This window comes from Gobius niger, assembly GCF_951799975.1.
Source record: "Gobius niger genome assembly, chromosome: 4".
NCBI classification, from domain to species: domain Eukaryota; kingdom Metazoa; phylum Chordata; class Actinopteri; order Gobiiformes; family Gobiidae; genus Gobius; species Gobius niger.
The window spans coordinates 28,422,557-28,486,425 of record NC_136855.1 but is presented as its reverse complement, the minus strand read 5'-3'; the positions used below and the strand labels follow the sequence as shown (position 1 = coordinate 28,486,425).

The 63,869-nt window shown below is 40.8% G+C and overlaps 3 protein-coding genes and 1 long non-coding RNA gene across 6 annotated transcripts in view; all 4 read left to right on the top strand.

Annotated features, from left to right (window-relative positions):
* Nucleotides 1-1,996, top strand: part of LOC306962148 (collagen and calcium-binding EGF domain-containing protein 1-like) — a 22,422-nt gene extending 20,426 nt beyond the window's left edge. For both annotated transcript variants that reach the window (XM_079555219.1, XM_079555220.1), the window contains 6 exons: nucleotides 62-195; nucleotides 578-695; nucleotides 785-924; nucleotides 1,019-1,054; nucleotides 1,132-1,167; nucleotides 1,251-1,996. In XM_079555219.1, coding sequence (XP_079411345.1) covers nucleotides 62-195; nucleotides 578-695; nucleotides 785-924; nucleotides 1,019-1,054; nucleotides 1,132-1,167; nucleotides 1,251-1,439 — 653 coding nt within the window. In that variant the 3' untranslated portion in view covers nucleotides 1,440-1,996. The remainder of the gene's footprint in view (nucleotides 1-61; nucleotides 196-577; nucleotides 696-784; nucleotides 925-1,018; nucleotides 1,055-1,131; nucleotides 1,168-1,250) is intronic.
* A 20,457-nt stretch (nucleotides 1,997-22,453) lies between these two features.
* Nucleotides 22,454-25,117, top strand: cyp1a (cytochrome P450, family 1, subfamily A). Its single transcript, XM_079555405.1, has 6 exons — nucleotides 22,454-23,313; nucleotides 23,392-23,518; nucleotides 23,603-23,692; nucleotides 23,874-23,997; nucleotides 24,075-24,161; nucleotides 24,288-25,117. Exons 1-6 carry the CDS (start codon nucleotides 22,474-22,476, stop codon nucleotides 24,577-24,579), a joined length of 1,560 nt encoding a protein of 519 aa, XP_079411531.1. The 5' UTR covers nucleotides 22,454-22,473; the 3' UTR covers nucleotides 24,580-25,117.
* A 4,262-nt stretch (nucleotides 25,118-29,379) lies between these two features.
* On the top strand, nucleotides 29,380-33,570 carry LOC306962208. Of its 2 annotated transcripts, none has more exons than XR_013792813.1 (3): nucleotides 29,380-30,084; nucleotides 32,983-33,052; nucleotides 33,156-33,569. It is a non-coding gene; the product is annotated as an uncharacterized lncRNA (long non-coding RNA). The 2 variants fall into 2 exon arrangements; XR_013792812.1 differs by lacking the exon at nucleotides 29,380-30,084 and adding an exon at nucleotides 30,900-31,032 and having other exon boundaries at nucleotides 33,156-33,570.
* A 4,142-nt stretch (nucleotides 33,571-37,712) lies between these two features.
* Nucleotides 37,713-63,199, top strand: cskl (c-src tyrosine kinase-like). The gene is made up of 13 exons (XM_079554609.1): nucleotides 37,713-37,931; nucleotides 51,996-52,077; nucleotides 52,726-52,839; nucleotides 53,740-53,852; nucleotides 58,336-58,555; nucleotides 59,800-59,893; nucleotides 60,426-60,491; nucleotides 60,570-60,669; nucleotides 60,747-60,837; nucleotides 60,922-60,995; nucleotides 61,253-61,448; nucleotides 61,526-61,612; nucleotides 61,934-63,199. Exons 2-13 carry the CDS (start codon nucleotides 52,063-52,065, stop codon nucleotides 62,114-62,116), a joined length of 1,353 nt encoding a protein of 450 aa, XP_079410735.1. The 5' UTR covers nucleotides 37,713-37,931; nucleotides 51,996-52,062; the 3' UTR covers nucleotides 62,117-63,199.
* Nucleotides 63,200-63,869: the final 670 nt, after the last annotated feature.

Sequence of the window (63,869 nt, the reverse complement as noted above, 5' to 3'; positions counted from 1 at the left end):
GACCTTATGATGCCCAGACTCACAGGGATCATCAACAGCTGTGTGTTTTTTTGTCTCTCAGTGAGTTCATCGGGAAAGTCGGAGACGCTGATGAGTGCAGAGGCATGCTCATTCACCTGTCAGGATTTTATCAACATGAAGAATAGTCTACAGCAGCTCAAGTCAAAACTGGGCAGCACTCCGTCATTACACCAGGTATTATGAGTCTTGTAGAGAGCTATTGTTTTTCTCTTTAAAATGCCTGAATACTGTGTTTGCTTTACGCTCCAAGTACAACGCTATAATATATTTGACCTTCAAGAACCACCACATAAAACTTATGTCTCAACAGGGAGTAAACTAAATATGATAACATCTAACTCTAAACCTAACTTTAGAATGAATCACATTAAAGGATTTAAATGAATAACTTTTAAAACTGCAGACTGAGTACCAGGAGTGGTGAATGTGCCATAGTTTGAGGACCACTGCTGTAATAATAACGCCTCACATGAGACAGATGTCTAATATGAAGTTGGGAATACTTACTCTGGTGAAAGACTATGACTGTCTAAAAAATGCTGACTCTTGTGCGTAGGTGTCTGGCCTGGCAAATAGCAGTGATAAGCGCTCTCATGGGAGATCAGGCAAAGGCTCTGCCAGTTTATGTCCCCCTTCTGGCCTGCCTGGACCTCCAGGGGCCCCCGGGGTTCCAGGTAGTGTAAAGTGCATTAACAGTTGTGCTTTAATGTTGTCAAATACTGTGTGACTGATAGCAGATCCTTTGTCATTGTATTATGGTCAGGACACCCAGGTGAACCAGGGAGGAGAGGGGAGTCAGGAGAGAAGGGCCTCCCAGGCCCTCAGGGGCCACGCGGTGACATAGGACCTATGGGTCCAGAACCTGATCTGAGGCACATCAAGAGAGGCCGCAGGGGACCTGTGGTAAGAACATTAAACACATATTTCAATTGCTCTCTCGCTGCTGCTGAGACTCTGTAATAATCATGGTGTCTCTCTCTCTGTCTTTCTTATTTAGGGTCAACCAGGAGCACCGGGAAGAGATGGACTAAAGGTCAAAGTGCATTTGAAATGTATCATTTTACATCATTGATATCATTTTTTCAACGCTGTTCTTCTGCTTTGTCACAGGGTGACAGAGGAGCGCCTGGCCCCAGAGGTCCCCCTGTAGGTTGCAATACGTAATTTATTGAATTGTTTCGATGGAATTATATAAATATGATGATTATTTTTATCACAATGCCTCCCAGGGTCCACCAGGCTCCTTTGACTTCCTTCTGCTCATGATGGCTGACATCCGTAACGACATCATTGAGCTGCAGGAGAAGGTGTTTGGGGAAAGGCGAGGACTCACTCTGGACTCCCCTCCTCACTCCAGCGGAGAGGAGGATGTAGTTGACTGGGGATCTGGACAAGGCCATGTAACGCTCAACTCATGACCTGTAGATTTTATAACCACAGCATTTACAAAATGACCTCAGACTACTGGACACTTGTGGAGGCCAGTAGCCACATGAAACTGATAATCTATAACTGTGCACAGCAGTCAAAGGATCAGCCATTACAAAGTGGACCACAGACAGTCTGACTGCAGGCACTTCCCCGGCCTCTTTCATATTTTACGGATAGAGAGGTGGAATGTGCGTGCGGGCTGAAGGGTGAGAGAGATGCTGCCTCTGCCTTTGAGTCTCTGCGCTGTGCCTGTGAGCTGAACCACTTCAAACGGCACACTTTATCGTCTGCATCTCTTCCTGTTTGGGACTGTGTGTGAGAGAGAGAGCTCTGTGGGCTTCTGCACCTGTTGGAAGACCTGCAGCATTTCATCATTCTCTGAGACCTCAAGTCATGAGGCTTATGAACAGGTGCGATATGAGTCTTCATCAAAGACAGTGGCCTCTTTTATATTTTTGATATTGTTGAAAGATGTTTTCGGAACTAAATTATCTGTGATGTTGATTTTTATCCTAATTTTATACTATATGTATTCAACCTTAGTGTATAGTGTAATTATGTATCATATTGAGATATTATTGTATCAAAAATTAAAATGGTTAAAGTTTGTAGAAATGTAAAATGTAGTAAGAAATCACAGTGTGAGTGGGCTATTGCCACGTGACATATGCAGCATCAGTAACCAACCAACTTTCAAAAGGCCTGCTACTCAGTATTTTACTTCTGACCTGGGTAAGTATACCTTAACTTAAAGTTAAAGTATACATTATTAATCCTGTAGAGAAATCTGTTCTCATTTGGCCCATCCTTCGATGCTGATGGGGCAACCTGTAGGAGCAGTGGGCCGCCACAGTAGACAGGTGCCCGTGACCCAGCTCCAGATGTGGGGTCAGGCTAATGGTCAGAATGGCTGGCGGATTAGCTTATTGTACAAATTATTAATGATGGGGAACTCGGAGTACCCAGAGGAAACCTATTACTTACACAAAATACGGTAATATATTAGTCATTACAATTCAAGTAACTCAAGTTTCAAGTGCATTTAAATGGTTTGTATTGATGTACAGAGGCAGAACCAAATCAAGTACACTGGTGTATAAGATCTGCAGTTGCGTGTAATGATGTTGTCAAAACAAAACATGAGCCAATGGGGATAGAGAAGGAAAAGGAAATCATTAACTGCACTTTTGCTTGGTGGCATTATTGCTATTTTTCTACTCAAAGTTGTGTAACTCAGTACTATTTTTGAAACGGTAATATGTATTACAAACATACTACATTTGTAAATTGCCCAACAGTGGATCCTCTGGAGCATTAAGTAAGGTGTCTGGTTGGTTTTCTTGAGTCAAATGGATAGCCTATTCTTTCTTGAGTTTATTGTCCTATGATTACAAAAATATCAACATTAAAATATTTCAATTATGGCCCTAGTTTTACCTGAATGGGACTCATTGTTCTTTCTTTAAAACATAAACCTGTTATGTATTTTAAGAAGGTATTCTAGGCACCAGCAGAGAACATGAAGTATGTGATTTCCTCTTCAGTGCAGGGTTTCAGGTTAGATGTGACAGTGATGATGGCGCTGTCTCAGATGGAGGCCAGGAGCCAGGTTATTCCTATTCATTGCATCACATTTTCGCAATTATCGACAGAAAACCCACTAATTTATGAAGTAGATCATTTTGTAGTGATGATGGTGCCACTATCTGTCCCACTGTGCATTAAATGTGTTATGCCTTTAGAATGCCGTCATGTCACCTGACGCCACAAATCTTACCATAAATACTGACTGCGCGTGACGGGGTAGAAGTAAATCATGCAAACATTTATGTGAGGAACATATGTTATCCTTGATGTTGACTTCTGAACCATTGCGTGGCTAGGTGTCATTATGAACAGGGTAAGTATCAGAGGTCAAGGGTCAAATGCCTGGCAGAATGATAATTATAAACCGCAGGCTATCTGAGGGACTTGTCAAAGCTTGTTGGAAGACTCCACAACAGCCCCTCTTTACAAAAAAAAATTAAATAAAAGGGCGCATTCTCCAGATGTGCCCCAAATGTATCCTTTGCTCGCGCGTAATGTGTATTAGAGAGATTACTTAAGTGAAACATCTATGGCCTTTTAAGACAGATGTGCAAATGCTACAAACCGTGATGGTTTGACAGCTGTCTCCACCTCAACTCCGCCCCTTAGCGTGAGATTCGTGGTTGCAATATTGTCATGGTAACTGATCCGACAAAACAGACTTCTAGAAGATGAAAAAGACAAAGTGAAAGACACATTTCCTTCGGAAATCGTCACGCAAGTACTGTAGGTATTTTGTTATAGAAGCCGCTAGAGGGCAGCAGTGAGGGGTCAGCCGAGTTCTTATTCGTTTCAGACAGTATTTGTCGGTACATCCACGGTGGCCGAGATAAATTAATAATATAATAGCAATAAATAATAAGATCTCAGCCTTAAATGAATAAATAATGTAATGAATAAAGAGGAAATATATTATGTGACATACTAGGCAAAATTCTGTTCCTGGACTAAGGAGTCTATCTGTGTATAGTTTAAAATGTTTACCCATGTCTGTGTTGATTTCCTATTGTTGCCTCCACTGCTCCGGCTTCAACTACGACTAAAAATGCGTGTGTGTCCTTTGGAGCCAGGACTGTCCTGAAAAAGAGATTCTGAAATTCAATGGGACTTTCCTGATTAAATGAAATGGTCAAACAAAGGCATGCCTATAATAGTCTCCACCAACTGTATATTTATCATCCTAATTTCACATATAGTAAAATGTAAGTGAATGCTCGTGTAAGGCTGTATTTGGCTTTATTTTACCTGGTACACACATATTTGACCCATCCCTCAAGGACAACTGTTACACTCCGTGGTAGGTGATCACAGAGCGATGCCAGGACCCACCTGCAGCTCTGTCGGCTCCTGGGGCAACAGTGGCTTAGACGGTAGAGTGGGTCGTCTTATAACCTGAAGGTTTGTGATTTGAATTCTGCCGTGCACACTGTTCTTGTGTCCTTGGGCAAGACACTTCACCCTCATTGCTTCCAGTGTCTGTGGATGAGAGTGAATGGCTCCTTGATGGAAAATATGTACATGTGCCAATTGAGTTGCTTTTTCTAGGGGTTTAGAAGTGATTTGTACTACAATAAATGTACTTTTACATAAATTCTAAAATTCTCACATGATGTCAAGGTCAAGTTACTTCATAAAGCACATTTAAAACAACATTGCTGCTCAGAGTGCTGCAAAAAACCGCATGTATATGAGTGTAATATTAACTTGAAATTGAATATGAAAGGTGTAAATACAAATGCAGAAACAAGTGGGTTAAAGAGTTAAGAATGTCTAAAGACTGGGCTGCCCTATGTGTAAGGGTGGACTGTTCCAGAGTCCAGGAGCTTCACTAACTCATAGCAGCCTAAATATGACATAATGTGCATCGTTTCTTTTGTCCATGTCTGAAGAGTCACATCAGTCCATTGCACTTTTGTCATCATTAAATGTACTTTTTTTTCTTGAATTATTTGAAGAAAAAATGTGAAGCCAATAAATCCGGTGATGTGCAGAGTGAAATGTGTCAGTGCACTCCATCTTCAGATGAGAATAAAGATAGAAGAGATAAATTTGGCCAGATGTTTCCGGGTATGAGTGGAATCTATGTTGGCACTGTACTCCTGTCCATAAATACCCTTCTGCACGACAGCAGACGGGACTGTGTGTGTTTGTGTCTGTGTGTGGTGGAGCTCGTGACGCTGCACGCCGTGGCAACATCAACTCCCATACAAATATTGTCTCTATGATCCTTTTAATTTCAACAGTAAAAGACAACTGTTAAAAAATAAAATGATCATAGAAGCCATAACAGAGATCATGTGAACACTGAACTCTACAATTCTAAATGAATGGCCGAATTGTACTGAGATTGGGTTACGTTTAGGGTGTTCTCATTAAACTGTATTGTGCCATTCACTAACAAGGACCACGCCACAACAGAAGCTGTGATTAAAGAATTGTAAACAGTGAGTAATATGCAATGCTGAGGTGAAACTGTGGGTGGAAGCTCTGTCTCAAGAGTGTACCCAGCTGTATGGGATCCTCTTCGGAGCAGAAGAATCAGCGCTGAAGTTAAAACAGACATATCGGGCCTAGATGCCTTACTTATACCAGCCTGGTTGGTTTTAATAGGACATCTGGGTACTTAAAGGCGTGGTTAGGCGAAGAATGAACGGTTGCCTGGCAAGAAAGGGTTGGGTGACCCTTGGTTGAGTGGTCCTGCTCCTGAAACCAGTCAATGAAATAACAACACCATTAAATGCAGTAAAATACAGTGCTGATTATGAATGAACTTAAACGTCACAATACTGTTAACATTTCACCAGTTACAGCCCTGGACACTGGTTAATGGCAGAACATTGAACACTCTAAACAGGGATTATACTGTTTTAAACAAAACTAGGACATTAAATGTGAAATGTGTACATCAAAATAAGCTCTGATGTGGACCTTTAAGAGAGGTTTAAACCGTGCCCTACACCTTTTTGATGACGATGATGCCAGCTCTGTATCACAGTAAAATATGAGTTTTTAAGATTTTATTTGAGAAGAATAATGAAACTTACAATTAAAAGTACTATCTCTAGAGATGTGTGACAATCAAACAAGATGCCGGAGGGCCACACTTTGGGCACCCCTGCTCTAACTGAAAAAGCAGCAATGATTTTATCCAGAAAAAAAGCCAAATATATCCTCTTTTACATAGAAAACAGCAGGGCCAAAACCTGTGGCAAAGCATAAAAACACTGCATTGAGCACATCCTAAATAATAGTATGTCAGGCTGATATTTTACATATATTATTTACTACCAATAGAGAAGTTAATGAGAGGGTGAGAGGTTGATATATCCTAAAACCAAAAAAGTTACATAGAAATCTACTACTACTACTAGTAGTAATAATATCAAATTCAGAACTGCACATTTACACAAATGGGAGTAACATTTTCCTGAAGTAAAATGTCACTCTGCATGTCTTCAGGGGCTCGTGTGATACATGGTAGAAGGAACAGAATTAATTTACGCCCATGTTCTTTTTCTCAGCAATGTCTGTGTCTTCTGTAACTTCTCAAAAATGTATGACCAATAAAATCTACTTCATGTTGAAACAGCCTCTATCAAAATAACAGAACTGACCCAAAGGCAGAGTTGGTAAGAGGTGATTGTGACATACAGAGATTATATCAGCAGTCTGATGTGTCAGGGCGTCCACTGCTTCTCTCCATGATAAATATTTATCTGTTTCCATGTATCCATAGGTAAATCACAGGTGTTCCTCATGGCTGGGGTATGTGGCTGCGTGCACATGTAGAGGCGCTCTAGCACAGACACAGGTGAAGTCGCACGAAACATAGGCATGCTATAGAGCACCTGACAGGTGCAGGCGTGGTCTGCTGCAGACACGCTATCTTGACACGCTAACTCATTCTTAAATCAGAGCTACGTGCCTGGGGCAGCCTTCTAAGCACTGTGGTTTACTCTCTGAAGCCTGTTCCTTCTCTAGTACTTGTCTGTGGGCACACCCTCTTCCGATTGTAGTGCCACTTCTGTAATTGGTCTCATAATGTTGCTACTAAGAGGCCTGAGAATTGCAGCTTGTCTGATGAGTAACAGTAATTGACATATTAGTGTGTGGAACACATGCCATGGACCCCTTGGTCGGACTGTTGTGCAGGTGTCTGTTATAATGTAGCGCTAATGTGCAGCAGAACCTCCGTCACTTTCATCATCAGTCTGACTGAGTCACCCTCTCTCAACATGAGTTACATAAATAAATAAATCTGATTAAACATGCATTCGGGTGCATATCAGGGATTAGCCTTTACTTTCTTGTGAGAAAAGCGGGACTTGATTGGCACTGAGAATAAGAATGGGTTAGAAATGTAAGCGTGCAGATTAATATCAACTCACTGTGTAAACTCCCTTGGCCTAAGGCTCAGTCTCTGTACACCTTAGCTTCCTCTGTCATTTCATGAGCTGCTTGCATGCACAGAGCACAGCCCCAAGTGTGAAAAACCGGACGAGCGAGTCCACAGCACTGTGTTTTTGCACAGAAGGACTCTTGCCTCTGGTTGCAGAGTTGCCTTGCGTGAGGACAAAAGCTTTATCTTCTCGACCTATACTGACCTTCTGACCCGGCCCTTGACAGCGGCACTTTTACAACTCCTTTTTCACGCTTACAGGCACACATATTGTCTATGACATAAATAGGCATGTGGATTAGCAAAACTTTAGCACTATTATGACTGAAAATCCAAGTCAACTGGGGCACAGCTTAGATGAATAGAACGATGAGTCAATGTGACTCTTAATAATGCATATAATAACTCAGATGTAAAGGTTGTTTGGCGAGCAGTGAACACACAGTGAACTGTCGAAAAATTATATAATGACTAAGAATGTACTTGATTTGTAATTTTTCCTTCACATACACAAGCTAAAAAGATGTACAGTTAATCAATCTCTGAAATCTCCTGAGACATATATTGTAACCTACTGCTTCTTTACTGTACCATATTGTTTCACTTTGGCAACAACTAACAGAACTAACCATAATGACAGCTGTAATGATTTAATGACTGCATGAGAGCCCATACTCTCCGAAACCAGAGCGTGTTGCAACATCACTCATTAGCTTTTGGTGGAAGTTATTCGCTAGTGTTTGGTCTGTGTTTACACGATCAATAGATGAGAAAACTCAAACTTGCAAAGCCAAATCACAGAGATAAGTACCAACCAAAGGCACGCAAGACAGCAACTCACATTTCAAGCAGGTATTTAATGAGCATATTCGCTGTAAGGACTGTAGTTAAATACATTTATAAAAATATCATAACCTAGATATCACTTGAGTGTGAGACAGAGTTGGCATTCAAGGCCCTATACCTGTGTTTTTGTTTTATCACAAACAATGAAGGAGGAAGCCAGTAAATTAAAATGTTAGCTGTGGCCTAAACTCATTCCACTCATTTCATCACAGGGATGAGTTTATCGACACACTTTTCAGGGTCACTACACAGAAATGATACAAAACTAGCCTGCAAGTTCATAAAATTCATACAGATGCTTTGTAATTAGATGCACAGTGTTTTTCCCACAAAGGGAGGACAAAACAAAGTTCGCTCTCTCAAATCAGGTATAGTGCCTTTAAGGTTTCAAAACATTGAAACTGCTAAATGCACCCATGTCACTGTGTTGACGACCGGTCTGTGGCCCTCCACATCAAATACACTTCAATATGTTGCTCACAATGACAAGCTGTTCGGACACGCCTGGCATAATTAAATGAAAGCCAAGAAGGATGAGCAACACAACAGAAGCTACTTTGTTTCATATACAGCTCCATTCAAAAATTTGGAAACACTTTTTAGGTATTGGCTTTTCTTTATTTTCAACACCATTTACTCATTGAAGACATTACACAATGAAAGAACACACGGGTTTTATATTTTAAATTCTCATTTCCTCAATGAGCTCCATAAGGTATAGTCGCCTGAAATGGTTTCCAACAGGTTAAAAAATATTTTTTGTGACTACATCGTGAAGCTCATTGAGAAAAAGTCAAAAGTGTGCAAAGCCGTAATCACAGGTATTACACATTTAGTACTTTGGAGGTACATAATGTAATAGGACATAAGGTTTGGGTTGCAGTTATGTCTTATTACATTATGTACCTACAAGCTACAAATGCATATTATTCCGTTGTGTGTCTAACCCATAGGTACAAGTTATTACACATTGTTACAGAGCACATTACAGTGTACTAAATTTAGCTAGACAATGTATCAAGGGTAGTGTAAAATAAGTCTAAGTAAATAGTCTATAAATAAAAGAAAAACCAATACAAAAAGTGTTGACCGGTAGTGTGTTTTAACCCTTTTTGAAGCTCATGTGCATCTTCCCTTCTTTTTTAGCTTTTTCTAACACATGTTAAACTTTTGTCATTATCAACATACTCACATTCCAATTCTCACAATTCTGCTGCCTTGTGCCACAGTTCACCTTAACACATATAGTTAAAAAGTTGGAATTGATTCAGTTATTATGTACCGTATATAACTCTATAGGTAACATTAGACCAAGAAGTCTCATCAGGAATCCCTTTGAAAAGTGGTGTTTTCACTGCTGTTGTTCACGGCTCACGGCACAACTCAGAACCCAGAATGTCCTGTTTATTGAGGTTATAAAAACAGTCTGCATGAATGTCAGGAGCGGATGATGATAAAAATAAAGGCTGTCATTAGGCCTGGCACTGGGCTAATTGAAGCATCTGATTCAGACTTTATATGAGCGACACATTCTCAGTAAATTCTTCTTATTTAGTGTTATTGCAGAAATCCACCATTTTAGGGGGTACTTGTAATTGTCCACAGACTAATATTACCTATTGACAATATTAAAGATATTAAGACGATATAAATAACCCTTGTTCCTGAATAAACGTCTGAACAATGAGATATGAGGTGGAAAAATAAACACTGTTGACGATCAAATTATACTGCACTGGTGCTACTTAGCAAATGCAATGTTTGCTCATTTTGAGGCATTTAATTAAATCTTGTATTATTACTCTAAGCAGTGCCACACTTGCATGGGATTGGCTCTCGTTCGAGGTCAGTGTTTCCATCATGAATACTGCAATCCTAAACACTAGATTTGATGCTCACTGAAAAGTACTGTATTCATAATTAATCATCTTTGCCTTCTCTATTGACGCTTTAATTGGGAACTTCCATTTGAAAGCGCTATCAAACAATATAATGCCTATAACAACAACACACATCTGTTTCAATCAATCATTCTTTTTTTTTTTTACTCCACTGTATCTTCTGCAACTCGGTGAACCGGCTCATTCAATGCATCACCAATATAAATCAATACATCAGCAAAACCCCCTTTGTGCCCGCTCGGCCTGTCAGACCCGCTCCCTCCTGCGCCACTTTGATTCAGAGTGCATGCATTCATTTTCAGAACAAATCCAAATTTTATCTTGCCAATATCTCAACAAAATGCTGCATACATGTTCTTTTGACAAACATTTTCATCATTTGAAACAGGGTCCTCGTCGTGGAGATTTGTGAATCAACCAGGTGTCCAGAATGCGTTCAAATGGTGGTGGCTGAGTGCCGCTGCTGCCAATAATAACAACTTGTCGTGCATGAAGCTTGTGAATGACAAAGGAGAAGTCATTGTCACGCAGGTAATGTCATTCACAAAACACTTTCATTCAGCTGTGCCTGGGAGTGTCTTCAAGATCGCTGTGCAAACTGCGTGTTATGCGCTGGAAGGATTATGAAACCATGGCTCTTGAATATTACCTTGTTTTCAATGAATCAACGGCACCTGTAAAGTAATTACCACACTTATGAACGTCAAAAGGCATATATTGCAGTAGTACTTTATGTCCCAACATATTTGTGCGCAGATTCCTGGAAAGTACTGCCATAATTACCACCAGTCATGCTACAGGTGCATGAGGCATACCAGCAAATTTCCCCACTTGCTTTAAGTGCATGTAAGAAACTGAGGTGTGTTCCTGAAGGCTGCAGCCACACCTGACCGTGGTTATCTCCGCTCTTTCTTTCAGCACATTTGTGGCACTGTTGTCCAAAAACAAAACATAAATCTACAATTAAAATAAAATAAATCAATAAGGTATGTATAGATATCTGAATGTATAGATATCTCTGTTACTTTGTAGTGTAAAATATCAATGACAGGCATGATTTGTTTTCATGCAAAACTAGCATTCCTATTGCTACTGCAAAATTACCGGGCACATAAAGATCAAAGACAGTCATTGAGGCCATAAAAAAGCAATGCTGCTCACACCGGTGTATGTGAGCTAGGTTTATTGTACAGCTGCTACTATTATAACTCATGAATTACATTTGAAGGCTGGGAACTGGCAAGGAATCAAATATGAATAACTGCTCAGCTGATAGAAAAATTATGTGGCGTAGATTTAATTGTACAGTGGAACATTTGATGTGAACATTGCGCCCTATCGTAATTTACTTCTGACTGTGAAATGTGTCTTTTTCTTTCATCTAATCTGCACCACGCTATCAATAAACCCCATCTCCATATCAACCATTTAAGCACATTGTAAAACGCGCATTTTTAGTTCCCTCTCGGTCCATGATTGCAGAGGCTAATACACGAGAAGATTATCCTATCAACAATAATGAGAAATAGTGGAACAAGAGCCAACGATATGTGCAGTTTATGCAATACTGTCATGGGTTTGTGCAGAATCATGCTGCCCTGCAGGGACTGGAATTTACATAAGCCATGTTACACCTGTTGGCAGCACTCAGTCGGGCTTGGCACTGTGTTATTCTCACAAGATCATGAATCTGGTTTAGATGCTTCAGTAGCAGAAACTACTGGGACACTTCACTTTTTTGTATTCACTCCCATTTATAAAATAGAATCATATAAACAGAGGGAACAGAGTTTTATCACCATCAACAAAACAACACAGATCACAGTTAGACAAGAGGCTTAATAAGATTTACCTACATACAGTATACACAAACAGTTAACCATGGCAAGATGTGTCAAGCAAGATGTGTCATTCTCTGTCTAACATAAAAAAGCATGTTGAGACATAAAGGGATCAGACGCTACAGTTCTGCACAATAAGTGTGATTCAGTCAAGTCCCAGTGGTATGAAAGCAAGACCGCTGGCTGTGTAACTTACACCACAGTCCATGGACAGAGTCAGCAATATCAGGCAACGTGCCGTCATCCTTACATCTCCTAACCCACTGCGTGTAATCAATCTGCCTATTGGCATGCACAAATGATTAACTAGTGGCAAAGAGAACTGATTAAGGAGATAAAGCTTGGCACACAATAGCCTCAGTGCAACATGTGCACCTGCATTACGAGAGCTTCCTCACGCAAAGGAATTTGCTTAGGCCCATGGATTTTTACATCCTCTTTAGAATGTGTCTTTTTATTATAATGTAATGAAGAAAATTAACATATGTATAGGTCATGACAAAAACTGACAAATATTGTTTTATTATTATACTTTAAAACTGAAGTCTAAAGTATATGAATGTAGGATCTGAGTAAAGGGGGTCGGCAAGTTACTGGTAACTTCCAGATGACAACAATTTCGGGAGGATTAACATCATTAACAGTATATGAATATCAGTGATGCCAAAGGGTGAGCAGTATTACTACTACTACTACTACTACTACTACTATAACAAATAACAATAATAATATTAATATTAATAATAATAATAATAATAATAATAATAATAATAATAATAATAATAATAATAATAATAATAATAATAATAATAATAATAATAAATGATTTACAGTGATTTGAACCAGCGTCCTTCTGTATGAAGGGCAAAAACTGTATCACAGTTGTCACAGTAACATCTTCTTGTAACATGTACATTTTTATTTGGTAGGTGCATATCACCTCAGTAAAAATGCAGTGATCATAACATTAGAAATCACTGCCGGGACAACCTGTAGAGCCTTTAGTTTAAAAGTTGGCATGCTGTTTAAAGAACGGTCGATCATTGTTTTGATTGAAAATGGTGCCCAATGTCTCTTAGCTTTTTTTGTGAAACCCCCTGACCCTTGGCTCTGTCCGAGCAAACAGTGTCTGCACGCTATCCACAATGATTAACCCATAGATTGTCAATGTCACAGATGCTCTTCTCCATATAATTATGGCTAATCAAAATTAAACAGAAAACTATATCATTAAGCAATATATTGAACATTTTGGGATATTCTCACCAATGTAATAAAGAGTGACTTCGTCTGTGAAATTTTGCCATATAATTATACACAGAGTAAGTCCTCATTGTGCAGCAAATCTCACAGTTCTACATGATAGGCTGGCGCGCGGCGGTTGGTTTGTACTGCAAAAAGAATTGAGCTGTGCTGGGCCATGCATGTTGTATGTGTGCATAGTGCACAATGTTCATGTGGAGGGCAGAGGTTACATTAAGTCATGCATGACTTGGTATGCACGTCATGTTTATTCTGTTATCCTAAAAAAAAATAACATTTCAGATGCCACAAGCTGTCAAGATCACAACTTAAGTGTACAAAGCACCTAATAAAATGTATTTATTTACTCCAATATGTGCCTGCTATGCAAAAATCCTTTTGGACTTTAGAATAGGATAACTATTAATAGAAATAAAGTACTTCATGTGTCAAAGAATGGTAATGAAATAAATTCTATGCCAATTGCCAACAAATAAACAATAAAGTTACTCTAATGAATTAATAAATAAAAAAGTAGCCTGAATTTTCTCATAAAAGAGACTTGGTTAATGTGACTTAGGTCAGTATCTAAGTTAAGGGACAAATGAAGCATGAATCTAACAAACAGTACCACTCATGGATATTTATTTACATCCAGTGTTCACTAATTGCATGGCGGCGCCGGTTGTGGCTGAATAGAAAGTGATATAATGGCAGGCGAGGGGGGAAAGACAAGCACTTGTATAGTGTCATTCTATAGACCACGGTCATTTCATGACAGTTAGACTAATATGATCACTGCATCTCTCATGAGATGAGTGAAACAGCATTTAACCATGGCGCCAGCATTTATCTGTGGCCAGACATTTAATTAGGGTCATGACCCCAATTTACTCACTCACTCAAATGAGTGACCCCAAGGTGGGTGCTACAGGTCAATTGTGTCTGTTATAGAAAAAGGCCATTGCAGCAGGCTAATTTTTCCTTTTATAAACTTTAAATCCCCTCACTGTGCACTTACTTTCTTAAAGAGACTATACAGAGTTTAAAAATGTCAAAATTATGTATTTTCCTCCCCCTACATGCTCCAACAATGTCCTAAGGTGTAGAATAAGCCCAGATCTATTCACCACAACTGCCTCTGAAACCCTGCACTGTCACTCAAAATGGTGTTAATTCGGGTCTGAATTGCCGTCATGCACGAGCTTAATATAGAAGGTGCAGTTACACGTATGACCTGAGGTGACAGTAGTGAGTATAAAATGGCGAACTTGCATCAAGCCCCTTTAAGGTAGGCATCATCATAGAGTCAATTTTGGTGGTTGTCACACTTTTGTTTTCTAGTGTCCACTGCTCATCAACTGAACATCCCACAAGAGTCATGGGCCTAAACATTGTTGAATGAAAGCATTGACATGAAGCAAGCTTCTCTTAATTTCTATATCTCAAAAACAAGAGAATTACCATTTGGTCGTAGATGACAGAAAACACGTTTTTGGGGTTGTGTTTGGTAATTTGGGACACAGTTTCCTATGGAATTGCATAGACAGTTACTTTTTCATCCAGTTCAGTTCATGATGAAGTTCTGGAAAACCACCCTTGAGGCCAATGGCAAACCACTTCCACAAGTCTTCATCAAAGGGCACTGTCCCCACTGCTGTTCTGTATATGCTATGTCTGAAGTTGCCCTTCAGCCAATTCAGGAACTGGGCCACCATCAGTCACCTCATCTACATGGATCACATCAAGCTGTATGCAAAAAGTGAGCAAGACATTGGAGTGTTGGACGAGAGAAGTGTGGTCATATGGTCACTAAGCAAGGAAAGGTAGTTCACACTGAGAGGGTCTCACTCCCAGAAGGAACAATAGCAGAGGACAGTTACAAGTACCTTGGAATCTCACAATCAAATGGCAAGCTCGAAGAGGTGACAAGGAATATCTCCACAGAGTAAGACAAGTCCTTGGATGTCAGCTTAATGACAAGAACAAGTCCCAGGCAATAAACAGCTACGCCCTGCCAGTAATCAGATACCCTGCAGGAATAATAAGCTGGCCAAAGGATTAGATACAGATCAAAGATGTTAAAACACAAAAGCTCTTAACCATGCACGGAGGGTTCCACCCCAAATCCAGCACCCTGAGACTGTACGCTAGCCGTAAGGAAGGAGGCCGTTGACTAGTGAGCGTGAGAGCCACTATCCAGGATGAAACATCCATCAAGGTCAAAGCGGGAAACACCACCAAAGGTGGTAGAGAATGACCGAGCAAAGATCCTGTGGGGGCAGAAAGTAATGGTGAACCAACCGGACATAGTGGTGGCGGACAAACAGCAGAGGAAAGCCATTGCTGTTGATATTGCATTACCAAGTGATTGCAACATCAGGAAATGTGGAACACGAGAAACAGGGGCTCAGAGAAGAGCTGGAGAAGGCCTGGAGGGTGAAGGCATCAGTGGTGCCCGTGGTCGTTGGGCCACTCGGGGCAGTGACCCCCAAACTGGAGGAGTGGCTACAGCAGATCCCAGGAAATACGTCAGACGTCTCAGTCCAGAAAAGTGCAAAGATACTCTAAAGATACTCCCAGGCCTCTGGTTGAGGACACGAGCTTGGAGGTAAAAGAGAGACTGCCCGCGGTGGGTGAGGAAGAGTTTTTATAGGCCTTTAGATATAGGAACCCATTGCACAAAATTATGTCCATGATACAACAAACCCCTGAGTCACTGAGCCAATCATCCCCCCACATTCTTGAGAAGCTACTCACCTATAGGCCTTCAAAACAACAAACAAACAACAAAATTCATTCAGCCGACATGAAAAACAACAAAAAGCACAATCTCCAGGATGTTACAGCGCCCCCTAGTGTGGCTATAACGTACAATGTGACAACCAACTTGTAAGACATCAGCCGGAATTCCCCTGTGAAAAGTGTGTTAAAGGGAAGGTCGAGGCTTAATTAGCTAATTCTAGTAGTGGAGCAGACCACATTCAGCAAGCCTACACAGCCACACACATTTCCTCTATTGGGCGCTGGGGAGAGGTGAAAGCGCAGCATTTCGGAAAAGAGGGTCATGACTTCTACGTGACTTTATGATGTGTTCCTCCAAGGCCTTCCCATTTATGGCGTTACAACACCTTCGTGCCCCACTAGAGAGGGAGAGGTGACAGAAAGATGGATGACCGAGATATTTCCGCACGCAACTATTGTTATTGCCGTCAAGCACAAATAATACCGACTTGCGAAAGGCTTGTGGAGCTGGGAGGGAAATCCATTAGCTCAGTTACTAATCTGGTGTTCACGCCTGGTCAGGAAGGGAAGGTGATCCAGTGGTAACCCCCCACAGTTCTTGCCCATCAGTGCATTTCACACGCAAAATGCACCATGACACGGCGCTTCTGATAAACACAGAGCAGTGCGTGCACTCGTTGCGTGTGAAGACGATGTATTGACACAGACTCAAATATGCGTAATCACCCACTCTGACCCTTCCTTTCTGACCTAAAAGTACTTTTGTAACATATTGCAACAGCCCAGGCCGTATACTGTACATTATGGGTGACGATTTCCTTTTCCTTTTAATAACCCTAATAATAAATAAATAAAAATGCAGTTTTTTCAGATGCTATAAGACTTGTGTGATAAACAGTTCGTAACAGTGAACGATTCTTGTTCATATTGCTGAGACCAGTCTTTGTAAATTTGAGCCATAAGCAACATTCATGAGGTGTCATAGCCTGCAGTTCAAAATAATCCTATTAAGGTTTGCCCGACTTGGCACACGCAAGTCCAGGAGTCTGGGCAAGAGGTGTATACTTGCCACAAGTGTTTGGGTCCTCAAACGACTCCAGCTACTGCACGCAGGGCCGTAGCCAGGATTTAAAAAACAGTGAGGTCCGGATAATTCTTTAAACCGGGGGGTCTGGGGGTCCTCCCCCAGGAATTTTTTAAAGATTCAGATATAATTTCCTGTATTTTAAGTGATCAAAAACACTTTTGTCTCATCCTTGAGCCATTTTCAAAAATTGCTTGTCCCGTTTGGGACCAGGAGCCTGAGTGAATGTGGTGAGTGAGTGGATGGTGGTCGGACATGCAGATGGAGCAGACTGGCCTCGCTCCATCAGTCGACCCATGGGCAGTGGGTGCAGCCGTGCACCCCCTGAAGTGTTAGGTGACGAGTCACCTACCCCATACTTTAACATGATGAATATCACAAAACAAAATATCTATTTAATATCTATTTCATCCATTATTACTGTGAAGCAGGTTTTCCAAACAGTTTTACTCGCCTGAGTGAGAGGCAATAAGAAAGTCTTTTCCTAAATAAATACTGAAATATTAAATGAAAATTGTTTTGAAAACGAGGCTGTGGGTGTGAATGGGTAAAGCTGAGGGTTCTGCTTTGGCTCATTCTGAACATCAGACTCTTGTTTGGACTCTGCGCTCTGGCCCCGCCCCCTCTGCGTCGCCCTCACTGTCAAACCACTGGTAGCTACAAAGGTGAACGCGCTGGTTTAAGCTCTCATTAAAGCGAAGATCATTTACACGCAGGACAATCTTTGCATGAGACAGAAACAAAGTGAGCAGCAGAGGAGGCGGCGATGATGAGGCACAGACGCTTCTCTTTCTCTCGCTCCTCAGATCAGAATGAGGAAAACTCCTGTTGTAAATCGAGGTCACCGTGACGGCGCGCGCTCTGGCTCCTCTCTCTTTATGACAGAGAGCATAGAAATTGCATCTCAATCAAACTTTGGCGCGGTTCATGCGCTGCTGTTGTAGTGAGGCTGACGCACAGCCGCGCCCCCTCCCCTCTCGCCTCCGCGGAGTTTTACGCACTCGGGTCCAAAGCGGCTCATGAGGTCCGGTTTCAGAGTGGACACGTTTAGGTTCAGAACAAGCTCATCCACGTCTGAACTAGAGGCTCTTCCGCCTGTAGAAGCGCGTGTTTACAACATTCATTTGCGCAGGATTCAATGTGTAAAAAAAAAAAAAGCTAAAATTTTACCGAGGTCCGGACCTCGGTGACCTCAATGGTAGATACGGCCATGACTGCACGGTGTAAAACGCAGGAAACAAAATAGCGAAAAGGCTGTAGGCAACTCAAAATGAATATAATCAATCAAAAAATATTGCATGCAATCAACTAATTGATCGTTTTTTCCTTTAAAATGAACGAACAATTTATCTGAATTGGAATGAAGCCAATGGCTGCAGGTTCCCTCTCAAGTAGGCTACAGTTTATCCAGAAAATAAAACAGATGCCACAGCTGTTTGACAACATGAGTTTACCTTTAGGCTAATTGCTATAGATGTTGTTGGTCTAACAAGTCTTATATACAGTGATATACAGTGAGTTAATTTACAGTGGGAACCAGAAGTTTACATACACTAGGAACGATATACTGTCTAGCATGAAACCAGAAGTAGCCTAACCGTTCCCTTTTAGGTCAATTAGAATTTTCTAAATTATTTATATTTGCTGAAGAGCGATATCATGACCTTGGAAGCACAAGTCTGGTTCATCCTTGGGTGCAATTTCAAACGTCTGAAGGTGCTGGGTTCATTGGTTCAAACAATTATACACAAAATTATGGAAATTACCAGTTATCATACAGATCAGAAAGAAGGAAGGTTCTGTCTCCCAGAGATGAACGTGCTGAGGTCTGAAATGTGAATATCAACCCAAGAACAAATGGAAAAGACCTGATGAAGATGCAGAGTTTGTCATTATCCACAGTAAAACAAGTACTGCATTGACATTGGCTGACAGGGTGCTCTGCCAGGAGTACTCCAAGGAGCACTCTTCTGGAGTACTTCTTACTCCAAAAGAAACATCAAAAAGCCAGTTTGGAGTTTTCAAATGCACACATGGATGAAGACTTACATTTTTTGAGATACATCCTGTGGTCTGATGGAAAATGTCTTTGATTGTTTGGCCATAATTAACATTGTCACGTTTGGAGGAAAAAGGGGGAATCTGACAAGCCTGAGAACACCATCCCAACAGTGAATTACGGGGGTGGCAACATCATGCTGTGGGGTTGTTTTGCTGTGGGAGGGACTGGTGCCCTTCACAAAATAGATGACATCATGAACAAAGAACACTATGTGGAAATATTGAAGCAACAACTCAAGACATCAGCCAGGAAGTTAAAGCTTGGGTGCAGATGGCTCTTCCAAATGGACAAAGACCCAAAGCATATGGCCAATACTGGTTACAAAGTGGCTCAGGATAACATAGTCAATGTTTTGAAGTGGCCATCAGTCCTGATCTCAGTCCAGTTGATAATGTCTGGGCAGAGCTGAAAAGGCATGTGCACGCAAGGTTCAGGCTCAGTTACACCAGTTCTATTTGGAGGAATGGATCAAAACTTGTGCCAACTATTGTGAGAAGCTTGTGGAAGGAAATCCAAAAATATTTGGCCTAAGTTATATAGTTAAGGCAATGCTACCAAATATGAATGTAATGTGTATGTAAACTTTTGGCCTTGTAAAAAGTTATATAAATGTGTAGAACTTCTATGTCTAATTCTGCTGGCATTTAGCAAATATAAATATTTTTTAAAATTCTTATTGACCTATAAAAGTAAAAGTTAAGTCTGGTTTCATGCCAGACAGTGAGAAAAAAAAAACATGTGTTTTTTATATAGTGTATGTAAACATCTGATTCCCACTTAATCTGTGGATGAAGAATATCAGGAACAAAGACAACACAAAGACACTGAGCTCTGGATACTCTCAGGCGTGTGCATGAGGAGAAACCAACAACCTTAGAGCATTACACAACTTTTTATGTCCAAGAATCCATATGGCATATGAGAGGGAAACATCTCATTTTTAGGTCTATATGAACTTGTCGATATCAACCTCACAGTAAAGGAATTCAGAGTGATATATTTTTGCAGTGTATTTTGTTTAACTAATTTAAATGTTATTCTTAAGATTGTTTAGTTTGATAAATCTTGGTTTATTGTGTTGTTAGTGTTGTTGTTATTATTATTATTATTATTATTATTATTATTATTATTATTATTATTATTATTATTATTATTATTATTGTTGTTGTTGTTATTTCCACTCTAAATTTGCCTCTTTTCATAATACTGAAAAGAACCTTGACCCCTAAGCGAAAGGTAGAAGTGTTAACACGAGAACAACATGACCAATTGAACTGGTTTGATAGGCTCTCGCCTGTGCGCTCTCTTGCCTGTGTTGCATGACTGAATGAATGAAACCTGAGTGGCAGATTGCATGACTCCAAAGCCCCAACATCCTCGCATTTACAGCTACAGCCTATGTGTGCTCCTTCGTGCCCAAGCAAGAAAAAAACAGTAGTCCCACGTCCTGCGCTTTTGTTCTGAAAGTTTAAGACCCTTGTGTCTTTTCCAGAAGCTGTTGCCTTCGCGTGACTTGACCAAGCAGATTTAGGATTGTCCAGAAGACCAGGGCCCTCCCCTCTGGACGGGAGCTCCGCTTCTCACGCAACCTGCAGTAGAGCAGCGCGCGCACAGCCCCAGGGAGCGCACCGATCCCGGTGGCATATTCACAAAGATAGAAGGACATTAAATACAACATAACACTACCAAAGATCCGCAGTGGACAACAAAGCCTTGTTCTGATGGTGCCCCCAATTGCACCATGCACTGCTATAGGCAACTTTGGTATGAAGTTTGGCCATAGGTCTGCAACAAGAAAGGAAAAACGCAGCTTCTGTCATTGTTCATTTCTTTGGTAGTGATTTGCTAATTGGCGCTTGCAATCTGAATATTTAAAATTGCCTATAAGGCATTTCGGGATTTGGATAGGGCTTTGTTCCAAGCGGCGCAAGTTGATATAATTACAATCGAGCTGAGAAATAGTAAGGACAGACTGTAAGGTGCATATTTGAACTCATCTGCTCCCAATCCAGCAGCGCTACCCCCTGCCCCGAGCCCCCACCCTCCCCCAGCATCCTCTTGAAAAGGGGAGGTGAGAGTCTGATCACTTTGCTCTCACGCAACTGGTCAATGTTTAACTGCGGCGCAGAGCTAACAGGTACAAGCACGCAATGGCATTTTTATCTGAACATGGGGCCACTTGTCACAAATGCTTAACTCACTTTCACTGTCGTATCTGCCAGGTCTAAGTCAAGCACGCGATTGAGCTCGTCTTACTTTCCCAAAATGTAAAATTGAACGTCACTGCAGTGGCGTTCTTCCATTTATATCAGAAAACCAGTAAAAAAAACTGTTTTTCCATAGAACCGAATAATTAAAGTGAAATCATAAAGCTTACAGCTTTGGCCACGTTACAAACTGTTGACATAGACAACCATTTACAGTGCATTCATGGTATGAATACAGCGCGTCTCGATTGGTGAATACTATTACACACAGGATATTTGCACATTATTTTCAAAAGTTGTGGTATATAAAATGTTTACGCATTAGGCAAATGAATGTGCTAATAAAAGATGCTGATTCGGACCCAAATAATATCAAAAAGTAAACACCTTAATTCAGTAGCGTGAACATTACAATCACAAATCTCCGACCTGCACGCAACACACACACGCCCTCTGCTCTCTGCAGTTCATTCATGAGAGAGGAGAGACGGCGTAGTGTTACGTCATCAGCATCAGCCAATGGAGCTGTGAAGCGCTCTATAAAACTAGAGTCCATTGTCTGTTTCAGGGACATGAAGCGAGTAAAGTCCGACAATTGCCCTCCTACTCAACATTGTTTTCAAGAAAATATTTGAAGCTGACTGCGCTACATATTTTTTTCCGCATTCTAAGGTAAGATCAAATTATTATGCATGCCATTAATAGCACATTTTAAAGTTACTGTGCCTGTTTGTCAGGTCAGTTTAGTAAGAAGTCATTCAGTCATTCAACATATTTCTGCACATTGCACTGTGCAATATTTATTTTGTTATATTTTGGGTTAATTTGATAGAAACAAACACAAAAACATGGTGCAACACAGCAGTCACCTGTATATGCACCATAGAGATTATAGCAAAAGTTAATATGCAGCGTTTAGGAGGGCTTTTAAAGACATTAACGGTTTCACAATATTGTCCTATGGTCATACAGTTTTTGGTGATTATTAAAAAATAATATTCAACAGAATTTGGTAGCATACAGCATGCAATCAACAAGTTGCACAACATGAACTTGTGTCTTCCTTCGTCTCATGCTCCACAGGTTGACGTGTTGCCAGTTGTCATCATGTCGCTAATGATACTGCCACTCATTGGAGCCGTGTCCGTATCTGAGGGTCTTGTGGCCATAGCAACTGTCTGCTTGGTCTTTCTGATCCTGCAACATTTTCACACTGAAATCCCCGAGGGGCTCCAGCGTTTGCCTGGACCCAAGTCACTGCCAATCATTGGTAACGTGCTGGAACTGGGTAGCAGACCTTACCTGAGTCTCACTGAAATGGGAAAGCGATACGGAGATGTCTTCCAGATCCAGATTGGCATGCGTCCTGTGGTTGTGCTCAGTGGCAGCGAGACAGTCCGGCAGGCACTCATCAAGCAAGGTGATGATTTTGCTGGAAGACCTGACCTGTACAGCTTTCAGTTCATCAGTGACGGCAAGAGTCTTGCTTTTAGCACAGACCAAGCAGGTGTGTGGCGGGCTCGCAGAAAGCTGGCCTACAGTGCCCTGCGCTCCTTTTCCACCCTTGAGGGCACTACCCCAGAGTACTCATGCATGCTGGAGGAGCATGTCTGCAAAGAGGGACAGTACTTGATCAAGCGGCTTCACTCTATGATGAAGAAAGATGGAAGTTTTGATCCTTTTCGCCACATTGTAGTCTCTGTTGCCAATGTTATCTGTGGGATGTGCTTCGGTCGACGCTATGATCACGATGACCAGGAGCTGGTTGGTTTAGTAAACCTCAGTGATGAGTTTGGCCAGGTGGTTGGCAGTGGAAATCCTGCAGACTTCATTCCTCTTCTTCAGTATATTCCAAGTACAACAATGAAGAAGTTTGTAAACATCAATGACCGATTCACGAATTTTGTTCAAAAGATAGTCAACGAACACTATGCCACCTTTGATAAGGTAATTTCCTTTAATATACCTATGGAAGATTTCAAGTTTGAAGCATTTTTTAAAGTACTGCTGTTTTGTTTTATTAAGGACAAAATTCGAGACATCACTGACTCCCTCATTGATCACTGCGAAGACCGAAAGTTAGATGAAAACTCAAACATTCAGATGTCTGATGAAAAGATAGTAAGCATCGTTAATGACCTGTTTGGAGCTGGTAAGTTCATTAAAGTCAAATCCCGCTAACATGCTGTGCATGCTTGACCATGAAGCCTGGTTAAATTACTGATATTCTCTGCAGGTTTTGATACTGTCTCCACTTGCTTGTCCTGGTCTGTGATGTACATGGTTGCTTATCCAGAAATACAAGGCAGACTTTATCAAGAAATGGGTAAGTACAAGTTACTCCTATTGTGAAACATAATGCATTATGCTGTGCTATATTTCATATTTAACTGTGGATTGTAAAATGTGGAAAAAATTAACTAGGTAATATAGTGTAAACTTCATGTTTATTTTGTACAGAAATAAAGCCTGAATTGAAAGTTAATTTAACTCTGTCTTTCTTTTAGAGGATGTAGTGGGACACAGCCGCTTTCCTCTCATGTCAGATAGATCCAACTTACCCTATCTGGAGGCTTTCATCCTGGAAGTGTTCCGCCACTCATCGTTCCTTCCCTTCACCATCCCTCACTGGTAAGTTATTTCATATTCATGTACTCTGTATTTCTCAGCATATATATATTCATTTTTATGTACTCTGTATTTTTCAGCACCACCAAAAACACATCTCTCAATGGCTACTACATTCCACAAGACACATGTGTCTTTATAAACCAGTGGCAGATCAACCATGATCCGTAAGTGTAATGCTTTTGAGTCATGTACAATTATTGAACAATAATTGTCTTATAAGACTCTGTGACTTGTGAAGTGGAAGGAAAACATTGAATATATAGCTCTAATTATGTCCTGTTTTCTTTCAGTAAACTCTGGAAAGATCCAACCACATTTTACCCAGAGCGTTTCCTGAACAGTGAAGGAACAGAAGTCAACAAGGTGGAAGGGGAGAAAGTGATCACTTTTGGTCTGGGCAAAAGACGCTGCATTGGAGAGGTCATAGCAAGAAATGAAGTCTTCCTCTTCCTGGCAATTCTTATCCAGAACTTTCACTTCCAGAAGGATCCTAATCAGATACTGGACATGACCCCAGAGTATGGGCTGACAATGAAGCATAAACGATGCCATCTGCGAGCCACATTGCGAGCAGAAGAGTAACACAATGTTACTCTACAATTTTGCCAATGTATTATGTAAATGTGTAGGTTGTACCAAACAGCATTTGGAAAACAGCCGGACGAAGTAACTGTGTTAAGACGTGAGACACTGGGTCCCACATTCGAGATAGCCCATAGCTTTACAGGTGTATGTACATTAACTGTATCAATGCCCTTTACAAAGGTTAAAACTTTGCGTGCCTGTGTTTGTGAAGGAAAAGACCATTATACCTTTGAAAGAATGTTTAGCTTAATTGCTTACTCTTTAACTGCAAATGCACAACTAGAGATATATAACCTACCTGTTTGTTACTGGACAGGCAAGCTATTTTCTGACTGGAATTCCTCTGCCATGAAGGATGAAATACTTTTTGTAAATAACCCTTTATAAAATGTATACATAAGGTGAATGCAAAATACTGAAGCCATATTTGTATTTTATCCCAAAATGTGATTTTGTCATGTTTTTTTGTATTTTATTAAGTGTTTTCTATAAAGTCTGTACAAAATACCAAATTAAATTGAACACATTTATAAACAATATAGGCCAATGATTTTGTATGTTGAACAACTATATAAAATTGTAAATAAAGCAATAAAAAGATGTCCAATTCCCCTTTGGTTTATTAATAGGGTATACAATAGCCTCGTTAGTGGAAATTTAGGGAAAGAACTACATCTATGGAGAGAACTAGGCTACATCTATGGAGAGGGTGGAAAACATCAAAACAAAACCACGTGGCACAAAAAGAGGAAGTGACGTAGGCCTTCGATGGGAACGATCCAAACAGCTCTGCACGCAGCGCTTACGGTAAATAGGTTTACCTTTTATTTGTTCTTACATATTTGGTGATTTGAATCATAATGATCAAAAAAGGCGTGTTTTGGTTGTTCGTGGGTAAAAAGCTGTAGAACAATGGTGTCCTCTCGAAGGTGATTTTAGCATAGATGAGATGAGATGTGTTTCTTACATTTACAACCAAACCCCGTGGGCTACCCCCTGTTTCTAGCATTACTTGAGCTGCACAATCTGCCGCTGTCATCACAGTTATCACCTCTTTTCCGGTGTTAGTTTTTCTTTCTTTTCTTTTCTTCTTTTTTTTTCCTGATTCAAGTTCAATCCAAGACAGAACGTCAAGCACGAAACCGTGTTCATCTTTTCAGAAAGAAATTCCACTACACACGTGTAAATAGATGTGCGCGTGCTATAGTAATACACAAAAGCAAGTTCAGTTCAGATTTCCAATGATACATCGGATGCAATACGCTATAAAATCACATGTGCTAATTTTAGCTTCAAGCTTGTGATTTTGCGCTTGATTTTGTGAATCATGTCCTGAGTTTTAAGTGTCTCATCGTGACAATGTTAAAACAGTGTTTAGTCACGACCGTCAACCAAAAATATACTGCTCATTTAGCCTGCTTACTGTATGCCTCATGGACAGTTTATTGTAGCTTCTATCTATCTATTCTATCTATCTTTTGTACACTATGAAAACATTGCCCAAGTACTTGTTTAATTTAAGTTCCAGTGACATACAGAGGCGTTGCAGCTGGACTTGAGGATTGCATCTTTAATGGGGTGCTCGTTCATTTGAACAGTATATGCATTCCTCTCTCCCAAGTTGTAAAAATCTAAATGTGTTCCACAGGCTTCCGGATAAGATAAGGTTTAAAAAAAAAAAAAGAAAAAAAAGAAGCATTTCCATTTGTCAACATCCACTTAGCAGGAAGTCTTCTTGGACTGGCTGATGGCCTCTGCCTCAGGTAGTTGAAGTCAGTTACTTTCCCTCATCATTGGCTAACAAAGGAGATGTCACAGGTCAGGGAAACTAAAGGGTATAATCTTCTGCAGCCCAGTAGTAAAAGGCAGCATTTCCTGATGAGACAATAGATAGATTCAGTGTATGGAAAAAGCAAACATATAACAGGAGTGTTTGTGTTCTAGTGTTATCTAATTACTATGCAATTCATAACAATATGGAAGAATGAAACCTTTTATCTTAGAGGTACACAGGCGTTTTGGCTTGTCAGATTTTCCCAAACTCAGCATGCCACCTCTGTTGCATACTGTTATGATTGGATCAGTCACTCATTTGGTCTCCACTAACATTCCCATAGCGTGCTAAATGCTTGTACCAAAGTTCCTCTTTACACTATGTGTGTGACTAAGATCAATAAACATGCCCCCCTTCCATTCTGTGGCCCCTCCTAAAATGAGGGTTCGTGCCGTGGTGCCCTCTTGTTCTCTCTCTCCTGTCTGCTGGCCGTCCCTCGACCCGGCTCCGCACAGGAAACAGCCCCCCTCTCCACAGGAAGCCCTGTTGTCCCAGTGTGCTCGGAAGGCCAAAGCGATATCAATTGTGGAGGCAATGTTTATCTTTTGAGTTTTTATTTTAATCTCGAGCTTGCAGACTGGTGGTCAGGGAACCCAGGCCTAAATTACATGGGGCCAAAGTGCTGAGTGGCTTGGGCAGGGCTGGTGCTTTCACACGCGATGCCATGCTCCAAAGAAGCCCCCGGCTGCAAACAAGGCACTGCAGGGTGGGACATTGCTTATACAAGATCCTAGATCCAAAAAGTGAATATCTTTCATTGATCTTCATGGGAGAGGATGCTTTGACGAGGATTTGGCACTTTTTGTGAAATTATAAGTAGACTGTATTCAGTATTATGCACTGAACATGCCTAATACCATTAGTCCATTGACAGTCTCTGCTATCCATAGCAATGCAATTTGCTTTTAGAAAATGCTGAGTGAGAATTTGTGGTTTGCAGTCACCCCAGAATTGTTTGAGTACATTTCTCTCAATAAAATCAGTGTTGTTCAGATTATTGTTTTTGTAGTTCAGTACTTGTTATTCATTAGACTGTTTGCCTTGGAGCCCTGCCATGTTCATTCAGCATTCTCATTCATAGCATGACAGAACGTTTCCTTATACTACAAAAAATATCCCATTATTGACTTGCATTATTCCAAAACACTTTGCTTTGACCTGCGACACACAACAGATGTCACCTTTAATATTTATTGCAATTTTTGGACATATTTAGTTACAGAGTATTTATTTGTTTGTTAATAGGTTGGTTTTGTGTAGATAAGGTTATTCTTTGCACATGAATAGAAACACATTTCATTTGACTTGTATTTACCATGCAGGAAAGTCAGAGTGAGAGGGGACCCTGATGTATATCTTTTCATTGATAATAAACATTTACAGACATTCATAGTCATACTTGGCAGTGATTTAGCAATTGTTAGGCTTGTCTTGGGAAGGCAGCTGGGTGTCAGGTTAGCTCTTTGTGGGTTTGTTGCTCTACTACACCAAAAGCCATATTCTGTGGTCGAGGCTACGTCTTGCGTGAGAGTCCAGAGTACCTTGGGTGTCACACTGACAGTAGCGTGCGACGGTGACTCTGTGTCTCTTGGTTAGCGTGAGAGCTTAGGATGGTTGGGGTTGAAGGCCAGGTTTTTCCAGTTTTACTTTTTCTCTGTTCTTTTCTTTTTCTTTGCATGTAGATGTATGTAAACTTTATTGAGTATCATTGACAGTCTCTATGTTTTTAATTCATCATTATTATCAGTATTATTTTTTATAATAATGCCCTTCTTGAGTATACCACATATCTCTTCTAGTTCTGGTATTGTGCTACTGTGAGAGGGTGATACAGGAACTACCAGAACTATTGTGCAAATATGTACGTATGTCGCATAATCACAGTGGATCAACTTATTATTTATTGTGATCAGAAATGCATATATGTAAACACGAAAATAAAGCTAACACAAAAAATACATTAATGCACCTAGCCTATATTCATTTTAGCAAAAAATATGATTAAAGGTTGGAGTAAAAATCTAGTATTTCATTTTTAGTAGCAGCCTGTGAACCATTTAACTATGAAAATATAAATGCTGTCCTAGATTTTGAAACCTTGTTGAGTATCTACATGAGTGAAACAGATTACCCAAGAAGTATGCAAGCAATGAAATGGCTTCATGTTTACATGCTTTCTAGCGTGTGTTGTCCAGACTGCACACTTAACCTATCCTTTACAAAGGCGTATAATCTGGATTCTGGAACCCGGTGTTCTCTCTCGTCTCACTTTTGATAAGCGTGATTGACAGGTAGATTAACAAATCAAAGAAACGTATAGTGCGTCCAACAAGTAATAGTAAATAGAAGTCTCTCATGTACAATGAATAAAAAACTTTAAAAGGCGCAAAAGGTTGAAATAATCATAATTTAGATGTAGAAAATATATGTTTGCAATGCAAGATTTACAGTGATAGTGCAGGTGATAAAGTGACAACGAGGACATTTCACGCGGTTTTACATAGAACTTATTGCACATGAATTACTTTACAGTCGGGTTGCACAGTCTGACAGCAGTGGACGAAGGACTTGCGGTAGCAGGACCTGCCTCAGTTTTCCACTGAAGGAACTGCTTATTTCCTCTATAGTCCGGTGCAGTGGGTTAAAGATGCTGTCCATGATGGATGTGAACTTGGTACCCTCCCGTCGCCCACCTCCTCCACAGAGTCCAAGGAGTGGTCCAGGACAGAGCAGGCCCGCCTGACCAGCTTGTTCAATCTCTTCTTGCCTCACTCTTTGCTGCCCGGGGCCCAGCACAGCAGCGGAGTGGATAGCAGAGGCTACCACAGAGTCATAAAAAGTCCTGAGCAGAGGCCTCCTCAGAAGGTGGAGGTGACTTTGGCCCTTCTTGTACAGGGCGTTGGTGTTGTGGGACTAGTCCAGTTTATTGTTGAGATGAACACCCAGGTACTTGATATTGTCCACCGCCTGGATGTTCAGCGGTGAGTGTGGTCTTCCTACTGAAGTCGATCACCATCTCCTTCGTCTTACTGGTGTTCAAGCACAGGTGGTTGCACTCACCCCAGTTCACAAAGTCCATGATATCCGATTGGTACTCCAGGTCGTTCCCCTCAGACACACAGCCTACAATGGCTGAATCATCGGAGAACTTCTGCAAATGACAGCTGCCCGTGTTGTAAGCAAAGTCCGACGTGTGGAAATTGAAGAGAGACGGAGAGAGGACGGTAGGGGCCTGATATGGGATTGAGGGACTCTTCTGCGTTTGAATAATAGAAATAATAAAACAAAGCACTATTGGTCCTGCAGATGCTTCAGCTTTGTAACAGAACAGGAGTGGCTAGCAAGGCAGGTTGACTACATTTTACTGTATCTTTACGTTTTAGAAATGCATTGTGTGTGTGTGTTCATGCCTGTGTGTCTACTTTTAGAGATTTTTCAGAGATTTTGCTTTGAAATCAATGTTTCCTAAAATTCTTCTTTATTTCGTAGGTTTCTTCAAGCACTGATCACAGGCGCTGAGACACATAATCTTCAGATAAAACATGAAGACTCAGAGGAAATCTGGCTGTGTCCGGCCCGCCGACAGGCCATGTGCCTTAGTTTGCTGAGAACTGAGCAACAGAATCTAAACAGATCATTGTACTCTGGCCTGGTGGAGGTCTGCTCAGGTGAGCCAAAGAGCAAAGTGCATGATGACATAACAGTGTGCCCCCTCCCACCCACTGCTGCTGTTGTGCAATGAATTTTGTAATGTTCATCGGAAAGTGGCTTTTGCTTCTCTTATCAAAACTTTCTGGTGGACATTTCGTTTATTTTGGCCTAAGCGTAAGTTTTCCAACAAACTTTAGAGAACACAACTCTGTTATGTCACTGATTCAATAGTGACAACAGGCTTCTTCTAAATAAAGTCGTTTAGGCCTGGTGATAGTTCTTTTAACTGTACAAAAGTGTTTAAAGGTACATTGTGGAACTTTTTGTGTAAGAAGAAAACACTTTTTATTTGTGATTTGACCTTTCAGTGACCCAAGTGCTGTATGAGAGGTCCGCATGGCGCCTTTACTTTCCACCAGTGGCTTCTATGATGCTCCAGGATCAATTGTTTTTAGAGCTTCTGTTTATTTTTCACTGCTGACCGACCCTCTCATCAGAAAATCTACAAAACAATTGATCCTATCGAGGGCATCGTGAAAGTAAAGGCGCCATGTGCTTAATGCACCTTTAACTCAACAAAAACAACAATGTAGTAGGCCGGCAGTAGATGTGCCTTTGCATCACATATATTCATGTGTAACAGTGCAGACACACAGATCACAAATTAATGTTAATACTTGACATAAAGCCACTCATTTATGTCTACTGGATGTGGGTGTGCAGCATTGAGAGATTAAAACCCATTAGGTGAATGGTATAGTTGTTGATTGGCTATAGTGACACTTACCAGTCTCCCATTGAGAAAAACAGCTGCTGTGAAATTCCTCCTACGGGCTGCATGCACTTCCCATGGTTGTCATCATAATCCCCAGCCTCGGCTCTCTGTAATTAGCATGCCGCTGGAGAACCTTACATAAACAGCACCACTCGAGAAGGAAGAAACAGCTGACCTGAAATCTTTGCGGGTAAACAGATTTCACTCACAAGTGTAACTGTTCAAAAATGTACAGTGTCCATGCACAGTGTGGAAAACAAATGAACGCAATACATTTCAATCCGAGCATGCACTGAGTCTTTGATTGGCTGGTTGTGGTGTCAAGAGCAGGCAACCTATGCTAAAATAAAGAGAATTTAATAATCTATTGACCGAGATGTGTACAGTGTTGACTAAAGCAAGCAAGCAGTTCAGTCTTTACAGGTTAGTTGTTTCATCTTGAAAGGTCAATCTAAGTAAGATCCATCAGGTTTCTTGATAATCCTAATAATACTGTCCATAATAATGTTATGGACATTGGACAGTGAAATTGATTTGTGTTGAGTTTCAATCATGCAGTTGTCAACATGCAGTTTAAACAAGTTCAAGTCATTGAGCACAACAGGGAGGTTGTAGCCCTGTTTAACCCCTAACTACCTCTGTGCAGAAACTCGTCAGACACATATGGCCCATTTCCAGCCAGCGTCTATTACTTTCAGTGCTGTCAGGTACCTTGTCACGGCAGAAGCATTGTTTCCGCCTCAGTTTATTTTACTATGGTTGACAAGGTAGTTTGTTGTTGTGCAAAAGTGGGTGCGTGACTGTTTTTTATCAATGTGTGCATTTCGATAGCGTCATGTTTAGCAGCACCTGGTGGAGAGGTTGAAAACAATTTGGAGCATGCTGGTGGCAGGTTCATCATTTCCTCTGAGCGTGACACTTCAGCAGTTTGCATGTCAAGAGGCAGTCAACTCATGTCACTCTTATCTTTCACTTAGGCTCCAGTTCTCTGTGCTCTGCTATCTTTCCCACTAAAACACATTGCCTGCCTTTTGTTTTGCAGTGCTGAAAGAATAGTGGGAGGGAAACAAGATAAGCAGGAGTTTAACAGAGGCACGACATCACCCTGTGCATTGTGTAATTAGTCATCAATTTATAGTTGTGACTATTTGTACAGGTAAGGTTCTGATGTGGAAAAGGCATGGTGTCTGTGCGTAGACACCATGAGGCCCAGGTGAGTGGTCTGTAGCTGGCCAATACCTCCCAGCAGCTTTGTTTATCAAAAGGCCTGAGCCGCAGCACAGTCGATTTTCATTTATGTAATGTGCTACAGGCAATAGACAGTAAGGTGTGAGCATAGGTTTCTACAGACTTCAGTGATAAGGCTGTATAGTAGATAAGTACTATGCCGAGGAAAAGCACGGGCCCCCCAGGAGAAAGTTACCTCATCTTAGGCGGCACAGTGGCGCAGTGGATATGTGGTAAAGTCCTGTAATAGATATGGCTTAACTTCTTAACCCCCACCTGAACCGAGCACCTTTTCTCCAGTTTGGCTTTACCCAAACCTAAAAGCAGTGAGTTTTGTAGGTCTTTGTAGGCTTTCAAATGAGGCGTTACCCTGGCCTATAGGAGGTAAACATTTAGATTTGGGTAAAGCTGAACTGGAGAAAATGCACTTGGTTAGGGCGGGGTTTAGGAGCTTAAATCCCAATGGAACCCAGAGAATCCTTTTTTTTATATATAATAGTACTCTACAGGGCAAAAGTGTTACAACATCATGTCTCATTATACGCTGAAATGAAAACATAAGGCAGATAAACGATTCATATCAATAATTAAATACAATGAATAAATACATTTATGAACCAAAATGTATTTTAAACCTTTCATAAAGTAGCCAGCTGTGGCAGATTCATATTGTGAGAAAACGCGTGACATTTTTTTCAAGAAATTGAATAAATTGAACCTTCTGATCTGTGAGGCAACAAGCATATTCTATTTAGCTTGTTGTAGTGCATTAAATGATAAGCCGAGCACATTGTCATTGTCAGTCTCCTCTTCTCACATCACGATGAGGGGTGGGATACCTTTGTGGGTTTGTGTGGTTTATGTGTGTCCTAATTTTTGTCACGCTAACCTGTTCTGTATTTTGACTGAACAGGTAGGCATTGTGGGGGGTCCAGCCCAGAGCAAGAGTGAAAAGTTGGGGATTGGTCAAATGTCATGTGACGGTGCGTGTGAACCCAGAGCCCACGGGGAGTAGGCGTCACTTTCTGACTGCCTCATGTTTGTCATGTTTTGTAAAGACTGCCAATCTTGTCTTTGTTCTGACAGACCGCAGTGAAAAACACAGAGGAAAAGGAGAATCTTCCCTGATGGGAACAAGATCAGGTCAGGAGGAGGAGGAAGGGCTCTCCCCCTCTGGGAATGGCTCCTTGTCGAAGGGTAAATAAACAATACACATAAGAAACTGCCCCTAGATATGTGCAAAGGTGTTGATCCACAAGCATATGCATTTGTCCTGAACCTTGAGGTCAGGTTTCTAAGTTCATCTCTGGTTCTCTGCACACTCATGGTTTTCTATATGCAGAGGTGATGACATTCTAATGATCTATACATTGACAATGGGCATCCCAGGCTGGGTTACACCATTTAATGCACTATACTGGGAAACAGTATCCTGAAGTGTTCTTTTCAATTGTGAATATGTTGACTTGCATTGTATTCATGCTGTGAATGTTGTGACTCTCTGCAGCTTTTGTATGAAAAGAATAAAAAACATTTGAGATAAATGACCTCTCTGGAGTACTTTAATCTCTCAGACCCAAACCCCTGCACATTACACCTCTCAGCAAGGATGAGCAATATGGCAAGATCCTGAATCATTATTAAGATTTTATTATTTTTCATGTGCACTTTGATCTTTGAATTGCCTTTATCTGCTGCTTCTGAATGTTCACATTTCACTAGGATGGATTAAATCAGCCTGTCACTCAGAGTGTTTTGGAGGCTAACCACCAACGGGGGATGACGGGGGAAGTGTCTGTGTATAAGAGCATAGAAAATGATGATCTCTCTAAATTAGCAAATTGTCACAGGGATCAGATCACGATTAAAATGTTTATCGTCTTGCAGTAAAGCCCTCCAGTCAGAACTGTCATTCAAATTTCCGTGTCACATTCACTGTCCTTGCATGTTTGTTCGAACAGAACAGGTTTAAAAACGACAATAACAGTGTTAAATAGTGTCATTAATTTGAAATGAAATTCTGTAACTCAGTACTCAATTTGTGTGAATGAATGGTGCTATATAGCTTTAATTCTAAACAACCAATAGAACCTCTCAAAAACAAAAACAATACAACAGGAACGTCAAGTGACACATAGCCGAAACTGTCAGGTATGAAATAACACACAGGTCTGGCTACACGAACATATTGTCAAAAGTAAAACAAAGAAATGTACTGAAATGTACTCTCTGGTTTCCAAAGCAAATGAAGTACTGTATTTTATTGTTTTAAACCTGCTAAGAGGACATCGATCTCAAAACAAGTGGACTTGGCCTACATATTTACAAACCTAGTCTTCATTTTTATCCGCAGCTTTACAATTGGTTTAGTTTCTCATGTTCAAAGAGTCTTCTAAAGCTCATATAACAAACAGGTTTACAGCCTTAGATCTTTTTATCGGTGCACTTCAAGTATTACCTGTGGGTCTCAAATTTACAGTAGGCTCAGCTTGGTTTGAATTAGTGTTGTATAACAAGGCGCACAATAGTGTTCCTTTGTTTACCATCAAGTTATGTGTGAAGGATTTATTCAGTTTGACTTTTATGTTTATGTAGGTTTTCTTTAGGTGTCTATAGGCTCACTCTAAACATTTATATGAAGAGGCTATTAGTTAAAAGTTGTCACCAGTGGAAAAAAGCTGTGGAAAGGTTTCTACTGGGACTGTTAAAATGTCTACTGTAGCCAGGCATTCTTGTAAGCAGAAGGTAAATGTTGCCCTCTTGTGGACTTTTATTAACATTTAACAGTAATGTGTTTAATATTATTAGCTATTGTAAACAACTTTTTGTCCGTTGTTTGGTGTGAACTCTAGGGCTACAACAGTGGCAGTGGGGGTGACAGTGGCACAGATGGTAGAGAGGGTCGTCTCATGATCGGAAGGTCGGGGGTTCGAATCCCACCTCCTGAAAGTGCACAGTGTCGTTGTGTCCTTGGGCAAGACACTTCACCCACATTGCCCCCAGTGTCTGCGTACATTGGTGTATGAATGAGAGTATGAATGGGTGAGTGGATCCTTGCTGTAAAGCGCTTTGAGTGCCTAATGTAGGTGGAAAAGCGCTATATAAGTTGAGACCATTTACCATTTACCATTTATTTATTTAAAGGGACAATGCATATCAATAACCATATACGTGTAAACATGCCAGCATTGGCCAACAGCTACTTTCCATCTGTAGTCCCTGGCAGATCAAGAAAATACAAAGACACAGTGTACAACAATTATGACAAAAGCTCATCATACAGATCATCCACACAATTCAACTCTTGAGACTTGAAACTCAAGAACAAGAGTCAATGGTTTCATGTCTGGTTCCTCTTCAGCCAACATTTAACCCCTTAACTCCCACCTGAACCGAGCACATTTTCTCCAGTTTGGCTTTACCCCAGTCCAAAAGCTTCTGGAAAAAAGCTGTGAAAATAGCAACAAAACTGAAACGAAAACAATGATGGAAATGTGACAGAAGTGAGAAAACATTGAGAAAAAAGTGACGAAAAATTTATGAAAAAGTCAAAAATGTCACAAGAAATTGACAAAAAATTCACGAAAAATGACAAAAATGTGACAAAAAATGACCAAAAAATGATAAAAAATTGACGAAAAATTAACAAAAATGTGACAAAAATGTGACAAAAAATACAAAAAAATACAAAAATATGATAAAAATGTGACAAAAAAATTGACAAAAAAAGACAAAAAAATTACAAAAAATTGACAAAAATGTGATTAAAAAAATGACGAAAAAATGACAAAAATGTGACAAAAAATGACCCAAAAAAATGACAAAAATGTGACAAAAAATGACATCAAAAAATGACAAAAAATTTACAAAAATGAGTTGACTTCCCAACAAAAAAATGGTGGAAAAAAAATCTGATGACATGAGGAAAAAGATCCTCTCGGTTCAGGCGGGAGTTAAGAGGTTAAGTTTAGTTTTAAATGTTATGAATGTGGTACAGTCTCTTATGTCTTATGTGATATGATAGTCACTTTTACTTTTCAGACATTATTTCACCTTGTTAGGCTGTGTATGCAACAATTCCCTTGAGTTGTCTTAAAAACTTAATTCCATTCTATCTTCTGTATATTCCTGTGTGCTGTGTGTTACTATTTAAACTTTTAAATTTATTTCACTGCGCATTGTACTATTTTCTGCGCATGTGCCGGTAACTGTGCATGTGACAAATAAACCCTTATCCTCTATTCTCTAGGACACATTTCAAAAGAAGTGAAAACGAAATATTCATTCATATTGAAACATCTCCTGTTATAGGCATGAAATACTGGTATACAACTAAAATGGCAATGAAATGCTAATAATAGGCATGCACCAATTACAATTAATAGTCAACAGCATTCAGTTCTCTTTATTATCTCAAGTTAGGGTAATGAAATGTTGTTGTTTTTTTAACTCCTGTCAAGTAACTAACTTTCTCAATAGATTCAGTATTTGTTGTCCAAATGTCTATGGCTAGGGTCTATACATCATAAAGAAAGTTAAGAAGACTATAATGTACTGCACTCTGCTCATAATCTTAAATCGCGTGCAACCTTCTGTTTTTAAAAGGGAATGGTTTCCTGGTCAGTGATGGTGTGAAAATGTTTACAAAGTGCTGTCCATGCTTTGCCTTTCTGTGACCTGACCATAGATCGACCTGACACGCTGTGTGGCCAGTCGCTGCTCCAGAGCCACACTTCCTGTTTCCTCCTTTAGATTACTCTGTCTCAGCTTTTTTTAACCAGGAAGAATGACTGTACTGCCTTCTGCCAACCCAAATACAACACTCTCATCAATACTCATCAGTACTACATGTCAGCTCAGTTTTATTAGACATTTTCAGTACATAAAATGGCATAGGAAAACATGTGAAAGTACCTCAAAGTGCATTGCCAACATTTAAAAGAACATTACATGACATAAATACAAACAAATGACACATGAAAAGCTTAGAGGGAAAATACTAACAACAAAGTGCCTTGTTTAAAGTCAGCACAGCTTGTGGAAAGCATACAGCCTATAGAAAACACACACACTATGGCATTGATGAGTGTACAGTATGGTGTCCAAAGCAATCAAATGTATATATGTAGGAAAGTTTGCATAGTGGTGGGCCTATTTTAATTATTCTCGAAACACCAAGGGCCGAACCTCGCCATTGTAGCCCAGATTATTTTCTGCCAATGCCTACGACATAAAGTGGGATGTTCTGGCCAGAAATTTGAAAAATATTGACAATATTTCCCACATTTTTTACAGTACTGTAACAGGTATTAGAGCTCTTATTTGCATAATAATATTTCTCAAAATCATCTTGGGAGCCAGAGGTTCTGCGCAGGAGGGCCGGATTTGGCCCCCGGGCCTGTAGTTGCCTACCCCTGTTATAGGCCTTTTATAGAGAAACAGCAAGCTTCGCTTGAACATCATTTGGACTCACATTTGCACATATGGCATCCCTCTGTCTCCCCAGCGGAGGATGCTCATCACTTGGGCAGATGCAGCGCTAGTAACAAGTCGCCCATCGGTTGAGCCTCACCTGTTGGCCACAGGGCTGTGCTCACACACCACTCAGCCCTCTAATGGGCCGCTCCACCGCGCATGCGTCCTGTGTCTATTGAGCGGAGACCATTTCCTCCAGTAGCAGGCCGCGCAGAGCGCTCATACATGCAAACATATGCAGCTCGAGCACTTACTGCAAACCAACGCCTGGGATCCACTCATTTTTATACCGCTAAACCTTGATGTCATCCATCCAAGGGAGACCTTCCGATGGGCCTTCGTCGCTAAAGTGGAGGATTGCCTGGTCGACAGCAGCGTTATCTCTGGGTGAGTGTCCCACACTGCAGTCACTGAGCCGTCCTGTGTGTTGCTGCTGGCACTGAGGAGCCTTGGCGAGGTGCTATCCCAAACCTTACTAGAATTTTGGGGTGTCTCTTTGATCTGATTGGGAGTCACCATCGACTGCCCGAAGCTTTACTGTCACATTAGCTTTTTTGTGTTAAGCCAAAGGTAAAGTTGTTTTCTATGAGCTGCTAGCGTTAGCAGCTAGTTACAATGTAACGTCACACAATTCATTAGACACATTCTCAGCAGTGTTGACTGATCATTATTTTTCACATGTTCATAATCCGCATGTAAATGATGATTTTACTGGATGATCATTTAATGATTTTTATGTGAGACTGAGGGATGCGGCTAAAACCTCCATGTCACCCTTCCTCTCAGGTTGGACAGACCATCCCCTTTGTATGGCAGGCATTGTTTAATCTCGTTGCCTTGTTTATGATAGATGATGGGATGGTCTGACAATTAGATGAACATTATTTTAATGTTGCCATTAAGGACCTGTCATAGGAATGCCTTGGATGAAACAATATTTATTATCACTCCCGTGCATCTGGTTGCTTTGTGGATGTTGTCTGTCAAAATGTGATGAAGTAACCTCAGAATATCTTAAATGGCCTTGACCATTATATAAATGATGACCCACCTCCAAACTGAAGCTGGACCTTAGCAGTGCCTTGAGACATCCCCTGATGTTCTTTGCCAATGCTGTTTTTTATTAGAGCTTTATTATGTACTACCAAAGCAATCATTTTTTAAAGCTTAATAATTCTATGAAATCTGTGCTGTGCTGCTACAGTTGTAAATATAAAGTAGCCATTAACCTTCAGGGGTTAAAGGTTGGCCTATCACTTGTTGGACGATGGTGTCTAAACATTTTGAATTTTGTTTGAATTTTGTTAATGACATTAAATGTGGATCAGAACAGTGTTGTGTGTGTTGTCGTGTGGTCTATGGTGTAGGGTCAGAGTGAAATGAATGAGATGTTGAAATGTGGTTACATACCTTAGCAAGCCATGGCATGACTGAGAATGGGTTTGTGGTGTGTGTACTTTCTGTAAAATTCCCTTAAATACCAAGTAAAGCCTTTGACCTATTCATTATTCAACATCACAGACTCTTTATCTTTCCTTCTTTCACCAAAGTTGTCAATATTTCTCTTCATTTCATATTCAAAATGATCATACAAGGGACAACCCGACATTGGAATTGTACATTATGATCCTAAATTGGCGTTGTTCTGTGGGAATTGTGTGGTCCGTGCATAGTCAGTACATCTTTGCATCTGTGAACATCAGAGAGTGATGGAGTCAGAAGGCATGAGGAGACTTTTCCCTCTCAACCTTCAAGGTCTGACCGATTGCTTGTACTGGAGTTGTCCAATCATGCTATTGCTTGACAAGGACTAAAGGTGACAAGACAAGCCTGCAAGCCTGGTTACCTGTCACAAATCTGGCTGTTACCATGAGTTATGTGGAAGAATAACATGGCTCCCTGGGCTTCCCCCACACGTTAAGCTACTTTATGTGCTCAGCAGAAACTTATGGATCTTTTGTCTGTTTACTGACCAGCTCATTGTATATTTAAAGCCTGGGTCAGGAGGACATTGATGACCTCTACAATACAGCCACTGAGATTGGTAGAAGTTTGTCTCCACCACCTCCACCACTAACATAATCACTACACACACACACACACATCCGTTATGCATATTTGAGAGGAGATATAATGCTATGGTTCACTTATTTTGGCTGCATAATTGAAAACGAAACTCTGAGCAGATGAGCCTGCACCTGCAGTCAGTCTTTGGCTGATCAAGAGAAACCGTTAGTATTACATGTTTGTCTGTATGAAACTTATTGTGATTATAGTGGGCACATTATAGTTGTAAGAATTGAGATGGACAAGAGTAAGAGTTCAACAAGTAACAAACAAATTCAGATCTGATCTGTGTGCGCTCAAATTAACTAGTCAAATACATTTAGGTCAGAGAAAGAAATGTTACGCTGTTGAAATTTTAATAAAACAAAGCTGCTAGCTACTAACCTGGCCTGCAAGCTGGATCCTCGGGTATTTTTCACAAATACAAAATACGTCTTGAGCTGCTGGCACTGATCTGTTTGAAAACCAAACCACCAGAGGTTTGGGCCGATCACCTGCCTGTATTGCCATTAGTGGGCGATTGTTACATTTGCCGCCAACAAGAAGCATTTTTATTGGTACACAAGGTACATGTTACTACAAATATTTTATAGAATCAAAACTAGATATTTACTGGATTTGCGGTTTGTTGTTTGAGACTCAGTGATTGTCTGGAATTGTGCTTGACCCATTCATGTGCCATATTAGCTACGCACATTGTATTCGTATAAAACACTGTGTAATAGGGTCATTGTTTCCAGTCAAAATCAATCATTTTCTTTAGATGATTTTTGTAGTTGTCTTGGAGCCTTTCTATGAAATGCTATTTTAATGGTTGGTCTTCTTGAAGCTTGTGCTTTATTAATTGCACTGTTGGTAGAAGAAACACTTAAGGCCTTAACTTGGAGAGCAATGTGGAATTTAAGGTGTTTGTATTTTTAATCTTGTTGTAGAGCTGGACGATATGGCGAAAACATTCATCACAATTTAGTTTTTTCTTCCATTGATCAATTTGTTATTTTTTCATAATAACAATAAATACATGTAGCTGATTCATGAACTATCTGTATAAACTATCTTTTATACAAATCTCAGCTCAAACTAAAATAAATGTTTTTACCCAGTTTCATTTAATTGTTGTTTCTTCCAAACTCCCAAAGAGCTGTTCCTGCCAAAGAAATGGCTGTAAAGCTGTTATTATAAAGTACCATGACGATTATTGAGATCGGCCAAAGTAGTGATTGCGATTTGGATTAATTGCCCAGCCACACTTTTGTTGTCTTTCATTAAAAATGCATGAAGATGTGTTGTGAATTTTGTTTTTCATTTACACTCATGCCTCGTGTTGTATGTTCATCCCCACTGCTGTCAGACTGTACAATAAGACTGTGAAGTAACGCCGACTGTAACAAGTGAATTTCTCCTTTGTGAGATCAATAAAGGTTTATCTTATCTTATCTTATCTTATCTTATCTTGTAGGTATGAGCCAGTCTGTCACACAGGACTTGCTTACGATATTTTTGGGTATAGTTTTAAGATAAGATAAGATAAGATGATACTTTATTGATCTCACAGATGGAGAAATTGCATTCGATGAGAGAGCATCCGGCAGCAGCACCCATTCAGTGCGCACCACTCTTTTTACTGTCCAAGCAAGCGCTGTTGATCACTGTAAACGTGGTGATGTGTAAAAGCAGGTGCTACTGGCAATAGTCCAGAGAGCTACTGAAGATGAATTAATTCATATGAAGAAATGCACCTTTAAATATATTTCATTACCCCAGTGGATTTCAAACAGATCCATGATCTGTGCATGGGACGGTGCATGGAAATTTATGTGCATCATCAACCATTTAAATCAAAGCGTAGACAAGGGAAAACAAAATGTATTGTTTCATACTAGATATCTTATTTAAATACTTCAGTCATACGAGCAATCTCACTTTTGTTGTTTTATTGAATGATAGACAACAGCTGATGCATCCATTCGTCTATTCTATTCGTTTATTAAAGGTTTTATGAATTTTATGAGGAGCTACTTGGTCTGAAAGGTTTGATCACTGCATTACACAATGTAAGTACTGTAATGCCTGCTAACCCATTTAGTTTGGAGTCCTTAACAAACATGTTGTATTAATTTACCTGTAAAATATTTAATGTGCCGCTCAGGATGCTTCTGACCATGTGTAAAGAAAGTCCCAGTTACATATTTTGTTTGGCAGTATTCCCCTGTACACAAACACCACAGTCAACATGATCTTTGTATTGATGAAATGTCACAATTGTTGGATGATCATGTTTATTTGTTGTAGCTGTGTTTATTAAAGGTGCAGACCAGAATTTCACTTAAATGCCCTGTGTTCCTTGCTGACCTTAAATACTAGATCATGGGATCAGCAATGAAGGAAATAAAGCCACTGGTGTCGTGTTTCTGCACAGCCCCTTCTCGTTTCTCCAGGGACCATAAGAATGTGCCAGCCGTTTTGGATACGGTACTCCTCCCTACATGCACTTCATACCTCGCTGTGTCACGAGAGGGTCATAGTTTGGCTGGATGGATGCAGGGTTGACCATTTTTAGGCCAGAGTAAGGGTTTGGAGATTGGAAATGTTGGTAGGGAAGGATGAATTGGTCGCAGTATGAGAAGGAAATCAACTACTTCTTTCAACTGAAAGCCATTGCAAAAATAAAACCATAATCTACACTAATTAGAGGTGTTCATGATTAATTGGTTAATTGATAAATCATCATCATTTGCTTCATCGATCTAAAGAAATGCTAGCATTTAATGTTTAATCTGTATAGTCAGCAGTGAGAATGTAGTCAGAAGATAAAGCATCGTCTGAGAATTAAAACATAAAATTAAGCAGCTGTTTCAGCTGTTGTCGCCTACAATTGTTCTTGAGTTAATCATTCCACTTTTTTGATTATTGTTCATGATTATTTCTGTAAAGAAGAAAAACAATATTTATGTCAAATGCATTGAATGATAGTGGTGGCCGTTTATCGATAGTTCGGTAAAGCGACCAAATGATCTCAGGGCAAACTCCCTGCTCTTTCAGTCCTCCCACAAACTTTCTTTGTATTTATTTATTGTTGGAGCTAAAGCTTACTTTGTGGGGCGGGACGGTGGTGCAGCGTTGTGAAGCACAAGCTTCACAACATTATCCCGGGTTTGATTCCCACCTGGACCTTTCTGTGTGGGGTTTTCATGTTCTCCCCGTGTCTCCGTGGGTTTCCTTCGACACTGGTTTCCCCAACCACTAAAAAACATGTACAATAGGTGAATCCTCCAGCCAGGTGATTCTGACCATCCTCACGGGTTGCCGCAGCGGCATTGAAGGATGGGTCAAATGCAGAGGATAAATTTCTCTACGGAGACAATAAAGTTTACCATTACCTTTAACCTACATCGTAATAAAAAAAGAATGAAAACAGTGAAAATTGCAGGCCTTATGGATACTACATACTTGGGCTGAACAACGAATCGAAATTTAATCAATCGCAATCTCAACGTTTGTCAAATTCAATAATCGTATTGGGACTTAATAATTGTCATTTTTACAACTAATTCATGAACCGTAAATTCACATAGTTTTAGAGTTTGAAAGAGAACAATGGAAGATTTTTGTATAATAAATAATACTGGGAAAAAATATTTGTTTGCTTGATCTGAGGTTTTAATAAAAGGTTTTGTCTTGTCTGATGATTTTGAATTGGCTAAAATGCATTTGTTTTCGCAATAACAGAAATTAAATCAAATCGTTCAATAAGAAACAAATAATCGTGATTATTACTTTTGCCATATCGCCCAGTTCTACTAGATACCAAATAAAAAATATAGTTATACAGTAATCCATGCAATACAGAAATGCATAAAGGAATAATAAAAAGAGTTAAACCAACAAAAACAAGAGAAAATGTAAACAAAAAGACAGATCTGCCTTGTCAATCAACAAATTCACTTCATTATGTTCTATTTTGTATTAAGTTCATAAAGATTCTCTTAAGCAGAATTTTGAATGTTTTGTTATGGTTTATGCTTTGGTGCAACTTTTATTTGTTTTTTCTATACAAATAAATTGGATTGGCTACTTTGAATTTCAAGCAAAGCAAATTCTATGAGTCGTATCAGACGAGAGAGTATCAGAGTATGATTTGCAGTAATTTACATTTTACAATATGAACGGCCAACCTAGAACGACCAACGAAGTGTAAAGCAGTACCTTTCTGGTCTCATGTAATGTTATTTTTTTTTATTGAAGTGAGATTATTTTAACCATCAGAACCAATCGCCGCTCTCTGCACAGCTTCACAATGACAGAGTGATTAGAATTACTGTGAAAATGTAACAAGATTATTGTGCAAGCCATAGAGACAGAGCATCCTTTTTTTGTGGAAATTAAATTAAGGAAAGCTTAGTATTCATCTTACCTGTTTCCTCACATGCGGCACATTGTGATCTGCGTTGATCGCTGCTGCTGTTGTTGATCATGTCAGCATCTGCACCAAACCACACAGTCACAATGCATACGCTGAAGGTTTGATTTCTTTAATCAGGCGCTTGCTAATTAGGCTACACTTTTTTTTAAACTTTAGTCTTTAAATGGAAACTTGTGACCTAGTTGATATTCTCTCGAGGGCTGAGCAGTTAGCTCTGTTGTATTCATTGTAAGCTATAACTTTTGTCTTTGTTCACAATATGCATTTCCCAAAGGCCAAGCGAACATGTGTTAGAGTATTGTGCACGACTCAGTGAAGGGCCTGCAGTTTCTGACACTAATGACAGGCACAGTGCGATAGTGGCACTTCAATGCTAGCGCTCCGCTGAAACTTTGAACACAGTGATTATGTGGCATGTGAACTTTCTAGGAAACAAAACTATCGGCCGTTTTTAAAAATGTACCACGTTTCTTGTCGGCGTCTGAATGTGAGGTCAGAGTAGTATGCGGCAGCCGTGCTTGCCCCACACCGAGCACAAGTGCAAGTCTCTGGGTAAATAATTCACAGTCCTGGCATATCTGGGGGCAGCCTCCATTATTCATGTTTTGGCATCGGAACCGACAGACGACCACTGTTAATATTGAGGAGCGGCAGATGCAGACTTAAAGCAGTTCAGTTGCGCTCTCCTCCACTGCTCTGTCTGCACCTGTTCTCCCTCTCGTCGCGTTGATCCTCAAAAACAGTGACTACTTTTTGGCTTTTGCATTTTTTTTTACTGTGGTCTTACTGTTGACACTGTTGAATCTCATTTCTTGGTTCTTGACAAGGGCATTATTTTCACGTACTGTGTTTCCTGATTGATAAAGATGCCTGTGCTCTTTGGCTGTTGTTTATCAAGCCATAGTCAATCAATTCATAATAAGATGTCTTCTGCTGGGGTCTGAGCACTAAAACTTCGTCAGTGTCAGTAAAGCTTTCTAATTGTTGCTTTTGTCACCTCTTGTTCAGTTAATGCATCGTTTAGTTTTGCATTTCTGGCATGTTATTGTTTCGACAATGTTACGCGGAAAATCGCTGATTTAAATTGCTCTTTGCTTTGATAGTTGGCACCGACATTCGACTGTTTCGTCCATTTCACCCTAGAGCTCCTTCACTCTCTCATTTTCTCTAATTTTGCCCAACCTCTCTCATGTCCCAATTTTCCTTCTTATTTTTAGCGTAGCGATGGCGGCTCCACTCTGTGCCGCTGCTGCTGCTGAATGTGTCTTTTATGGAAGAGATTTGGAGCTCCAGTCCCCGGCTAATACCGCTACCATATTGTAGCATCGCACCCCACTGTGGCTGCTGCTAATGACATTCTTTGTGTCTCCAGCGCTGCGCCTTTGCCTCCTCGCCTCTGAAAGGAGGAGTTGTCATGTTTTAGCTTCAAAGGCTGGGGCAGAGGCAATGAAAGCAAGCAGCAGCAGGCAGCTCCCCCTTTGGTCTCAACTCAGCCTCCGCCTCCTGTGATGTTCAGGGACGCTTCTGTGCAAATTCTTTATGACGCTACACACTATACAGTAAGTTCTATACAAGCTGTAAGTCCCCACCTCCCAAAACTCTTGATTACCAAATGCCGCAACGTATCATTTGGGCGCAGGAAAAGGGAGCTCCCTGGGTAGTTTTATCTTTGTGCAGCACAGTTTATGCCCACCAGCTCAGTTTCCTCAACTTTTTACACCTAATCACTAATGGAGCGATGGTGCCAGGCTGCCACCCACACCGCTGGAACAGTAGGCTGCCAGCAGGTTCATATATGTATTTTTTTCTCTTTAGTCTTTGTTGTTGTTGCAGTACGATTTTCCTGTAGATGTTTCGAATAGCTTTTATAATTCCTGGATTTCAACAAGGCATAGAAATTCCGTCTCAAACTCTCGGTGCAAGAAGACGGAGTTCTCTCAAATACATGGACACAATAGGGGGCAGCAGAGGGAGGGAGGGTTTTTTAATTTATTGGTTTATTTGGTCGGTACAGTGCATGTTAATGAACATACATGGGTCTCATACATGTAAACACGCCACACCGGATTGTAGCCTTGGGCCCACCAATGTGCGCTCTCAAACACACTCTGTGTGTTTGTACAGGCCTATTGTACATGTTTTTAGTATTAAAGGAAACCTGAGTACCTGGAGGAAACCTACGCAGACATGGGGGGAGAACATGCAAACTCCACACATAGTCCAGCCCCGTCCAGTTGGGAGTCGAACCCGGGACCTTCTAGCTGTGAAGCATAAGCAGTAACCGCTGCGCTACCGTGCAGTCTCCTACCTGCCTGGTTGATGAAGTCCTTCAGTCTGATGGACCCGGAACAGATTGAGACTCTGCAGTCTTCTCCCCAAGGCGGGAGTGAAGAAGCTGTGAGATGAATGTAGTATCTCTCTCTGAGATGTCCCAGCCGGTCAAACGGGCCCTGACAAGATTATTGATGACGAGGCAAAAACAAAACTGTCTTACAGAGTTCACTGAGAGGAGCGTAGTCCGGCTTGATATCAGTTGTTTCTACAAGTAGGCATGTTTTCCTCCACTTGTATTTGATGAGATATAGAGCAGATCTCATCCCCATGACTTTCCATCAAGTTTTCGCTCCAAAATGTAAATCAGGCTTTAAAGGGACTATACAGAGTTTAAAAATGTTTAAACTAAGTATTTTCCTCCCCCTACATGTTCCAGCCATGTCCTAATGTGTAGAATGAGCCCAGACCTTTTCAACACAACTGCCTCTAAAATCCTGCACTGTCCCTCAAAAAGTTGTTGCTTCGGGTCCGAAGTGCCGTCATGCACAAGCTTAAAGATCCTATATCATGCAAAATCGACCTTTTTGGAGCTTTTAGCCATGTTGTTATGCTATTTCCTTATCAAAAACACCCCCAGAGGGGTTTGTGGCTTCATTCACGCAGCTCTCCGCAATCCTCCTGAATCCTGCTCTCTGAGCAGCTGCGCCTCCCTCTCCTGGTGAACGACTGATCACCTGTTCTTTATTCTTACCTAACGATCATGTCACGGAGAAAAAGAAGCGCGTTTGAGGACGGGAGTTTATTCAACCTTTTTCACGAAGAGGCCACTCTCTCAGAAGCTGTTTTTTTTCTCCGGGATTCAGCGACTATCACCAAAATATATTTTTTCTGTGACTGTCACTGATGGATGTTTGGTGAACTTTCGCCAGAATCAAAGTGGATTAACTTTTATAACCAACGTGATTCCCATAATGTAAACAGCGATGGACCAGAGCGGTGAGTCAATCCAAACGCGGGTTAGCTTGTGTGTTAGCATATTAGCATGTGCGTTAGCCATTTATGAAGCTGTGTTGCAGATGTCAACTCCGTATAACTCCATCGTGAAGCAATTTCACTTATTGCTGTTTATTTACATTACGGTAAAGTTGTATGTGCGGAGAGAGGGGGCGGAGTTAACTGAATCGAAGCGTTGTGTCTTCCGGGTTCGAAAAATACCTCCAGAAAACACTTATATTTATCACAAAAATGAGTGCTCCATAGTGGTAGAGGTACAATATATCATTTAAATGACTATACTTAACTTTGGAATGGCTAAAATAGCATGATATAGATCCTTTAATATAGAAGCTGCAGTTACGCATACGACCAGAGGTGGCAGTAGTGAGCACAAAATGACCAACTTGCATCTTGTCTCTTTAAAGACAAACTATACTGTCCAGTTTCCAGTCGTCAAAGATGCAACAAAGCGGCGCAAAAACATTTCAATATTCATTACAAAAGGACACAACACCAGCATAGTTTTGGGACGGATAAGATTTGGTCACTCATGCTTTAGAAGTTATTGTTGGTAATGGAATGGCAATACTTTCATATTCTGTCAATAATTGTGTATTCAGAAGCATTTTATTTCTTTGGAATAAAATGAATCTTACCATGATGCAAGCAGCTTTGTTTTGGAATTCAACAGTTTTAATAACCTGCATCATTGCCCTTGTGTTAAATTTAAACCGCTCCATCCGGCACCACAAGCCTAAACGAAGGGAAATCCTGTAGACAGAATAGCACAAGAGGGCCCCGCTCACAGCAGGCCTACTCTTTTGATGCAGTAGTGTCTCTATATAATGTATGCGATGATGAAAAACGGCAGCAGCCCGCCTCCGCTCGCATGGATATTGCACGGATATAAATAGCCGCAGACTGGAACCACAGCGGGCAGAGCTCAAACAATAAGCCATCCCCGCGGCCCTCCCTCCCCCCTTCACTGCTGTGTTCACTCTTGGGCCAGAACCAGCAGCAGCCGCCCACAGCCCGGCGGAGAGAGGGGGGGATCTCTCTCTCAGGGCTTCCTATCTTTCTCTCCCACTTCCCGCCTGGCCCGCTTTGGTTATCGCTGTCATCAGAAAGGGAGCCTGGGCCCTGACTCACACGTTACGTCACAAAGAGCATAGTGCCTGTCTGTCGGTTGCTCTACCTACATGCAAGTCGATAAAAATAGGCCAAGTAGCTGTGGGTTTGGGGGAGCAGGTGTTTGGGCAATTCAGGTGGTTTACTTAAATGGTACTCAATGGTCATCTGCAATTTTAGACTTCATACGATACCATTTATGTGTTAGTAATGCAAGTTGTTTATCTGGGTTTGACATGATTGACACCCAGTTTAGACATAATTTAGTTCAATTTCGATCTACTTGGACTCTTTTTTAGACTTAATTTAGTCCTGATTTGATCTTGGTGGTACTTGGAAGTGCTGAGGGTTGAAGAAAAATGTGTCTTTATGTGCTTCAGATTTGCACCTCATGTGTTGTTTATTGGGCAATGTATTGGGCAATACGTTCCTGGGTGTTTCATGCTTTGCAGTTACAGTATCAATGGCATTAAATTGTTTTTCCTCTGGTGCAGTTTGTTTGGCCAGTGGTATAGAAATAAACTGTTACGGGGAAATTTGTGAGGGGGGATGGTAACTCTTTACCTTTTTCAAGCAATATAATGGATTTGCATGAACACTCTACGTTGTATTGGTCTGTGTGCGGCGCGGTGGCTCAGCAGCTGGGGCTCTTGGCTCCCAGGTTTGATAACTGGACCGTGCAGGCCTTTCTGATTGGAGTTAGCATTTTTCTCTCCCCATGTCTGGATGGGTTTCTTCTGGGTTTCCCCCTGAAAACTGAAAACATGCACAAGCCAGGTAATTCTGACTATTCGCTTGGCTCCACATCTGGAGATGGGTCCCCGGTCTCTGCCCTCTGCTCCTGACGGGTCGCCCACCGCTCCTGACGGGACGCCCACTACCCCTGACGGGACGCCCACTACCCCTGATGGGTCACCCCAGTGGCATCGAAGGATGAGTCAAAAATGCAGAGGACGAATTTCCCTATTGAGCCTTAACCTGTTTGGTGTTCAGAAACACTGTTTGAGGTTAGTAAATCACCCTGGGGCCAACAGCAAAGTTGTGAGTTCAAATGATGTTATACAGTATGAATTGGATACATTTCATTTTCTGTATGCCCCTGCCCCTGCATGTTTAATATATTGCTGAAAGAGCATCATCATGACCACTATTTCTCTTTTTGATTAGTATCTTTCTCTTCATTCTGAGACCCAGAGTGAATCCTTGAGCAAAGCACTTTCCCTTGTTATCTGTGCAGGCTGTAATTACCACAATGCAGCTGCCATAGACATCAGCAGTTATGTTTGGAGGCATTTCCACAGTTAAATATATGCTTGCATTCTCTACAGAAGGCTGCTTTTGAATTTCAGTCTGTCCTCTAGGACAGAAAAAAAACTTAAAGGGCACAGGGAGTGCCACTTCTCAAAAGGTGAAGATGGTCAGGAGGGTTTTCAGTGGCAGATGGCCCAGGCGGGCGTGCTCTTGTAATGACCGAGACTTTCAACTTGCTGTCAGTGATCCTCTGCAGGATTATGTGCTGGCTCTTACAGCTCTGGCTGAGATTAAGGGGGAGATCTATTCGAATTATGACATTTATACTGTATCATTGTCTTTGTTGCATTCATGACACTCGTTTCAAAGTTTGGTCAGCTCTTCACCTGTCTATTGAAGCTTTTCACACACTTGATAAAAGTCTCTTCCTCTGACTAATGGAGGCACTGCTTGTTTTCAAGCTTGTGTTTAATTAGTGCTATAGATAGATAGATATAGAGATAGACGGACGGAAGGACAGACAGACAGACCTTTATTGTCCCACGGGGGAAATTTGTTTTCACAGCTGTCACAAAGGCACACACGTAACAGACAAAGCGAATGATTCTGAATAGGAAGTTCAGTTGATTACAAAGGATAATGTGCTCTTCATTGCAATAGACTCGCATACCTGATCAAGAAAACCTGTATTGGATTTTGCACTTGGTTTGAACTCACTGTGACCTTTTGGATTTGCTTTGATGAAATGTTCTTTGATCCGCAGATCAACATCTGTGTTGGTCTCACTTTGAATAACATAATTACCAAGTCAAATTGTGGCCAACTGTAACTGGCAAACAGCACACATGTAAATGCACTGTAACAGAGATGCAACGTCCGCTGTGGCCACAGAATATAAAGCGTGTGTTTTTAGGACCACATGACATATTTCATATTTGTGTGTTTCAGTACTAAGGAAACATGCCTCATGCTCTCACTGTGTGTTGTAAAGGGAGAGTTGTCAGGATCGCTACATGTCTGGAAGTAATTAGCTGATGACAGGCTGTGCTGTCCACGCTGCAGCGCCTGCAGTCGTGAGGAGGTTTTGTCAGCTTATTCTGTTTGCATTTCCAGCTAGTAGTAGCATTTGCATATTTTTCCACTGCTTCTTTTTGCTGTGCTCTGAAAACAGCTCAGTATGCATAGTTACCACCAGTATTATTAATGCGATGCTTACCAGGATGTCAACAAAATGCCATAGAAATGACTGCAGCATCGTGGTCAGTGGAGCTGTTTCTGTTTAAATCCATTTGTGATGTGAAGAATTTATGACGTTCTGTCACAAGGTCACTTTAACACGGCATAAAGCTCACCTAACATTCTGTTTAACTTTAATATTTTGAATACTAATTCTAATATCCCGTTTTTTTATTGATAATGCCGTTTCACTCATAACACTTGTTATGCAGTAATTTAATTATAATTAATGATGTACTTTCTATGGAATATCTTTATTTCACACAGATATTTTACTAAAACCTTACGTTCATAGTTCATGCAGTAGAGCTATGGTTCTCAAACCTGTTCAGGAGGCACCATGGCCCCACTGATGTTCTTATTTTTCTTTTTTTGAAATAGTTATTGGATGGATTTAATTAATGAACAGCAGCTGGACTTTTTATGCAGTCTTTGCTGAAGTGATTTCAAGCATGTGCACCTGATAGTTACAACTATACAGATGCATTCATCCGAGGTTTGGAGTGGCACAGATCTCAGTCTTGGATGGAAAATTGAATCTAGGCAACAAACACTGGAGCCACTATCAGGGAATAAAGTTCATAGGCAAAGCAGCTCCAAATAACAGCTTTACTTTTGATTCAATCAGTTTTATTCTGACGTGGTTTTGCTCCTGACCACATTTGGCAAAGCAATGGAAACTACACGTCCGCTGCTTCCATGAGCTTGGTCCCCACTCCCCACCCTCCCAGTTTCTACTTCCTGTTCATTTTCTTTCGGAAGTGACAAACTGTACACGGAGACTACTGTAAAAGGCCAATACAACCTCTGCTATTTAGGCATGAACGATGCTGTGATCCTCCCCCTTTTAGATCTCATGTTACATTATGCTTTGACTTGGTTTGTGGTTATAAACAAAGTTTAAAAGGACAAGTTTAATGCCTACAATATGTATTTCTTTACTGTAGTGTTGAAAGTGGGGGCATTTGTAATACAATCGTCTGAAATTATGACCTGAAATTGTAGAATGAATCACTACTACGTTGTTTGTAAGACACATGTTTCATGTGGGTTTTTTTTGTTTTCTTATCTTGCAGCTCTGATGGTACTATCTGAACAGTGACCGCTGCCTACCCGAGGACCCCTGCTCCGTTTCCCTTCATCATGTCTGGCATCCATGTAAGTCGAGTTATAAAACTACAATAAAGAAGACGGGTAACAACTGCTCATCTTGTCTAGAGATCATGCATTTCACTTTTACCAGCCACAAATTCAAATGCTGGACATAAACATTACCTATTAAGCCTTACTCATCACTGTGATGTCCTACTGTTTTAGGCAACACTTGCCAGCACAGAAAGTATACAGGCATAAATCCTGTCTGCCCCACCCTTTTAATGTACAAAGTCGCTGTGTACATTTCCACTAAAGTATCCTGGCTTAGCTTTAGTGGTGTCATGTTCCCAGACTGTCTTGTGTGTGGTGTAAGTACATCTTACTTAGGTAAGATGACTTTCTCTTTATCTTCCGCTTTACGTGTCCATATTAAAGATATTTGACCAATGGCTGACAGTGTTATGCTACTTCTACACTGAGAACAATGGTGTAATTGTGTCAAATTAACAGATGACGTTAGATCTGCTAGTCCTCATGGGCACAGTGAATGCATTGATCATGTATCCTCTATCCTGATTTGGGATGGTTTCCTCATCTCAGAGACTAATGTGTGTTTGAGGGAAAAGTATCACTCTGGTTAATTGCTTTGTGAAATAAACAGTTCTGGAAACATTTTATTCATAATTTGATTCTTTGTTTTCTTTTGCGTAGGCCCCATGGTCGTCTGGCACAGAGTGTGTAGCTAAGTATAACTTTCAGACTGCAAATGAACAGGACCTTCCTTTTTGTAAAGGAGACGTACTGACCATCATTGGAGTCACCAGGGTAAGTAGAAAAGAAACATTTGTACACAAATCATTCATGCTCTGTTAAAATCATATCACATGTTGTCACTATGGGGGTCATTTATCAAGGCTGGTACTAAGCTGAAAAATTAACACTTTTGTGGGAATGTTGCACTTAAAGGGACTATACGGAGTTTAAAAATGTTAAAATTATGTATTTTCCTCCCCCTACATGTTCCAGCAATGTCCTAAGATGTAGAATATGTAAATAAGACCATGCTGTCTGATTAATCAATGGATAAATGAGTCTGCTGCTGCTAATACACTTTTGCACGTGCTACTCGCTTTGCACATGAGCAATCGCTTGGTAAATGACCCCCTGTGTCACTTTACTCACGTAAATAGTTTAAAAATATAACTTGCCAGCATTTACTTTAATCCAAGGATTATTGCTCTGAGTGCGAGGCGAGCCACTTGCTTTCAAATGGCCATATTAATAAAAATGATGTTTGGAAGCATCACCCACTTGCAATGCATTTACTTTAGTATGCTGTGCTTTAAATCTCACACAGCATGTTCTGCATTTGTTTTGATTTGGCCATGCTGTCATGGTGTGAGGTGGAGTGAAGAAAATAAAAACCCAAAATGCAGGACTGCAACAAAACCGGTGATGTTTAATGACGGAAAACCAAAATAACAAAATCCAGACATAACCAAAAACCGGGGCTGACAAAGGACAAGGGAAACACAGGGGTATAAATACAAGAGGAAACGGGGCACAGGTGAAACACATTAGGGCGGGGCAGGCAGGTAACGAGGGAAGCAAAGCAAAGTCACAAGGACAGAACACATGTCAAAATAAAACACAGGACAAGACCAAAGACAAAACATACAAAAACAGGAGAACAAAAGACAAATCATGACACATGCTTTTTTTCAGGATCCTAACTGGTACAGAGCGAGGAACACCGGGGGTAGAGAGGGCACAATTCCTGCCAACTATGTCCAGAAAAGAGAAGGAGTCAAGTCCGGGGGGAAACTCAGTCTTATGCCGTAAGTACTGAAGCCAGTTTGTTTATAAATCAGACATAATTATTGACTGTTTCAGATTGTTATTTATCCAGTTGTGAACATGTTGCTACAAGGTTCCCACTCATTTTTGTTTCTTGCTGCTACAAAGCAAGATGCTGTGGCATTTTTTGAAAGTTAGCAAAGCATCAAAAGCTGGAATTTCCTCCTAAAGTCGGCACGCTTTACTGTCCTCTCTTGTCTGCCTGACCGCCACAAAGGCCAGCAGCAGCTGTGCACTGTATCTGAATGAGGCTCTTTGAAAATAGCAGCCATGTCAAAAGAGGAGAACATAATGAGGGGCATATGCAAATCAGGCAGGAATGCCACAAGCATACAAAATGTTACACTGTCAGCGCATTGCTATGAAATGTCGTCATTTAAAAGCTACTGGCAATTACCGGTAAGTCATTTGATCTCTAATACAAGATGCACGACTGTACGGTAATCAGCCGAAGCATCTCTAATTCTCAGAAAGTTAGATTTAGCAGAGTTTCTTTCTTTTGCATCTGTCTAAAGCTACTCTATATCTGGGGTTCTTAAACTTTTCAGGCCGGGACCCAGAAAATTACTGTGCAAGCAGTTTGGGACCCCACTTTAGAAAAAAATCTGGTGCCTGATATGGGTGTACAGTTGACCTTGCAATTTCGCCTTTATTCACAAACATATGCTGTTTACAATTAAGAATTGTCTTCAATATAGTGTCAGTATCTCTAATTTGTATGTGTTGAAATCTTCTTAAGACCTCCCCCCAGTGCCTTGTGACCCCCACTTTGATAACTATACCTATTTGAGAACTCTATGACAGGCATCAACCACAGATCGTTTAACAAATCTATTAATGCCTAATCTTAGCACAAGTCAGAGCTGTCATTTCAGAAGACAGATCAGTGATGTTGGGTGTGAACCTGGCTGTCCATCAGAAAAACCCCCAGAGTCGATGTCATTGTATCATGAGACTCGGCGATGACTTTATTATGAATCGGGAACAGATGTCTCGGGGAAAGACCTCTCCCTTTTCGGGTTACATAAGTCTTCAGCTGTGGTCTTCTATCTCCATCCTTTCCGTCAGTGATGCGCAGTGGTGCACATTGCCCTCTTTGCTGACCCCCTGTGGTAGACATTCACTCCACATATAGTAACAGCACCGCCCTATAGTGGCATGGCCCGAGACCAGCTGTCCTTCCTCACCATCTCTTCTGGTGTGTCCAAAGAGACTTGTTTACTGCATGTCGGTAATTTATGACGGATGGAGAGCACAGCAGCACATTTCTACACACAGAGCAGCCAGTGTGCGACCCACTCCTCTGGGCTGTCATCACATGGCTCCAGTTGTTGGATTAGTGGGAGTTAGTTAAGGAGCTGTTGTCCATCGTAGCTGCCTTTTACTGATCTAATCAACCCAACCCCGTATTAAGATTCTTTGCCACAGCGGACTCTTGTGTCTGAAGAAGAGGAGGAAGGAAGACCGAGTCAGAGGAAAGCTGGCAAAGTCAATTAGGACTATTGATTTGTCCCCGTCATCAGTTTAACTGCCACTAAGACAAACTCATTCCCACGTTTTACAGGTTTTCTGTTGTTGAATTTACTCCCGTATGACGTAAACCGAGGGCGAAATGTAAGCAAAATCGCAATCTCTACTTTTGGTCAATCTCAACGATCGTCATGGGACTTTATGATTGTCATGTTTACAGCATTTCTTTGGCATAAACAGCTCCTCGTTTCGGAGTTTGGATGAGACAATGGAAGTTTTTGTGCGTTAAATGATGCTGAAGGAAAGCATTTGTTTTTGTTTGAGCTGACGTTTGTCTAAAGAATCTGCTGCATTTATGAACTTTTTGGTATGAAACAATAAAATAGAATCGAAAACTGAGGTCAATCAATGGTTGCCATGTCGTCCGGCCCGAGGTAAACTGAGTGTTACATGGTAAAGGGTCATACAAGTAGATGACGATGCTTTAATCCAATCCAGCAGTGGCCTATAGATTAGTTTTGCATGTCATATGGCGAGGGTAAGCAGGATTATGTAGGAAGCATCCAAGGCTTTTTTTTTTTCATTCCCCCAAACCAGCAGATTATTAGCTCACCATTAGCATAGTCGTCCATTGTTTTGTTTTTTTTCTACTGGCAAAAGCTTTGTTCAACTTATCTCTGAGCTGGGTCACTTTGCCGGTGCTCTCTCCCCCAACATTCAGCTTAAGCAGTGTTGCGTTTTCCTGTTTTTGTGGAGTCGGCGTGTCAGTTTCCGTCTCTGCCCCAGGCGTGTGTGTACGATTTTCCTGTTGTTTGGGTTCAGGTACTTTCTCAGTGGCTCCTTTTAAAGAGAAAGCCATGGCCAGGCAGGATATGTTTCTGTGGACCCTCATTACTGACCTGTGTCTTTATGTCTCTGTAGGGCACGGTTTTAGCACAGCAAAATCTAATCAGGCAGCTGTATCTTGGAAAATATCTGTTATTTTTATGACAAGTGTTAAATACTAACACTATGGTTTGGAGAAAAACACATTAAAAACAGGTACTGAAAATATTAACCTTAGATACCATGTTTTAATGCTTGGGTTCAGGGGCAGCACTAAAGAAAAGTTACTTGGTTGTTCCAGCTCAAGTAAATGATATTTTAAAGAAATCAATGTTATTTTTCTGTTGTCATTTGTCCATCGGGGCATCAGGCTGTATAAAGGAGCCACAATTTCTCTTGGACCTGTTAGTGTTACATGTATTATTGCTTTTTTGGTATGTGTTTTTAACTTATTGATTCTATAGATTCTGCTTTGTTTGTGTGAATGTGTGAGCAACAGGCTGTTGCACAATAAAGTATTTATCTATCTACCTCAATGAGAAATATTTTAGTATTGCTATCAAAAGTATTATTCAAGTTTCGGTATCATAAACCAAGGCTCTTTGAAGCACTGAAAACAAATTAACAACACCCCGCCCTGGTTTTGATTAATTGCAACTACTTTTTTTTTTTTTTCACTTTTGGGATTCAAGGTCAACTTCACTTTAAACATTTTGCACATTAACATACATACAAAACAATATAAATATGAATGAACGACTAATACAGGAGGCATGTGCATTTCAGATTTTACAGCGTTTTCAGCATTTTACACATACCGTATTTTCCGGACTATAAGTCGCACCAGCCTTGGTAACTACCTGGGCATGGAGGCGTCACTGCACTGTTTACAAGCCTCTCCCGGCAGCACGTTGTTTAAGCTCTCATTTACAAACTCGTTCCCTTAGCTCTGGTCACATGCCTTTAGCCTGCGATTTGCTTTTTTAGTTTTCTTCATTGCAGTCAGAGTAACCTCAGCTTCGCCAGTCCCGCACAAGTATCTTGCTCACTCCACACTTTTTTCTGCTGATTGATTGCCGTTCTTTAAAACTTCAGTGGTACAGGAGTTGCAGATACTGGTACACAAGCCTGGAGCGCCCTCTAGCGACTGTTGGTATGAAAAACAACATGTGAATTGATATATGAGTCACACATAAGTACAAGTCACACCCCCAGGCAAACTATGAAAAAAGTGCGACTTATAGTTTGGAAAATATGGTGATCAAGGGATCTGATTATTTTTAGTAGTTGAAAATGTCAGCCTTTGCGACTTGCTCATCGTGATTATTCAAATTGTGATTTTGTGATGTTTATTGAGCCGCCCTCATAGTGTTGCAGGCAACAGATCAATTTCTGGCCTCCGTCTTGGAACAAAGCTCACTGGTAATTACAAGATGATCAGACTTGACTTCAGATACGAGCTGAATACAGTAATGATGGCCCCCTCGGAGAAGTGTAGCTGGAGGATTAAACTTGAACTTAAGCGTTTATGACCGACCGGCTCTTTTGAACGGCTCTTTAAGGTGAACCGTTCGAACCGGATCTCAATTGTGAAAAGAGCCAGATCAATTTTATTATTTGTCAGAAAGTTGTAGCCTCTTTTAATCAGTTGTGGTACAAGATTTTATTCACTAACTAATTTTTCAAAGCGTAAATCTCAGTCCCATTGTCATTTAAAAAAAAGTGTGCCTTTTATTGATTTCCTCTTAGATATTGTGAGTTACCTGGCTGCCGTTATTCAAGTTTAATATTAAAAAGAGCCAGTCGGTTTTTCAAAAGGAACAGATCCCGAAGACTCTCACTAAAGAGCCGTAAATCCCATATCCCATATCCCACTATTTATCGGTCACAGGCTTCACTATAAGGTTATTTAGCATGATTTCACCCTGCGTATTTTCAACACGTCCAGGAGTGTTAATATTTCAAAGATGAAAAACGGTTTATGAATCTAGCCACTCTATTGTGATTACTTGGCTGTGCTGGAATCTGAGCTGTTAAAAAAGGTTTGTTCCGAAGTCAAGGTCTATCTATCATCCATTCAGGACGAGTCAAGTTTCTTCCTTCCGTCATGTGTGTCTCTTGGCATTGAAGTTTGTCTTCTAAGCTTTTTTCTCCTTGTGTCCCCTCTAGCTGGTTCCATGGCAAGATAACTCGAGAGCAGGCTGAGCGGCTTCTCTACCCCCCAGAGACGGGTTTGTTCCTGGTGAGGGAGAGCACCAACTACCCCGGGGATTATACCCTGTGTGTCAGCTGTGATGGGAAGGTGGAGCACTATCGCATCATCTACCACAACGGCAAGCTGACCATCGACGAGGAGGAGTACTTCGAGAACCTCATGCAGTTGGTTGAAGTAAGGACAGCTGCTGATGCTTTACTCTTGATGCCACTGGCGTTGTCTAAAAAAGAGAGAAAGATTATTATGAAAGCACTACAATTTTAGTACATTGGGGTGAGCATTCTTTGTGTGGTGACAAGCGCCCATAACTGGGTAAACCTAGAAAACTCAATTGGTTTGCCTGGACAGTGTAGAGTGAGTGATGGCTGGACATTTGTAATTGGGCCTCATCTTTGTGCCCTGAGGTGCACTGGAAGTGGACAACAGCACTGTGCCAGCTGGCACTGAGACATTCCCAGCCTCTGGTACATCCATGCTATCAGCCCACACAGTGTGGCCCTGAATGTACATGTTCACCATAGACTGCCTTCCTCAGTGTATGAGCTTTACCTTCCGAGTCTCATAGACCTGATTATTGTGGATCTGCAATGTAATTCTTTAAAAAAAAAAAAATATATATATATATTTACCTTGTGTGTGTTTTTGTAGTTATAGTAGTTTTGTGAGAATAATCACAGAAATCAGAACACGTCAGGTGTTCTGATTTCTGATTCTATAATTCTAAAAGCAGAATAATACATGTGACACAGATGCCATTCCATATGCTGCTATCCATTATTCATATTATGAGCAAAGAGCAATTGGTTGATTTTCTACAATGCAATCAGAAACAATTAAGTGCATCTCCTTCATTTAAATTGATAATAAATATTTGTAGTATAAGAAAAGCCATGAAACCGTTAACAAAGGTTTTATTTATGAAATTTTGTTTTCACTCAAATATATTACACTATTATTGTGAATATTAAAAATTGGCTTAGTTGTTTTCATATTGTCCATTGAAAATTTTTCATTTGTTGCTTGTCCAAGACAATAGCGCTCTTCTAATCTTCACCATGCTGCCCTCTGGTGGTTGTCGGTCTGACTTGCATTATGCTGTTTAATCATCAAAGTCCTATTTGTCATTGAAAATCTCATTTTTACTGAGATTTATTAAGATAACTGTACTAAGTGTATATTATGCTTACGGACTTGTCCATCCTGCGCTGTATCATTATGACACTTTTTATAGAAAAGCCCGGTAGTCATGCTGCAAATAGAAGTTTGTTTGTATTTGTTTTTTGTATTTTGTTTCTTTTCTTTGGGGTGGGATTTGCTTGCATTAATTTATAGTGTTTTTTTACATACAAAAAAAACATAAGAAAATCATTAAAAAACCCCAGTTGTGTATGATTAATCCTGTTTAAAAATGTCTCCAGCATTACACCAAAGACGCGGACGGCCTTTGCACCAGGCTGATTAAACCCAAGTTGATGGAGGGGACTGTGGCGGCTCAGGATGAGTTCTCCAGAAGTAAGGGCACACTCTGAGCTCATTACCCTGCTCTATGGGGACTCTGGCTCCGAGGCACACGGGCATTATTACATTAGCATGTAAATACTGTCAGAGTAACCTCACAAACAGCTCTACAGCCATGCAATACACACTGCATAAAAGCCTCATCATCCCTGTCCTAATGGCTTTAATCACCAGAGGGGAGTTGATCTTTTCGTGTCAAGGGACTCTTGTTCTCGCAAGGTCAGACTGGGTCTCCCTTCACGGCATTCAATATATTCACTCCATAAACCCATCTGACCTTTTGCAAAAACAGGCGAGATGGAGAGGAAACCTAGTGTTAGCTATTGCATACTACAGGGGTGGCAAAGTTCTCTTGATGGCAGAATTTTTTTTCTCCTCAATGATAGATGCAGAGCTTCTCCACAGTGACACAGTGTATCTTGTTTTAAAAAAATAAGTGTATTTTTAGTACTTAAAATTAAGAGTACATCATTAGGTGTTTTAGATGTCATTTGAGACTTATGTTTTTAATGATTTGTTTTTGCAGGTGGTTGGGCTTTAAACAGAAAAGATTTGAAGCTTATCCAAACAATTGGCAAGGGAGAATTCGGAGGTAAGGAATACTCCAGTGTGATGTCGATTGCTTACAATGAGAGAAGTCTTATCCTTTGTCCTCCTGTCTGGTTTGCAGATGTGATGGTGGGAGACTACAGGGGGACCAAGGTGGCTGTCAAGTGTATCAAAAACGATGCCACGGCGCAGGCTTTTATTGCAGAGGCCTCTGTCATGACGTAAGACAACGGTTTGAGAGTGTGCTCATATAACTCAGTGGCACCTTTATTTGTTTGTTTTCTCTATGGCTTTACAGGCAACTGAGGCACAACAACCTGGTCCAGTTGCTAGGGGTAATCGTGGAGGAAAGAGGGAGTCTTTATATCGTCACAGAATACATGGCCAAGGTCAGTGCTCTCATGACTTTTTATTTGGTTTTAAACATGATCAATGTAATAAAATCTTATCGCTTTGTTTTTGTGTTGTCACAGGGAAGTCTTGTGGACTATCTGCGATCTCGAGGGCGGACAGTGTTGGGAGGAGACTGCTTACTTAAGTTCTCTCTGTGAGCTTCATTTTATTTTTAACTATTATAATGTCTAATATCGTTTTCTTCACCTCAATGGATTCAAAAACATTCCCCAAGCAATTTGCAGTTACGACACCTGGGCCTGATAACATTAATAAATGGAATTTATTTGCTCACGAGCCACAAATAATTGTTGTTGCCGGCATAATGGGACTAATTAGAATCCATTAAGATATTCTCAATTTTTGTTTACCATTTACATATCAATTCACTTTGGTTTTGTTGTCATACAGAGATGTGTGCGAGGCTATGGAGTACCTGGAGGCCAACAACTTTGTGCACAGAGACTTGGCAGCTCGTAATGTGCTCGTGTCAGACGACAACATTGCCAAGGTCAGCGACTTTGGCCTCACCAAAGAGGCCTCCTCCATACAGGACACTGCCAAGCTGCCTGTCAAATGGACGTCGCCTGAAGCATTAAGAGAGAAGGTGAGAGCGCCTGAGATCTACTGTAATCAGGGTCAATACCATGTATTTTTAATACATGTTATCAATTTGTTTTACAGCGGTTTTCCACCAAGTCAGATGTTTGGAGCTATGGAATCCTACTCTGGGAGATTTACTCCTTTGGGCGTGTGCCTTACCCTAGAATTGTAAGCGTCAAGAAAACCCTTTTTTTTTTTTTTTTACGTTTATTTAAACACCAGTAGATTGCAGACTTTAAAGGCTTTGGCAATTACTGTAGAGAATGTTAAGTACACGGAGGGGGTTTAATGTGGGCCTTGCACCATTAGACAGAAACAATTGCATAATGAAATGTTGTAGTTAATAAATTATGAATCCACTTATTTCACTCGCTCTGGTACTTGTGCGTTGAACTCGTAATTTGCTCCTGACCTTTCTGTGGTGGTGTTTCATAATTAATTTGTATGCTTCAATTGATGCAGCAATCTGTTTAATGTTCTCTGTTACAGCCGCTGAAAGAGGTGGTACCGCGGGTGGAGAAAGGGTACAAGATGGACGCTCCCGACGGCTGCCCTCCTGTAGTGTATGACCTGATGAAGCAGTGCTGGACTCTGGACTCCGTCATACGGCCGTCCTTCCGCATGCTGAGGGAGAAGCTGCAGCACATCAGAGCCAAGGAGCTGTACCTGTGAAGAGGAGGAGTGGGGGGGCTGATGGGGGTTTAAAGCCTGTCATTGTGTCAGGTGGACGCAGACGAGGAGGTGCCTGTGGGACTGCCAGACCATGCCCTCCCTCTCTTCACCCCTCACCCTCCCAGCGTCCTCTGCTTCACGAAAGAGACTGTTCTTCTGTTTGTGATGTATAGCCAGACAGTATCCTCTTCTCTCGATGGAACTCTTGCTTCTTCCTCTTGACGTAACCTGCCGCTGCTCACTTAACTTGTCTCTCTTTTTGTTCCCTCCCCTCCTCTTGAACATGAGCTTTACCTGGTGGGGAGGCTGGCCTTTTCCTCCATGTTTGTTAGCTCGCTTTGTCCTTTCTTTTTGTATTGCTACATCATTCCTGGACTCTGAGTTGAATTTCAGTTCACCTTTGTACCATTCCATCCACACCTCCCTCCCCTCTGCTACATGTGTGGGGGCCTTCGCTCTGTGCCAAAGTGCCTCCAGTCTACAGAGCTCAAAACATCCCTCCAGCACTTCTTTAGTTGGACTTTTGTGGTTTCATTTTTTTATTACGTTTTTTTAAGGAACCTTTTTCTTTTCTTTTTTTATTGGTTTTCAGGGAGGTTTTCAAAACCATTCTAGTGCTTTTTCTCCCTAACCTCCACCAAACTCCCATCACACATTCTGTTCTTGAATCCAGAGTTGGCATGGACCGAAAGAGAGCGGAGGCCAGTATCATGTTCATCCTCCCGAAGACACAGCCCAAAGGAGTCTTTGGAGCGCAGGACAATAACAAGACGACAACGGAAGAGGCAATTTACAAACATGGTTGATTCATTATATGTGGGCTTGTTTTTTATATCAAAAATCTATTTAAAGGATTAAAAAAAACAAGGATAAAGACTGTTAGAGAATTTAAAAAAGGACTTGATGAGCCAAGAGGACATGTCTCTTGGTGTTAGGAATGTTCAGTGTCTCTTGAACGCTGGGGTCGGGGTGGTGCATGCTGTGTGTGAGAGGCCTTGGGTTCAACTGTCAGTGCTTTCAATGTTTATTGTTTTATTATGCTATCATAATTATAAATAAATCATTCCACCTGAAATGTGTCCAGGTTTCTGTGTGATTGTATTATAGCTGTAGGCTATAAGAGCAGGACTGACTCGGAATGATTGTATATTTATAAGGTCTAACTTCATACTTTGTAGTGTACCCTATTGCCTATTTTAGTTTTCACTACCACTTTATTATAAACCAAAATGTATTAAAATACATTTCAAAGGGTCATCTTGGTGCCAGGATGACACTCTTAGAGGATCACTCAGCAAACTGAAAAAGACAGACCATCACCCTGATCTTGGCTGTCTTACAGCTGCCTCAGTGGCTGCAGTGCCGTCCCATCACAGATGTAGTGCTATAAATAATCTTCAGCTGATTGTTTCCTCATAGCAGGAGTGCAATGAGCAGGTGGTGGAGTGTCAGAAAATCTTTCAAGGTGTGAAGTATGGGAGGAGTTCCAGTTTGTTTATACTGAAGACAACCTTTCTTTGTGCCATGCTTTTAAACCCACTTCAAAAGCCTCAATATTATCTGTTCAGAAAGATGTCCTCTATATCCACTTGGATCGTTTTTTTCCACAAAGTTCTGACTCCAACCAAACCTTTCTATGGGCTACCTACCGCCCTAGTCTGTGCTTTTTGGCATTATTTTATATTTCATGAATTTGAATGACAGTGAGTAACAATTGTCTACTTGTATAAGTCACACAGTTTACGCCCAAAGC

Excerpts from the sequence above, each read along its gene's own strand:
- cyp1a (XM_079555405.1), top strand. The coding sequence starts at position 22,474 with ATGTCGCTAATGATACTGCCACTCATTGGAGCCGTGTCCGTATCTGAG. Across the intron at positions 23,998-24,074 it reads CCCTTCACCATCCCTCACTG|CACCACCAAAAACACATCTC; the intron begins GTAAGTTATTTC and ends TGTATTTTTCAG. Across the intron at positions 24,162-24,287 it reads TGGCAGATCAACCATGATCC|TAAACTCTGGAAAGATCCAA; the intron begins GTAAGTGTAATG and ends GTTTTCTTTCAG.
- cskl (XM_079554609.1), top strand. Across the intron at positions 58,556-59,799 it reads ACCTCATGCAGTTGGTTGAA|CATTACACCAAAGACGCGGA; the intron begins GTAAGGACAGCT and ends AAATGTCTCCAG. Across the intron at positions 60,492-60,569 it reads TGGCAAGGGAGAATTCGGAG|ATGTGATGGTGGGAGACTAC; the intron begins GTAAGGAATACT and ends TCTGGTTTGCAG.